The sequence below is a fragment of the Cottoperca gobio genome, chromosome 18 (genome assembly GCF_900634415.1).
Source record: "Cottoperca gobio chromosome 18, fCotGob3.1, whole genome shotgun sequence".
In the NCBI taxonomy this organism is placed as follows: domain Eukaryota; kingdom Metazoa; phylum Chordata; class Actinopteri; order Perciformes; family Bovichtidae; genus Cottoperca; species Cottoperca gobio.
Genome location: NC_041372.1, coordinates 10,059,941 through 10,132,029, shown reverse-complemented (window position 1 = coordinate 10,132,029; position 72,089 = coordinate 10,059,941). Strand labels below are relative to the sequence as shown.

Sequence of the window (72,089 nt, the reverse complement as noted above, 5' to 3'; positions counted from 1 at the left end):
TAATGACCGGGTGTATGGATATTTATTGCTCCCAATGAGGTATTTTAAGACTGTATTAGCACAAAGTATCATTACATTCAGTCTCCTCACTCAGTCTGGAGTGTTCAAACAAATCCAATACACTTCTGCAAAGACTGAGAATTATGAATGCAAACACCACAGCTAGCAATAAATAACCTATGCTGATTTGTTCGCTCCTAGATGCCTACTGAGTGTTTTATGCCATTTGCAAACAATGCAAGACTCCATGCTGGTATACACAAACGAACCCACATGCACACAGACACACAGACACAGACACAGACACACACGCATAAATCTCCATGGTGAGACAGAATTGGCTGCACTGAATCCCCAGGCTGCGTCACCGAAATGCAACCAGACAAAAGTCCTCGCCTCACGAACACACGACTCGTACAGTACACACACATCTGCACGCACAAAGAGAGGGATTCCCCAGACACACATCAACAGACTTTTACACACGCATTACACACAAGGCACACAAAAAGTTGCATGCTTACCCACACACACGCACACAACTGACCGCAGCATGCAAGCATCTGAGGAGATTTATTAACAGAAGTGGACAGGAGGGAAAAAATCTGCCTTGCTAAAGGGCCTAATGACCTCATCTGTGGCCAGCAGCCGACATGACTGATAACATCCAAGAACACGCGCACACACACGGCCACACACAGACACACACAGATACACGACCACACACAGCCGGAGGCTCGTCCTTTCCTGCCCTCTCCAACACTGTTCTCACTGTTGTAAGGGTTTAATTTTACACCATGCTACATTGCACTCTGATTAGCAGTGAGCTCTACCTTCCTCAGATTTAAAAAAATAAAGATGTGAGAAGTATGTACCCTGTCTTCACGTTTTCTTCAAATAAGCTATTGGAACATCACACAAATAGCCTAAACTACAGTGCAGCATCTCACACATAAACAACACTGCACAGAAACACCTGAACAAGACACACAAGACAAGAGAAGGATGGGGATGTAGGAAACGGATCAAAAGATGGATTGAGATTTCCAGAGAGAGAGAGAGATGAAAAACAGATTACCTCTCCTCGACTGACATTTCATTTTTTACCTGTTCTCTCTTATGGTTTCTGGGTTTTCTCTCTCTATTTTCCTTTCTGCAGACTGGCCTGTGTGTTGTGATACGAGGGGTGTGTTAGCAAGCATTTGTTTGCGTGAAATAAAACCTGTGTGAAATATCTGAGCATAGCAAACTGATGACGATGACAGCCGCAGCCGCACACACACACCACGTCACAGCCGGCTGTCTCCCCCTCATTTGCTAATTTCCTCACATTTCTTCACTCTTGAAGTCCAGTAATTATTCTATTCTAGATACAGTAGACAAGTATTGTGTGTTTGTCGCGTTTTTTCCTCCTTCTGCACCATTAAATAGGCCAGATATGCGTTCTGTCCACCTGCCTCCAAGGGGGTTTCTGTGTGTGCATGAATGTGTTTCTACAGCATGACACCTCTTAAAGAGGATTTTCGACTAATACCCTTCAACTTACTTCTCCCCACCCTCTGGCTATTATATTGTCTCTCCAATTTCCAGTGCTGCGTTGTACCAGCACGTTGTCAGACCCCATGCTGTTTCCTGGATACTTCTCCATGTTTGTTTGTTTGTTTTTCTCCTCATTTTTCGTGTCCCTGATCCATTAGTAGCCCTATAGCGTAAAGCCCCACCAGCTCAGCTCTCCAGGATTGGCTGGAAGAGATATCCATTTCTAGATGTAAATAAATCTGTTACTTCCCTGACAGCACAATTCATTAGCTCTCAAAGCAATCTGCCTGTTCACGCAGAGTGCTTTGACGCAGCGGCAAGTGTGTGTGCAGCACAAGACAGAGAGGTGGGGAGTGTTGGGAAAATGTGTCAGCTTGCTCTTTGGAGGTTTGGGTGTGATTACAGTAGGGAAATGCTTTCAGAGGACAAAGCAGCATGTGTATGGGGGTGAACAGTGAGAAATTGCAGTATTGCCCATTCTGTTACCTCATACAAAGGTAATTAATTTGATCAAATGATTGTATTCCCTCTCAATCTGGTTTGAGGTGTTGCTTTCTGGAGAGATTATGTAAAAACTCAGTTTGAAACGTACATGTGTTAGTTGCATTGTGTTACTAAAGCTAAATTCACGATTAATACAACAATGTGATGATTATTTGTGCTATTGCATGTAGGCTATTCCCCACAACCCATTTTTACATGTTATAACATTTAACAACTGGAAAATGGCAAAATACAAAGTCTTTGTTATATATATTGTTCTTAAAGCAACTACTCGCAGAGCTTGTAGTTAGTGAGCTAACTGCTAACATGTTAGCCAGCTAACTGATAACATGCTAGCCATCTAACTGCCAACATGCTAGCCAGCTAACTGCTAACATGCTAGCCAGCCAGGAACTACTATCTATGTAGCCTACTGGTTGCTTACTCCCCCTGTTATTTTTTTCACAGGGTTGTTCCTCTTTCAAAAGCTCTCAAGCTAACAAGCTAAGGGCTTGCTATCTGACTGTTAGCCGTTAGGAGCAGTTAAGAGTTAGCCGTTACAAACTTGCTAACTGCTTGTTGGCTCGTTCACTAACACGAGTTACCATAGTTTATTAAATCCGTAATTGTACTACGGTCTTCTGTCTCGTGACTGTCTGCAAACCATACTTTTTTTGGCTAGCAGTTTATACTCAGACAGAGGAGGTTAAATAAAAGAGCACAACAAAAGAGCATTTTGTACTCTCTCCGGCTCTCCGTTCCATCAAAGGTCAATAGGCCTATTTGTTGAATGGCACAATTTCTCCGGTCAAATGTCATTTAGGTTTAACTTGATGCAAAACATTATGTTTTAAATGATGGTGTGACCACGCTGACGCCTTTATACTACACAGACACAACAAAGTCCATGCTCTTTTGAATTTCTGTCACCTGCACACATTTGTAATTTAACTTTTATTTACAATATAACCAAGGGGACATTTTATTTATGTTTTGCAAAATGCATGCATGTCAGCAGTTATTTCAAGAGTTATTTAAATATTTTCATTCTGTGAGCAAGAGCCGTGTGTAACAGTTTTGAACTGTAAGTACATTATAACCTCGTAATGATCTTACAGGCATTATTCTGATATTGATCCAAAACACTGCATTTGCATTTTAATGGGCTCGACCAAGTGTAATAGATACTGAATCTACTTTAACAAGGCTGTTAGAATATTGTTTAGTTGCTGTTTTTGTTTTTGTTATATACTCATGTATATTATTTTTTGCATGATATGTTGTTTTGATGTAATATCCAGTAGTTACTTGTGTTTTTGAGTGTTGCTCATGCTTTTTTATCTTCGCTTTCCCTCTCATGATCAGATCAGCTGCAGTGATCGGTGAGTTAAAGCCGCACATTGAAAACAACAACACTTCAACACTGATAAAATCCACTTTGTCACGGTTTCCCTTAGAGGATCTAAGCACCTTATCAATGCCAACACTTTGCCACAGAGCTACTTGATGTTTTACATCAAAGCCCAAAAAAATAGACCACATGTTGAGTCAGCAGGATACAGAACATCTGTGTTGAGTTGTTGTTAGATATGATGTAGTGAGTAGAATAGGTGATGTTATTGATGTCATTATCTATTTCATTTAGGTGAGCAGCTCCCTACACCTGACGCTACAAAAGGAAATTCTTAGCTTGATATGAGATCCATTAAATGTTAAAGTTGTCTTGACATATGAATATTAGTCAGTGAATATTACGTTTTAAAAGGATTAAACATGTTGGGAATTTCCTTGCCGAGAATTATTGAGGAAATGGATACACTCTGTCCATTGATAAGAACTGTTTAGCTTAGCATAAGACTGAAACAGCTAACAGGACTTTGTTTGGGGTCGGACTAAACATAGCATCTTATTTAGGGATTTTTTTTTACCTTCAGACAGTGTTAATTTGTCAGCTTTTTTATTTTTATTTAGTCTTGGTATAAATTCTGTGTCAAAAAAATTTTTTTAGTTTTTAGATTATAGAACATTTCAGTCAATCTAGTCCAGCCAAAACCAATAAGTGTAATTTTAGTCAAATTTATTTCCCAACAAGATTTGATCTCTATATGATAAAACAAAAACAAAGGTTGGATGATTAATCAGCCACCAGAAGCCCACCTGCAAACTGCAAACTTTATTCATTATAGGAGCACAATTGTCGGACTGAGGATTGAGACAAGGACTGAGCTAACCATCTCCAGGCTGACAGCTTCATATTTAATGGACAGAATGGTTCCAATCTTCTCATCTAGCTCTTGGCAAGAGAGCAAATATGCCTGTCAACACTCATTCACTTTTCAGAGTACAACCTGAGCTGCTCGCTGATTCCTTTTGGTCATTGCAGTCCAGCAAAATGGCAAACCTCATTCATAAATCTGTAACAGATGCCATCCATTTATTAACACTTCTGAAGTGTTCAACAGTTACAGTAGCCAATAGCATCTCTGCTAACAAGGTTTGCACAAGTGAGAGCCAAATCAAACTCTCAAAAGTGAAGCTGAAGCTGTCACTATGAGCTGTTCATGTTCATGTTGTTTCATCTTTTTGCTGACAGTGCTGCTAACAACTAAAAGCTTGCAAAGCTGTCCTGCTCAATTTGCTTTAAATTAAACTAAACTAGCTACTCTAATGTATTGACAGTGCAACAGAACACAGACGGTACCTGAAACCTTCATGCATCTAATTGGTTTTGTTAGGGTGTTGGGGTTAAAGAAATAAAACGAGGTAGAGAGAATAAATAAATAAATAAACGATATGGGTCGACTGGGGATCGATAGTGATTGCAGATGGGAAAATGTCATGATGAGGATCCCAGGGATGGGGGCAACGTCTCGATCGTCCCCCATGTGGTTCTTGTAATGAGAAGGAAGGAAGCGAGAAAGCAGAAGAAACAGCTTTGGTGGCATGGGGGTTGAGGGTGTTGAGGGTGGGGGCGGGGGGGAAGGTAATTAGAAGAGAATGAGATGTGGTGTTTGTCCCTAAATTATAAAAAGTTTTGCCAGATGCAACAATCAGCTATTGAAGCAAATGAAGCTCTGATAAACTCATGGTTAGCTACTACTACTATATATTGTTTTATTAATCAATTTAGATAATTATCCAGATGACTTCCATCGGCCGAGCCGGCTAACCAAGAATTATTAAATTGTGCGACTTTTCTAGACTTTCTAAATGTTATTGGACAGACTTGATAAAATTGTGATAGTGAAACAAATACTTTTGCGAGGTTTATGATGCTCAAAGCTATTTATCCACCGTTGCAACAGTAGCAACAGAAGAGTATAGGCTACGGCGGAACCTAAGACATTGGCAGTTTGTCTAGTGTGTTTTTGTAGGTAGAGAAAAACAGATTTAAAAATAACTATCAAAATTAAATCTCATTAATTTATAATCGTTAATATGGAAAGATGTATCATGAATATTTTTGGAGACCATCAGCCCTAATTACCATGCAACTCAACCACAATTTGGGTCACCAAATAGGAACCAATAGCAGCTTCACACTGGCTTTAGCTTTAACTCCCCCTCTAACAAGTACTGTGCCCTGTCATATGCTATCTCGTTGTGTCATTCTGCTGTGCTAGCCTCTGCCCTCGCTGCTGCTTTCATTTGCTACTTAGGCAAATACAGAAAGAGACATTGCCTGTGTGACTTGCAAAGCCACACACAGAAAACCCCTGAGAAGGTACGTCCGTACTTTCCACACATCGTTACATAATAGATTGGCTTTGGCAAAGGCAGCACAAAAGAAAGACGTAGACTATTGTGTCGTGTGTGTGTGTGTGTGTTGGGATGGAGGGAGGAACAGAGAGAAAAACTAATTAGCACAGCACTTTAAGCATCACGAGCCACAGACTGCTGCGAATGGGGACTGCCACAGACAATCCCAGTCAATTTTCCCACTCAGCGGAGAGAGCTGAGGCATGCTCTGACATTGTGTTTTATCTCAGCGGGCCTCTTCACTCATGTCAAGAGATGGAGAGAAAGGAAGAAAGAGGGAGAGAGAGTGTGAGAGTGAGAGACATAGGCAATGTCGTTGGTCAGAGAGCAAAAAAGATGGTGAATTAAGAAGAGAAAGAGCAGTTAGAGTAAGAGCGCAAGAGGGAGACGGCTTAGAAGTAAAAATCCAGAAAGACAAAGACACAAGCAGAGAAAGAGAGATAAAGACAAAGAGAGCAGAGGAGCTGCAGCACTTTGGCAGCAATGTTTTTAAAGTCGCCTTTATTAAAGATTTTTCTTAGCCTTCAAGATATAAATGACTGTTTCATAAATATCGATGGTACACCAACGATACATCACCACATCCAATCAGTGACATTTGCAGAAATGTCAATGGATTGCAGCTTATCCATAGAAGACACAAGATGTGCATCCTGGAAGCAATTGTTGTGGACAATCCAGAGAATTAAAAAAATATTGACTGCCCTTTGTGAGGCAATGCAGCAATGCACAGATGGACTTAAAACAGGGCTCCTGTGTGCATTTGATGAAAACTGTCCCGAGGCTCCTGCACGCTGTCTAAGTGAAACTAATAAGTACAGTATACTTCAAGGCTCTGTAGAGGCAGCATACAAAGAGACTAGTCGCATGTCATCTCTGTCCTGCATGCGCCCACATGGCCCCTGTGTATGTACTCGTAACTAATCTGAATAAATCATAGTATGAGACAGCCTTTGCACTTTAACAGCTCTATTTTTACGGTCTCCCTACCATTAGCATAGACACACAATACCCATCTACCCCCTCACACGCTGCAATATGCATCAGCCCAAACTGTTTGTGCACTGGAAAGTATAATGAATATCTGAGGTGGAACGTCACTATATTGGTGACTTGTGTTCAAAAACATTCAGCAGAGGATATCAGGGTGTAAGAAGATTAAAAGCTGGGCTTTCATTAGCGCTAAATGCACCAACTATTCGGTAGATATTTTAAGCTGTAAAACTGATGACAGTCCCTTGAGCCTTAGTTGTTTGGTGCTAATTGGCAAATGTTAGCATGCTAAAACGCTTCACTAAAATGGTGATCATGGTACAGATTATATAGCGTAGCATCAGCCTGTTAGCATGGTCATTGTGAGCATGCTAGCATCATAGATGTAGTTAGCTTGCTGAAATTAGCATTTAGGGTTAGGGTACAAAGCCGCTAACATGGCTGTAGAATCTTGTTCTTTTAAACATTTCCTTATTTTAATAGTCCGTATAGCTTCATAAAAAGGAAATTATAATAGTATTATGATACTATAATATTACTTCATTAAAGTATAATGTAATTTGAAATATATAATATATAATAATTTTGCTAATATTTTATACCATGAGTATTAATTCAGGAGTAGTACTCTTGTTTCACTTCAAGTGAATGTTCATTGAGATGTTATGGATGCTGTCAAACATCAAATATTGAACAAGTTCTTCAAAGAGTAGCAACCCAAATAAAATTCATTCATTGTTTAATGATCTCTATTTCATGGACTATATCTCCCTACGTGCTCCTTGTTAATTTTCTTATTTCCAGACACTGATCGGCTCACATAGTCCGTGCAATGATTGCACATTCATTTCCTGCTATTCTCTTTGTTGGGGTGAGCACAATAAATGAAAATCAAGAAGGAGTCTTAAGCAAAAACAAGAAAACAAGAGTGCTTTCTCCATTTCTATTACCCCACTCTGTCAGTCACACACACACACACACACACACACACATACACACACACACACACACACACACAGAATCTGTGGGAATTCATTAGGCGTCCGCTGATTTATGGAACACTGTTGTCAGCGCATAATTAGCAGTTGAGGATTGTTTATGATGGCTTTGCAAGTGGAGCGGAAAGTGTGTGTGTGGTGAGGATTGTGTTCCAAGGTCAAGACAGCCCAAAGGAAGGGGAGAAAGGAAGGAAGGAAGACGAAGAGTAACCAGACCAGATACATTTAGCAAATAGTGAAGTCAACATAATTAGCTGATAAAACTGTGCGTTTAGATCCTGGAAGAGAACCTACAAGTATGAGGAGGGAAGTTGTCTTGAAATTCAGTTCAGGTCACAATGTCAAAACAATAAATTACAGAATAAATATTTTGAAAATGTTTGGTAAATATATATTTTCTTGTGGTCACAGAAATTTTGCTGTGTGAAAGATTGTTATGTTGAGATCAAGAGATAATTATGTTGTGCTCGCTAGGCAACAAAACAATTAATAATTATTCCCACCGGTCTGCATAAGATCCTGTTTTGTGTACTGGGTTGCATAATTACAGCCCAAACCCAGCTATGGGTGGATAGATGGGTCTGCTGTTTGCAACAGTAAATGCTGGTTTCTTTGAACTTTGTCCACAATATTTCCCAATAACCAAGTAATCTTTGTGCATAAACATGACCCCACTGTGACATATCAAAATGTAAACACTAAAATATTGAATCATTTTGCTTTGACTTAAAATAGTACTGGAAAATATTACATTGCAAGAGGTAATGTTGATTTACATTTGTGATGAACAATTTTCATTCAACGTAGGCAGTAAGCAGTACATACTGATTGAGTATGCAGTACGTTAAAATGTAGTACGTTAGCATGTCGCACGTTATAATGCAGTACGTTAGTATGAAGCACGTTAGAATGCAGTACGTTAGAATGTAGTACGTTAGCATGTAGCACGTTGTAATGCAGTACGTTAGTATGTAGCACGTTAGAATGCAGTACGTTCAAATGTAGTACGTTAGTATGTAGCACGTTAGAATGCAGTACGTTAGTATGCAGTATGTTCAAATTTAGTACATTAGTATGTAGCACGTTAGAATGTAGTACGTTAGAATGCAGTACGTTAGAATGTAGTACGTTAGTACGTAGCATGTTAGTATGTAGTACGTTAGCATATAGCACATTAGAATGCAGTATGTTAATATGTAGCACGTTAGAATGTAGTGCGTTAGAATGCAGTATGTTCGAATTTAGTACATTAGTATGTAGTACGTTAGAATGTAGTACGTTAGAATACAGCACGTTAGAATGTAGTACGTTAGTACGTAGCATGTTAGTATGTAGTACGTTAGAATGTAGTACGTTAGTATGTAGCATGTTAGTATGTAGCACGTTAGAATGTAGTACGTTAGTATTTAGCATGTTAGAATGTAGTACGTTAGTATGTAGCATGTTAGTATGTAGTACGTTAGAATGCAGTACGTTAGAATGTAGTACGTTAGTATGAAGCATGTTAGTATGTAGCACGTTAGAATGTAGTACGTTAGTATTTAGCATGTTAGAATGTAGTACGTTAGTATGTAGCATGTTAGAATGTAGTACGTTAGTATGTAGCATGTTAGAATGCAGTACGTTAGTATGTAGCATGTTAGAATGTAGTACGTTAGTATGTAGTACGTTAGTATGTACTATGTTAGAATGCAGTACGTTGGTATGTAGCATGTTAGAATGTTAGAATGTAGTACGTTAGAATGCAGTTCGTTAGTATGTAGTACCTTAGTATGAAGCATGTTAGTATGTAGCATGTTAGAATGCAGTACGTTAGTATGTAGCATGTTAGAATGTAGTACGTTTGTATGTAGCATGTTAGAATGTAGTACGTTAGTATGTAGCATGTTAGAATGCAGTACGTTTGTATGTAGCATGTTAGAATGTAGTACGTTAGTATGTAGCATGTTAGAATGCAGTACGTTTGTATGTAGCATGTTAGAATGTAGTACGTTAGTATGTAGCATGTTAGAATGCAGTACGTTTGTATGTAGCATGTTAGAATGTAGTACGTTAGTATGTAGCATGTTAGAATGCAGTACGTTAGTATGTAGCATGTTAGAATGTAGTACGTTAGTATGTAGCATGTTAGAATGCAGTACGTTGTATGTAGCATGTTAGAATGTAGTACGTTAGTATGTAGCATGTTAGAATGCAGTACGTTAGTATGTAGCATGTTAGAATGTAGTACGTTAGTATGTAGCATGTTAGAATGCAGTATGTTAAAATGTAGTATGTTACTATGCAATTTCGAACACAACCCTAGTGTGGTTTTCAGCCGCGGCAGGCAGCTGTTTTCCTGAAAAAGCCCCAAGCTGCAAACGATTAGTGACATAGTCAGCGACTACATGTCATTTAGTTTGAAGGACATGTTGGATTCTTTGGTTTCTAATTAGTTTGTATTTGAAAATGCCTTGAGATAAATGATGTCCCTCTTGTGCATTTGCAAAATAATTACTAAATGTCACTTTGTATGGACAAATTGTTATTACGTTTTTTCCTCTCTTTCTCAAATACCTCTAATTGACTTTATTATTATACATCAGATTGGGGCAGTTTATCGATCATGTAGTTAGTAGCCCAATTGGCTAGTGGTCTGTCCAATATTGCTGAAGGCTACCACTTTTGAAGCAGAAAGGTCAGTGAATTGATATTTTGTCGACGCTGTGTATTCCGTTTGTATGTGAGCACACACCTTCACATACACACTTTTGGGACGCAGAGCCAACAGCCATCATTATCCCTCTCTGTCCCTGTAACACACATTAGAGTAGACACACACCTCCACACACACAGTGCAGAAAATCAAAGGCAGTGTTCATCTCAGAAGGAGGCTGAATCAGTGTCTGATCTGTTCTCAGGTCAGCCAACCTCCCTGCAGAAAAGCATGGCTCACAGTGTGTGCGTTTCAAGTGTGTGTGTGTGTGTGTGTGTGTGTGTGTGTGTGTGTCAGATCAATACCCAGTTAGAGACAGCTCAGCCCCACCCTGCTTCAAGGTCTGGGCTCCAGGGAACATACACACACCTACAGACATACAGAGTCTGGACGTTTAACCACCACACATGGGTCTGTCTCAGCTTCTGGTGTGAATAGGGAAATCAAACGATGAAAGCAAGGATAGGGAAAAGTGCGAGAGATTAGAAATGACAGATAAAGAATCAGAGCGACAATGACAAAGAGACGAAAAAAAAATGTGCGGAGTACAGAAAAAATAAAGACCCAGTGAAAACATTTGAATTGATGGCCTTTGATTTATTTATTTTTGCTGTCCTTTTTCCTGCCTTAGCATAAATGACGATGTGCCATTCAAGCCCAGCTGTGATTTGTCAAATCCCCCTTCACGTTGTGACAGCGCTTAGAAGTGAGGCTCTTAATACCGTCAGAGTTCCCTCTTCCATCCGTTTGTGCTTCTTACGAGGCTCTAGGTACGAGATCAAGAGATAGAAAGGGAGTGTGGGGGAAGAGAATGAGAGAGGGAGATTCCTTCAGGCGTCCGCTCTGCTACACACGTCTTGGTAAAGGTGTTAATTGAAATGAAAATTTTTCTTTGCATGTCAATATTTCACATCTTCAACCTTGCCTCTCTCACAGCCTTAGTTTTTCCACAGAGAGCTTTGGGGGGGGAGCAGAGCCTGGTATTTCTTTGTTAAAGCTTTTTTCATCTAAAAGCGTTATTTCAATTACTGAGAATTAGAAGAGAAGACTTAAAACTCATGTCTGTACAGTAAATAAGAAAACACAGACAGTAGCTGGTTAGCTTAATCAGCTGGTTCTTTCCAAAGGTAAAATAAATCTGCCTTCCAGCACCTCTTAAGCTCACTAATTAACATGGAAAATCTTGTTTGTTTAATTTGTAAGCAAACAGAGTCAGGCTAGCCTTTTCTTGTTTTTCCTGGCTAAGCTAACAGTCTCCCGGCTGTAGCTTCATATTGCTAGCTTGTGTACTTTTTCTGTACTATAGGAAGACAATCAGTTTGTAAAACGTAATAAAGCTTATTTATCAACCTGCCACATTTCTTTATCCTTTCACCATTCTGTTCAGACAAATTGTGATATGAACAATGCAACAATTACAACAATTTCAAATATAAATAAACGATGATTATGGGAGACAAACTTAAAACTACAACCCGCCCTCCAAATCATATTCCGAAACCCACATTTAAGGATCCATTCAAGACAAATGACCTTCAAGTTTCTGTATTGCAATTCTATTATCACAAAATTTGCTTTTTTTTAACGTGTGGATCTGACATTGGAGCTCATAAAACTTCATTGTCAAATTCAAAGACTGTGGTCTGCAATAAGTAAACATGTGAGCAGATTAGGTCGCCACCAGCAGTCTTAGCATGGGTTCTGCCCCCGTCACAATGTACCAAAACTAAATACAGGTCAGCTAGCTAGCTGTTTCCAGTCTTTATCCTAAGCTGCTGGGATGTAGCTTAACATTTTAACGGACAAATACATGGGATCCATTTTCTATTCGCAAAGAAAGCGAATAGGTGTATTTCCTGAAATGTTTAACTGTTTAAGCTTTATTTAGGCTAACATCTAAACAAGCATACATGGTGCACTCATGATGCCTTAACAATCTTTCTGTTCAGGTTCTATTCATTTGGGAGGAAAAACAATGGGATCTTAAATGGTTATTGATCGGATTCCCCTTTATCTTGCCTGTCTGGAATATTCTCAGGCCAAAAAGCCATCTCAGAAATCTCATCCATCAACAAATACCTTTGATTCCACCCATACACGGCACAGACATGCCCGATCAAAACACAAACCACAGACGGATGAAAATAAATGGTTTAAAAAGTCAGTTTCTTCGAACACTCCGCTCAGATTTTATTGATTGCCTTCCCTGTCTCCCCCTCTTTCTTCCCTTCTCCCCTCCACTGAATTTTGTGAAACCGCTGTAATCACCGGCAATTTGCAGGACACCCCGCAGCTGGACTCTGCTGCCGGAGTGCGAGTATGTGAAGATGTGTGAGGGAGTATAGATGGGGGGGGCATTTGTGAGTGTTTTTTATGCATCTGTGTGTGTGTGCGTGTGTGTGTGCGTGTGTGTGAAAAGTTCCATTTTGGAAAAAACAGGGACCATCTCTGTATTGGATTTGGTGTATAGGGGGGCACAGAGAGAGAGATGTTCATAGATTTTTGATTACCTGGGGAGGTCCCTCAACTTAAATTGAGTCGTGGGCCACACACACACACACACACACACACACACACACAAACATTTTGAGCACATACACTTTCAGTCCTGCTGTGGCTGTGAGTCTCATCCCATGCAGTTTACGGTTTGAATGTATCAAGAATCTTGTGTAATGGTGAAAGTCATAACTTTTTTTTAAACTAACTTATACCATTCTCCCATATTGTAGCTGCACCATTATGAATATTTGCATATGTTTTAGATTATTAATCATCCATGTCATTTATTCAGGAGTGAAAGAGAAGATGCATGTAATGTACAAACAATGTACATACGTTTTTAACTAACTTGAGACATTACTTTAGACCTATCAGAAATAACACATATACTAAAAGGAAAAACAGTGTCCACCGTTGACTGTGGGTGCTTCTTGGTTGATATCCCTTGCAAGACCACAGCTGTCAGCGTCAAGGCTTTCACAAAAGACTCCGTCCAACAGCAGCTGGGAAATCCGCTGACAATACACGTGAGAGCAAAAGTCCTAACGCAGCTCTGCTTCAATTTTATATGAGACTGAGAATATCACTAGCATATGTGAAAAGTGCGTCCCGTCTCTTGCAATTTCCTGCTTTGCCGTTTTCCATTTGGCTGGACAAATTAAGAATGAAATCGACAAGAAAATCCATATCGTAGCATGTAATATCGTGTAATTATGCAGTGATCATTGAGAAGCCGTGGATTATTAGGCTTTTTATTGTCACGGATGTTGTTAGGCTCATTGCCAAACATGATTGCCTGCCATTAATTTTCAGCTTGGTTTGTATCATGTAATAGCCATTAAGTGAAGAGGTTTGTTTCCCTTTGAGCAATGCTGTTCTTCTATTACAATTTTTATTATACATTTAGGAACTGTGTAAATTCATATTAATGTCAGTCAGTTGATGCTTTATTGAGCGTCTAATGTTAATTATAACATAAGGAGTCGTTTGACAGAGGAAATGCTTCTAATGTAGGAATTCAATCATTCACACACACTTTGTTCACAATACACACGGATACAACTGCACTCTGTGTAGCTTTAACCTGGCTGCAGAATAAGTCACCATGACAGCACGCCGAACTCTCCGTAAGCAAAGAATGCAGTGACAATAAACGTCTACACATGATAAGAAAAGAAGACACCTACACACCACCTAATCTCTTTCCAACACACACACACACACACACACACACACACACACACACACACACACACACACACACACACACACACACACACACACAATGGATGGGTGCAACCCATTCCACAGAAACATCAATAGCTCCATCAGCTGATAGGTGTGATAATAATATCAGGGCAGCTTGGTGCTATTTGCAATACACTAAGCTATCATTAGGACACTAGGAGTTGTGGCACAATAGGGTAGGAGTGCACAATCCCCTGACAGACTAACAGTGGGGAAGGAAATATGTCTTTAATAACCCGCAAAGGTCAATAAGAAAGCGGTTTTCTTATGATACCTAATTTATCTGGATATGAGGTACAATGGGTAATACATTCCTGTTCATTTTTCATGCTTTCACTGCAGGTTAGTCACCACCTAAGCCTGCTTCCCAAGTGGAACAGAGGTATTATAGGAATGAATGGGTATAAACATAGCAGCTGTTAGAAAGACCATGCCTAATCTTCAACGATAGCAAAGCAACACATAGATCCTGTACAAGTGGACGTAGTTACTGTGACTTCACCCATTGGTGCATAGACTACAGTTTTAAAGCCTCGAGTTTGGCATTTTGGCCTTTGCCATTTTGGTGACCCAAGAGGGTGGAGCTAAGTACAACCAAATGCTGAAAAATACCTTTTTTTAGGCGACCAAAATACTACAATCTTCATGAACTGATAACACACTCTGTAAAAGGGTTGTAAGGGTTGTAAGACGAAAACATGGACAACACCGTGGTAGCGACTTCTCAATCACAAGGTAGCCATGCCTGAAAGCATGCTTTATCATCTATTGTACTCTAAATGGGACCATAATTTACTAAACGAATAGAACGCTGTATTGAAGAAGACTTGAAACTAGCGATTGAGATAATAATCTCATGAGGAAAGTGTTTACTGAGGGAATTAATCAAGCGAGAAATAGGGTTATTTCTTTCATAAACTTCTATAGAATTGGACTTCTTTCAACCAGTTGAGGCGCAACCCTGCTGGCCATTTAAAACAATGCAGGTTTACAGCACTTCCACATTGGCTTTAGGGAGGTTGGCGCTTGCTACAAACACTTGGACCCTTTTATCATCTTTCTCACACATTCCTACAATCACGGTCACCCTGAAGTCGCCATTTTCACACCCTCAGATGGTTATTCCCCAGAGATGACAAGGGCATACTGTGTGGGAACGCCTCTCCAAAAAGGCGATGGAGGAAACATTATAATTGCCTGGTCATTTAGACAAACACCTCTGGGAAGAGGAGGACACTCTCCATCAAATGTGATCAAAGTGACATAAAGAAATCATATGTGTGTGCACGCAAAATATGTTATCACTGATTATCCATAAAACCTGGAGCCTATAAGTCTGCACACAAAGCACTCTACTTGGTCCCAGTAGGCCTTGGATGCTTTTTGGACAGATGATTGTAACTTTGCCCAATTTTCTAGAATTTCTCTTAGTTTAAACTGAAACAGCTTTTTACACCATTCTGCTATTTGATTATCATTGAACTGAATGGGAGTTGACTTTGGTCTTGGTTTAAGCGATGCAAAAGAAGGACACGTTACATTGTAACGGTTTAAAGCAGCTGATCGCTTCTGTTGCCATATCATCTTGTGTTTTGATGGATTTATTTGTTTTCTTAATTAGAGATTAGCTATAGGTCTCCAGGGAGTGCCATAGTAAAGTTTAAAAAATTTGGAAGGTGGTAATTGCAACCATTGCTAAATTCCTGTTTTGAGAGGAATGTGCGTGTTGTTACATCTGCATCATGGTGTGATGTGTATCATGTAGGGATGGCAATGACCACTTTAAATGACTTTGGTCCAGACTTAAATATTTCAACAACTTTCGGGTGGATTGACATGAAATTGTGTACAGACGTTCATGGTCCCCAGAGGAAATGGCCTACTGACTTTGGCGATCCCTAAACTTTTTTCTCTAGCACCACCATGTGGTTGACATTTTTAGTTTCAAGGCAAATGTTTTGACAATTATTAGACGGATTGTCATGAAATAAGACAGTTGTGGTGCCCAGAGGATGTAAAATGACCTATGACTTTTAATTTAGCTCAAGCATCTGGTCAAATTTTCAGTTTACCGAATTCTTTGGTTTATGAAGAAACTTCTTCAAAACTAACGACATTCCCATCAGCCCTCAGCCGTACTTTGTGTTTCGTGTCAATTGGCAAGTATTAGCATGCTAGCAAGCTAAACTAAGACGGTGAACACAGGTAAATACTACACCTGCTAAACCAGAATCTTAGCATTGCATTGCCATTGAGAATGTTGGCATGCTGACGTTAGCATTTAGCTCAAAATACGGATGTGCCTATAGCCTCAAGGAAACACTAGATCCAGAATATTTGAAAAGATTAATGCGTCAAGAAGGTTTGTTCATTTGGACTGTGTTGTCCAATTCCTCAGTGACTGGTTGTGTAATAATGACTAAAATGTCAACCAATACCTTTTAATTGTGCAATAACTACATTTTAACACAATGCTACATTCATAATCATTTGCTCACTCCGCACATCTACTTCCCAGGTCTTAAGCTTTGGAAAATGGCTTTTATCATCAGATACCGGAAGCCTCACTGCACACACACACTTACACACACATATACTACACTCTTCTGATATATCACAAAGCTATTTTTAGATGCCCACAGATCTTCATTTAGTATCAGCCGTTAGTCTCAAGGAGGAGCCACTTTTACAGAGTTGATTTCCAGACCCACATAAATAATCACGATGCATCAGTCTGGTAACATGGGAAGGATCCGTTTCTAATTTCAGCTAATTTACTATGTAGTGTTTATGGTACGTGCGTAAATGCATCTTTAAATAGAATTCTTGTGGGGCTCAGTTTGAAAATAGATATTATTATTGCTCATACATCATGATGCTAACAGCACATGCTGCCACATTCTGTAACCAGCATTGTTTTCCGATAGTCCCATCAATCAGAACAGATTGTTCTTAGCTGAGGCTGTACTTTCACACAACTGTGTGCGTGTGGTGTGTGTGTGTGTGTGTGTGTGTGTGTGTCTAAGAGTGACAGGGTTCTCAACACAAGGCAGCGCTCGTGACAGGTTGTAGTGGTCATGGTTTATTTGACAGGCGCTCTCCTCACAATCCCGTCAAATGACTAGGTGTTTGGAATGATGGCTGACATCACTAGTGGCAGCGACGCCACCCCCTGCCATTTCAGATGATTTCAACAGCAGCAGGGTCAATTGAGCCAGTGATTGGAGGGTTACAAGTTGCAAAAAAGTATGAATCCTACTCCTATTTGTGCAGAAAATGATATTCACGTACAGGATGCTTCTCTCCCCATAGCAGGTGGAAATGTGTCACATGAGGCACGGTGAAAAACAACACTTTGCTGAGAAGCGACTGAAAAAAATATCAAATAGTTCCAGATATAGTATTGTTTGATGCGTACGGTAAGAAAACATGCAGGGGATTTGATGGTGAGGCTTTACAGATGTCAGAACATGCTGTTGAGCCTTTTGGAGGCTTAACAAGCTTAAAAGGTACCCATGGGAACGGTTATTATACCATTCAGAGCATTATTATATATATATGCATATACCCAACCAATTGTATGTATCCTCAAGGGCTTTCCATTATGTTGAAAGCATTTGCTTCCTCATAAAACACCTGTGAAGTCCATTTTTTATATTTAGAAAACAACATTATTTTTCCTTTTTTGCATCTTTTTGTCGATCGTTGACAAAAATGCGTCGCCTCACACAAATTCTGGTACGTGCATGTGCGTCGTCACACGTGTGCCTGTCAAGGAGAAGACACAACAAAAATAGGAGCTCATGTGGTGCTCTCCCAAAATACCACAAGGGATGTTTAAATGTGTATGTTCTAAGAACGAACAAGGCAGAGCGGGAAAAAAAAACTTTAAAATCGATCAACACTATGCATGACTGAATTTTGCCATCATGTAGAGTTCTCCTGTAAACTGATGGCGTCGGTTATTGTTCCGTAGAAAAGGTTATTAGTTATGAGAGTGAGTTTTTCCAAGCAGCTGTTTATGCATATGAAAATATGTTTCACTGATTCAAAGTATGAATAAGTAATGACTAAATGAGCATGTAAAAACACAACCATCATGCACACAGTTTCACATTTTCATTTTTAGCATATGTCATTCTTAATTGTGTTATATTAGATCTCAGTGCTTGAATATTGAATTAAGTTATGCATGGCTTGTTGGCGTTGTGACATTGAATATGTATTTAGCAGCCTAATAAGTATCTTGCTTGAATCAAAAGTTAAAGCTAAATCTGCCATTAAAAATAATAATTCAAAAACACTATAGTAAAGAAATCGACTTTAACAGATGCGTGGACATCGTTAAAATGCTTTCAGGAAAAACGGCAAATATAATGAGGCAAAACGGACTACATTAATCGGTATATACTGCACTGCACAAGACGATGTCATGACCTACAGCAGTGTGTGTACAGTGTGCACCATATAGCTCAGGGAAATAAGGCTCAGTTGGTTGTCCATATACAAAAGTATTTGCTCATTAGACGATTTTAGACAAATGCCGGCATATTTCTTTGTACAATTAATCCTTTGGCTAAAACCTCCTACACTAAAATGCATTCTGAAATGTAAAGTGGGACGTGGCAGCCTGTGTGTTCCAGTGCTTCCAGCCCGGAGGAGAGAGGCCAGCTGATAATGTGTTAAGCAACTTGCCATTGAATTTGAATATCTTACCAGCTTCCATTAAAAACACTGATTAATATGAGGGCACTCCAGAAGTTGCCAGAGCATGACCGAGAGAATGATGAGGGAAGGAGCGAGTGTGTGTTGGGCGACTGTGTGCTCATGTGTTGGTGAAAGTATTTAAAACACGTAGACAGAAACAATCATGAATTATAACAAATCTGGAATAATTTGGCCTAATTTGACCCTTTAAGGATTGAGGTAGAGAGGGGGGCTGAATCTTTGAATTCAACCTCACATATATGATTAGCAGTGTGTTAAACGAATGGGGCTATTAGTAAATTTGACAACTTTTAGGACCCAATGATTTAAATAAGCTATTTAAGTGTTCGTAGTGGGAAATTGATTTACCTCAAACTAAAATGATCCGTCTCTTTCCTGAGGAAGAAAGTTCGTAAAGTTATAAGTTACGAACCCGGGAGTTGTAGTTCCACCATTCGGCCACTACGAAAATGTACCTCAAACCCCCGGCACTGTTCCCTGGTGGCTTTAACATGTGGCAGAAAAAAGCTTGACAGGCCTAAGCCTAGTTACGAGTTGCTAAACTATGATGGAATAATCTCTGCTTGGTCACATGGTCATGTCATCTAATATCATCTGAGGGGAGGGGTTAAAGGTAAAAGACCCCTCACGGAAGCCGTCTTTAAAAGCCTGCAAACCCAGAAGAAAAGCTCGATTGTGGGATAACTGTGACTTTAATGTTGCTCAGGGTTCCTTTTGTGTTGTCAGACAGAAGCAAACACATCTATACATGCACATCTAGTGTGACCTTTCAAAATGAAAAATGCTTTTTTGCTAGCCATGTATCTCCAAGGTTAGGCTGAATAGAGCTCATCTGGCAATGTCCATACAGTTACCAACACTCTCCACTCATAAGCAGCCTATGGCTCCAATGTAAACGCAGCTGCCTTTGCATTGCTCAAGGGCACATCGAGGATATGTTGACTATTCACTCCCACGCAGGTTTCATACAACATTCTAGTCACAAGCTTCCCTGACCTTTAAGCTTCTACTGCAGCCATTTAAAAGCAAAGGGAGCTTTGAAATGCAAGCCGTGACCTCCCCACACGCCGCCTGCCAATCACACGGCGCATTACAACAGACAGATGTTCATTCAGCCAATCGGATGGCTAGTGGCATGTACAGATGTTATCTATGCCCAGGAGATACTTTGAGTGGCAGGTCCAGATGTTGGAAAACATTTTAGAAGCTAATCAGTTGAAGATGCACACACGCTGTTGCATAATTGTTGCAAATGCACACATGGCGCTGGGGAGTTATATTAATCACATGTGATGGAAGTGACATCACTGATGAGAGCTTTAAAGTGTAATTAATGAAACTAAAAATACAAATAAATTAAAAGTAACAAAGCCAAACGCACAGCACGCACACCATAATGGTTTCCTGATATCTGAGGAGCCATGCCTTTCTTCACAGAAGACACGTTGTCACGGCAACGGGCTGAAGCGGCTGCTAATGGCCTTCTTATCAATTTCATCCAAACGAGTCTCAAAAGGCAAAATAATGGTTGAATCTCTTTGACTTTTCATACCACACATGCAGAGGCAAATGTGTCTCGATCGCCCACCTTAAACCTTGATATTCACACAAATGTGGTCAACACACACACACACACACACACACACACACACACACACACACACACACAAACGAATGAATGTTGAAAATCCACAATTTCACTTCAAGATACGGCAAACTTGGTCAGATATATGCCTTGTGTGTTTATAAGCACATACAAACACACTCCATCATGTTGACAGGTTCATAAGGAGATTTCACTTTACTGGACACACACAAACAGAGAGAGCCATGTCCCAGTGGAATCCATCTTCATTTGCTGTGTTTGATTCTACTCCGTTGTCATCCTTAACTCCTCCTTATGTCTCCAGATGCTCCTCGCTAGTCCTCTCTGCTGAACAGAGCAGTTACATTTCCCACAACTGGCGAGCACACCATGTTCATTCTCAAACATTTCTAAGATCTAAGATACAGGGCAACACATACTGTAGCTACTGTAGTTGATGGGTAAGTTACTACAAAAGCTCATTTTCTTCACCCCAAACAGCCATTATATTAACTGTACAACGTTAGCTCTGCTAGCTAGCCATACCTGTCAACCCTCCCGTTTTTCCCGGGATTATCCCGTATTTTTAACCTTTCAAAAATAAAAATAGGCCTAATTTAAAAATAAGTGTACAGTGGTAAAGTGGCCTCCGGTAAAGCAGGTGGCAGTATTATGTTTAACTTTAGTTGAAAAACGTTATACACAGTAAACACACAGAAGAAGAAAACAGGAACAATAACACAGACAAAGAAGAAAGCACATGGATGAGAGTCACAGTGAACGGGAGATAGATGGAGACGCAGTTGTACCTGCCAAACAAGTTAAAACTTTATGCAAGTAACTAGACAAATGAGAGGAGACCTTCTCTTATTTAATAAAAAGCAGAGTTGGAAATACTCGTGCTTTTTGTAAAGTGTGCCATTCAGATGTTAGCTTTGCACACGACGGAATAAGCGATGTTCGGCAGCATGAAAAATCGTCCAAGCACAAGCACAAGCACGCCCAAGAGGCACAAACATACACTGGCAAGGACTTCATTTGTGACAAGAACTGTTTCAGAGGCAAACCAAGTGACCAAAGCTGAGGGAACAATGTCGATGCTTTGTGCCAAACATAATGTAGCCTTCAGCTAGCCTTGAGGCAGGCAAAGTCTGCAACCTATGTTTACAACAAGTCCCTTGCAGATGCTAGGGACTCCCACACTGAATAAAATATATATATGCAATTCAAATACATACATCTTATAAACATGTCTGTACAAGTAATACATACTTTAAATAAACATGTAATTTCTGAACCCGTCCCTTATGTGTTTACATTTACATGATATGGGTGGGGGCTGGCTGGCTCAGAGCTGTTAAGGTATGGGCGGAGTCCGCCAGAAAATGTCCCTTATTTTGAAATTCCAATGTTGACAGGTATGTAGCTAGCACTAGGTGGGCCTATATATCAACTGTAAAACGTTAGCTCTGCTAGCTAGCACTAGGTGAGCCAATAGGCCTATAGCCTATCAACTGTGCTATGTTAGCTCCAAGCTAGCTAGCACCAATTGTGTGCGTGGAAGCGCATTTGTGTTCTGTTCATCCTCTCACTGAGCTCAGAACTCACCAGAAACTCAGGTTTGTTTTGTTATCTCCATCCAATCTCTTGCCTTTTTTCCTCTCCTCTGTGTACGTTTATGAAGTAGATTCATACAGCCCCAGTAAAAAGCAAGCCTCACCCGGTGTTCACTCAGAACACCGGGTGAGGCTTTGTTGGCACTTGATGGCTCTTTTGCTAACTTTGCCATTTGGTGGTAGTGTACACAGTGGGTTTTTAACGCTTTCCACTTCCAAAAACGACGCTATGAGAGCGTTGAGAGTGATCTAAAACAGTAAAGTTGCGGGCTAAACAATGAGCTGAAACTCGCTATAAAGCTCCGTAAAGCCGAGGGGGAGCTGCAGATTTAGCGACCTCATTGTGTTGGCATGGGAAGCATTGTTTTTCTTTGCGATGTACAGTTTTGCAGGGAGAGGAAAGGAGAAAAATCCTTCTATGTGCAATTTAAATATGAAGGTTATTTTCCATACCATGTCTATTCACAATTTCAACTAAAACTCAATATCATATCTTATCTTTTACCTACAAATGCAAGGCTCTCTGACTAACATCCACCCATCTGGCTGTCACTAGTTTTTGGAATCAAAACAGTTAATTATATAAATAGGTTGTCTTTGTAAAGTACAGCTCAGTGTGTCATATGTTTGACTGTGTTTGCTTGCGTCTGTCTGAGCACACACAGGCAGGTGTGCTGAGTGTGATTAATACTTTGGCAGACAACAGAGCAGAGAAGCAAAATTAGATTAGAAAGATGTGTACCTGTGCTTATTTTCTTCTGCAAATGGCACCCGGGGTAGAAATAAACATGCAATACAAATGCGGTAATATGAGCCCATTATATTTTATACAGTGATGAATGAGGCAGAGAAATTATGCAATATTTAACATTCTGAGCCAATATTAAAAGGGGACGGGAGCAGAGATGTGTTTATATATAATTCAGAAAACTGGGGTGGGCTAACAGTTCTGAAGGCCTATGATGTGCTGGGGGATTTGGCAAACTAAGCTAAGCTAAGGCTAGACTGGACTCCACTAAGCTGGCTGGTAATAAAAAGAGTTGGTCGAGAATAAGAGTCTGTGTGCCAAATTGGTGCTATCCTGCGGGAGCTCATTAGCTTAGCATTCTGCCTCAGTCGTCCTGCCTTGAATGAATGGGAGCACAAAGACAGAAACAAGCACTTGTTGTGCTGCCTGCCACAGTTCAATCTTCTGCCCAATTCCTCGTAGCTCTACCCTTTTTTTTTTTTTTACCTTCCAATCTTACTTTTTCTTTAACGTGGCGCTTCTACTTCCTTTCACTCTCAAACGGTTTCACATCCATCAGATTTTAAAGTCAGCCCACAAGAGGCCATCAATGAGCCAAACAGCCCTTTTTACAAACTCTCAACCTGGCTCTCCACTAAAGAGATCCTCCTCTGACTGAAGCGTCCTCACTCAACTTTAAATGGCAGCTCAAACAGAGGGGGGGAAAAGTTTTCCTAGGCTTAACAGTTTTCTCCTTTTTGTCAAAGCATTAGTGCACCATCTGCTTCTCCCGTACAATTAACCAACTCTGCCTGACAGCAAGCGAGACGTTTACATCTCCATTGTGCAGCAGCAGAGTTACACAGAGCCTCCCCTGCTACAAAAGACAGGTGAGCCAACAGTCGAGGATTCCCCGTTAATAGACGTGTAGAGGTGAAAGGCAGCTTCTCGCTGGAAATGATGCTCTGCCGCGTCTCCGTGGTGCTCTTTGACAGCAATGACTCAGACCTACCTGTGGAGTCTGATATATGGACTTTAATTACAGGCTTTTTAAGTGAGATGTCAACTGTGTGAGGCTGGTTATTAAGACGGGATTGCCTGCACTGCCTTAATGATAAGTAATGAGAATGCAGCCTCTGTGGAAATCAAGCCTCACTCTCGGATCGGGTTTCCTGCAACAGGAAGTGTTCTTTGTGACGTATGGATTGTTTGAAGAGGCCACCAGGCTTCTAAATAATACTTTGTGTTTATGTGCACATGTGTGACCCATCGTTGAGATGATACCATGGGAAAAGACACAAGAGAGACGTGAACATTTTTTAAATAGAAATGGTAATATGGGTTTTATGAGCTCTGTGAATGTACGCCTCCATTATTTAGCGGTTCTTGGAGAGCAGGGTAACCGATCAAAGCCCTCACGCCTCCACCGTTGGAAATGTTCACCGTTCCAGGAAGGAAAGTTGTCACTGCATCCCTTTCGTAAAAATGTATAAATAAATGCTTTTGATCCATTACGATCACAGGGTGGCAATGCATTGCACACACATCTGCACTACAGCAGGCAGCTGGATTATTAATCAAGACATTTTCTATTTGTGAGTCACTTTTACATGCACTGTGGGGAAATGCCTGAGCAATTTGTTCACATGCGGCCAAACACAAATATGCTTTCACGCAAAAATACCGACTCAAATTAAGTTACTTGCAAACTGTACATTACATAACAAGACTGTCGTAACTAAATGTGTAGTTAAATCCCTTCCAGCACTAGGGTTAGGGTTAGATCGTTGTGTGAAATACAGAATAGTACAGAAGCAACTAAATCCGATGAGCAGAACCAGCCGGGATCAGCAGGGGAGGAACCGCGGATCAGAGCCCAATCCTCTCCGACATACTTCACATGAATTTCCTCCATTCTGCTGATGCTGTCAGATGTTGCACACACTGAGAAGAAGGGGAAATTTGTCGATGCTTTGTGGGGGTAAAAAGGCAGGAGCAGAAGAGAGCAGGCAGTTGCGAAAGAGGAAGGGAAAAAAAAAAAAACGGGGGAAGACTTCCTGTCAGTTTTGAGCACGAGCCAAGGTACAGTGAAGGGACACGCACCCTAGAGGTGAGGAAATCTTTGAAGTGCGGCTACATCAAAGCATACGCTCGCTTTCATACTCATTTTTAAATCTCTCTCTATCCCCTCCAGTCACCATTCCTTGTGTTTGCTGCTCCTCCTCAGTAAATGAAGAGAGTGATTGACAAGCTTATATCAGAAAGCTACACACCTGAGCTTGAAGCTTCACACACACACACACACACACACACACACACACACACACACACACACACACACACACACACACACACACACACACACTGCAGCCCAGGGCACTAGATATAGAGCCTGATCAAGCTGGAATAGGGGAAGGGGTACATTTTGTTTGAAATATGCAAACTATTGTGGACCTTGTTGACTCAACCAGACACACTTAACACACCAAATGTAATCTTACTGTAAGGTCGTGGAAAACATTGTTCTTTTGTGGAAAACAAAATGCAGTGTGTCCTGTACAGTGTTGCTAAATCCTTTCAGATGAAAGTAGCTAGCACTAGCGTCCAAAAGTGGCCAGATGATGTCATAATACCACTTGGAAACACTGGGGAGGAAAGGTTGAAAAGTTGTCTTTTGCCATTTTAACTCCATTAAAAAGAATATTTACTTAAAATCTAGCCCTACAAAATAACCCTGCCCAACAGTATGCTGTGCAGTTCCTTACATATCGTTTAATATTAAATATAAAATAGAATAATAATTAAATATATCTTGTTTTAGCTGAAGAGTGCTCCGGGTGTGGTCAGTAGGCAGATTTCTGACCACACCCAGAAGTAAAACACACATGAAGTTCTAACACAAGATGGCAGTGAAACTCTTTGTTTCGGGCTAGTGTTGTGCTAAAAGGGCTAATTTACCTCCTATTTCTGTTTCGAGGACATTCTTACTTTAACTGGAAACATCTTATCAGTTTCAAGCTCGGGCCTGCATGTCAAATTGTGACGTGATTTTAGGAGGAAGGAAACTTTTAGGAACTTTGGTGAGAAAAACTAAATGTAAACAGAACTTTAGCTCTTTTTTTTATATACTACAAAACCCCACTGGGTTTGTGATGTATGAAATGTTTTCAGTTTGTTAGTCTTTGTGGCTACATCGAATGTTAAATTAATTAATTATTCACCTTTAAAAATACTATATGTTATCTGACTGGTATGATACAATATAGCGTATTAGCATTCAGGGTTTGCCACAGCTGGTGGTGATGGGAATTGTTTCCGGTCATAGGCCGAGCTCTAACAGACATCTATCCGAAGATGTAAAAGAATTTCAGATAAGAGCCTTCTCATTCGGGCACAGCCTGAGAATCATACATAATATAAGCTCCGTATTCATAATTTGTACGGAATTATTGTCGAGCCCTTGGCATGTCTGCAGCAGAAAGTGATATACACTGTGATTCTGGTTATTGTGACCTTTGACACTCATTTGCATTCCTGCAGGTCGCGTATAATAATTCAGAAGCTTCATCTGTTCAGGCTCTTCAACCAGCGGATTGTGGAGCAGGGATGTTTACACACGGGGAGAGTGAAATTACGAAGACACACACACACACACATATATAACCATACACATGACCGCATCTATCACCCTCATGTGATTGGCCGTGAGTTGAATTCATATTATCTGGTTGCCTCTTTCAGCAGTCTCATAATAAAACCAAGTTGATCTCTCTCACCGCTATCGCCACATATCTATCCATCTCCCTGGAAAAGTAATAATTACATCTGTGGAGATTAGAATTATGGAGATCTTTTAAATAGCTAAAGATATAAAAACATTAACTCAAAAGCTAGCCTCTATTGTTCCCAACTGTTTTTAGATTTATCTCATGTTTCGACAAAACTGCTACTTAACCTCAAATTCCAAGTGGAGCCTCAGATCCAAAAAAGGGAACATACATTTATTAAATACGACTTTTGGTATTCTCTCTGAATGTTGAAGGCTTCTGTTGCCACATTCATCAGGCTACCGGGACAAACATATGGCGGAAGATGCGAGACCTGTCGCTGCAGAAATACATCCCCTTGATATCTTTGATATGCTGTACATCACACTTTAAAAACACCTTACTGACTTTCATCGACAGTAAAAGCAAAAGGATCCAGTAAATATCGAGTTATTTTGAGCTCCAGCGACTCAACTGTAGATCACATAGCATTGGTTTAATGCCACTATAACATGCTGCATGCATCTAACATGAATCAGCCAGAGGCCTGACACACAGTTAAGCACACACACACACACACGCACAGCGGAGGAAGTGTTCATGAGGTGTGCACATAGTGGAGCATTGATAATGATAATAAATAGGAATTTCCCTTTGAATCAACCATTAAATATGTTTTAATTACATTTCTTTACATTGTGTTTAATACATATTTCATTTTGTACTATGGCCATTGAAGATGATCATTTTTGGATTGGCTGGAAGGTGTGGATTAAAGCTGGGGTTGGCAATATATGTTTGGCATCATAGGGAAAACAAAATCCATAATAACAGCATATTGTAATTCTAGTGTCCTGAGAGTTCTGCCCATCCTATTGGCTCCGATTTCTGGTTAGAAAAAATCTAGCCAATGACACTCGCAGGTCATTTCAGAGAGAGGGCGTTCCTATTGGCTCATCTACAAATACGGACATGCACGCACATCTGTATTTGTAGATAAGCCTGAAACAACGGAGTATCCCGCAGGGAAAAGTTCCAGCGATGGCAACAACTGCAAAGCAACCCCCAAAAAGGAATTTATCAAAGAAAGGGTCCGAGCTAGCTTCACAGCTAAATTAGCTTCGGGGCAAGCATCATTTTCTCCCCCAGCTTGAACTTTTACTACACAGGTGCTTGTTTGCAGTTCTAAATGAATGCGCCAGCAGGCGAAGACCACCAATAGCTACTCATTCCAAGTTTAATTTCTTTCCGTTATCTTTCACTTCAGCTGTTTTGGTGTTATTCTTATGGCTGTAATATAACTCCACAGTCAGCTCCCAATTCATTATCTATGAAGCTATTGTTTTTTGATATTTTATGTCACAGTCAAAAGGTTAAATGGGAGACACAGACGTTTATATCTATAGTTATACTTAGAGCAGCTGACATGACTAATTATCACCAGATGGAGGGTCATATTTCCCGTGCTGACAGCATATTAATCCCACGAGACAAGAGCGGAGAATTAGCTGGCTACCTATCATCCTTAGATTAATGTGACAATAGGTTACTGCCGTGCTGCTATCATAGTTCTGCTCTTTAAGGTCTCCAGTGTGCTGAATTAAGTCTAGCCAAAGAGCTGCGGAGTTAATATTATTCCCATTGGTCCTACTTTTTACTTCCGCCAAACACGTCCTACAAGCTTGTTTTTTGTTTTGTTTCCCCCCCCCCATCAGCAGGATGGCGGGAACATCAGGGGATCTGTTTTCACAAGATGAATTCTTTGAAATCATGGAGGCATGTGACACGATGTGCTCACTGAATCCAACAGACAAGTTGTAAAGATACGGCTCCTTCTATGTTATGGATGATTTGTCTTTCACCGTTTGAATCGTCACTTTCCATCTGTCCCTTTCTCTGTGTGTAATGTAACCCCCCCCGGGAGCTGCTCCGAAGTACTCGTGCTCTTTTGACATCCCTCCACGTGTCTTCGTACTAAGGCCAATTTGCGATACACTGCTATTGCGTGACTGCGAATGCTTTCCTAAAGCAAAATGTATGCAAGTCTGAGCTCTCATTGGATATGACATGTTAAAGCAGCCGTATTTCTGCCGCTATTTAGCACATCAATAATTCAGCATACAACAAAAGCATTTTTGCTCAGCTGTAGCTGAAGAGACGTGTCTACAGGTGGGCTAATAGACAGGACAAACATTTAATATAAAAGATAATATTTTTCTGCTGCTAGCTAGAAGAAAAAAGGTTGATAAAAGGCCGAGCGGAGAGCTTTATTTTTATGCACTAGCAGATACGTGGCCATTACTGCCATCCCTTGGCAGCCTGACAGTTTAAATTGTGGGGAGAGAGAGAAACAGCTACTACATTTTACATTATTCAAGCTACATTTCCTGGTGGTTGACTCACACACTCTCATGTTGTGTTTAAGTCAGTTTGCTACTTCCTCCCTGGTTTTGAACAAGAGCAGACACACCTAAGCTTTTTCAGACTGATCCCGGGGCATACGAAGAAGAGGAAAGATGGCAGCCTGTCCACATTGGATAACATCTTGGTAAAGTTCGATCTAATGAGGAAATAGAGCCGGAGCTCTCTGTCTCAAACACAAAACAGGCTTCAACCAGCTCACTGGCGTATAAACAAGAAGAACTACAGAGAACCAGGCCCAATTAGTACTGTTGTCATGGATCCCATGCAGTTTAAGCCACAGTACTGCAAGCAGGTTGAAATCACATTCACAGTTTTTTCGCTTCACTACAGTATACAAACTCTCAATGCAGAATTATACAGCAGCACAAATACCAAGTTCTTGTTTTGGCATTTCCACAGCAGCGTCAAGTGGAGTTTTCAGCATCGAGGCCATCTCAGCAAGATTTATTCATTTCAGCTTTGTGTGTATCACTGATAACTGACATGTTTATCCTCGGGAATAGCGGTCATATACTTTATTAAAAACTTCCTTGACATGTGAGCGGAGAACTGCAGTGATATTTACGCAGTTTTAAGTGATTAAAAATCATTTTCAATTGGAACTAAAGTGTACTAGTGTAGTGGCCACTCTTGGGAAAGGCTTTAAGAAAAATACAATATATTTTTTTTTATTAAAGTAGGACTAGCTATTTTGAGTATTTGAGAATTTTGCAGTAGGATATGTATCACAAAAAGAAATATCTCCCAATACTCCCGATTGTAATATAAAATCCTCAGGGATCATCCCTCTGGTGAAAGCCATTTCTAAATCACGTGTTTAAATGCAAGAACATGCACATCTGCTATTATGTGTACCAGCTTCACGGGCTTCAAGTTAGCACACTTGAGCAGCAGTCTTATCCTGAACAAGGTGTATAATATTGGTCAGTAGTCATGACTACGACAACATCAGCTGATTGAGGGGAAAGGAACATTTGGCAGGGATTAAATCAGCACATTTACGAGCTGAGCATTAACCGCAGAACATGCTACGCAACTGTATGTTGAACAAATAAGCGTCAACTTAATCTGTACCGATGCTTTCCATTTAAAACAGTCGACAAAAGCTTAACATGTTTGTAGAATCAAAGAATACTTTCTGTGGATGTTCCCGTTTGTCCATGTCTGCACATTTGTGTGTATTGTATGAGTGGATGTGCGGAAATGCGTGTGCACGCTCAGTACACAAAAAAAAAGCACATCCATGTTTGTGTTTCGTGTCTGTGTGTTTAAGTCTGTATCGCAATCATTACATTTTCCATTTCACCCACACATAAACAAAACATAGATTAAATCAATTACACGACGAATGTCACAGTGGCAGCGCAAACAAAAAACCGCTAAATCGGTGATCCATAAATAGTCCTCACCTAGGCTTTGGTTTGGCAAAAGCGGTAATGGACAGATGAGCTGAAATGCATCTCACACTCCCAAGTGACCAAATATAACTACAGTGTCTTGGCTGAGGATTGTTGTGGTGGAAGATTCACACTCGGATGGAAGTTAGCAAGAGGAGTAGGAGGAGATTTGTACATGTTGTCTAAAAATCTGTTTGAATCTGGCTTGAAGGATTGAATATTGCATATTTTGGCCTCAAATCTTTGGCTGATAATCTTGTCACGAGTGACTTCAGATGAGTGAGCAGCTTTGATTTAGTGTCAATAGTACTAAATCAAACTAAATGTGTTGCTGTTGAAAACAATCACAAGTTATGATGGATGTCAAATGTAGTTCAAGCTTTAAACTCATTTCGGACTCATAATGAATTAAACACTTTAGCGGCCACCATTTGGTCACTATTTAAATGTGTGTAATCCCATTCCCATCATCCTCAGCTGTAGTTTGTTAGCATGCTAACACGCTAATCAAGGATGGTGACGATGGCAAATATACCTGCTAGACATCTGAACATTAGCGTAGCATGCTGACGTTAGCATGTAGTGTTTCTGCCGAATCTGTGCCTTTTCCGTCCCTAGGAGATTACATGCATACATATGCATGAAGAGTATCTGTATAATACATAATGTTATCAAGCAAATTGTCCTACTTGCAATTTGAAGATACATCATGTAAAGACTTAATAAAAACTACCTAGAACAGTGAAGGAATAGGACTTTAGCCCGTCCTCACTCTTTTACACTACCCTGTAATATGATTAGAAACCACTTGAATGTGCTAAGTGTTCTCATGCTATTAGCACTGATACCATTACATGTATTTGCTAGTGCTATGCTAAAAACTCCTGTTACGCATATGCAACCATCTTCCATTTAGAAACAAAAAAATTAATAGCCTAGGGTTGATCATTATACATTTTCAATGGTTAAAACCAGTGTGTTTTTAGACACAGTGTTGACAATATAATAATATATATATATGTATATAACCAGGTTTGTGTTTGCACTGATCCCATATGGAGGGTAGGTTGCCGGTCACATCTTAACCCCGTGTTTTGCTGGTGAAGGAGTGAAAGAGTGAGGGGAAGTTGTTGTTGTAGAGCTCTGATTGGAATCCTGTCTTGGCTAATAGCAGGATTATGTCTGAGTCCTCCTAAACCTGCGCTGCCAGGTTTTATTCAGTTATAGCCGGGGTATCTGCTGGGTTTTGTCATGAAAGTAGACTTATCTGATGTGTGAACGTAAACATTGTCTGGAGGAATTGTGGAGGAGGACAGATGCGTTCATAGAAAACCACTCAAAAGTGGCCGAATCATTTTTACACATCACGAGCAGTAAGAACTATTCTCATTAATCGATTGTGTAGACTTTTCACACATGAATAAACCCGGTGATTTGCAAGGTGCCAAAGTTAATCTACTTTGCATAAATAAATTGGTAAGCATCTGTTCCGTCTCTAAGTTTAAAATGGAAATCAGAAAAGTATCTAATTATTCATACACTACTGATAAACCTGAACATGTAAATTAAATTATTTTTAATAAAGGGCTCTTTTCCTTTGAGGGGTCTGTGGTTGCACAGGGAATCAGTGATGTTATAGCCAGTGCTAATTCATTCAATGCTCTATGGAAATGAACACGAGAGGAAAGAAATGAAGTGGGGTCAGAGTGCATGGCCACACCAGAGTGATGTCCCAGAAGCAGGTTGGGATTCAAGGACGTGCCGAAGGAAGATCAAAAGGATCACAGTAATATCTATAATATAAGATTTTCTATTACCGAATGACATTCAAACGGTCCGCAGTCTCCAGTACATTTGAAAGCACGAATGAACATCTCTTGATATTCCACATTTACTTTACTCTCCCTTATTCTTCAATATGTAATGGAACTTTGTGGCTATATGAAAATATACGCATGCAATAATAAGCATATTGGAAATTAACTGCATACTGCATCCGACCCAATTGCAGGAAGTGAAACAAAACGCAGGGATTACGGGCTGCCTGCACGAGCATTTGTTGAGATGGACATGTAGGTAAACGACAGGTTGACATTTGTGGGAGAGGACTGACTTGGACTTCTGCAAAGGTCCGATGTGTGCTTGACACCTGGGCCAAAGAGAACATACAGAACGAGAAAAATCCAGTTCAAAGTGGGCATTCCAATTTAGGATTTAATGTAGTGCTACCAATAGGTAGCGCACAGAAATAGACATTTCCAATGGTCTCCCCTGACTCCCAGTCCCTCTATTCCTTTCTACAACCATCCATCACCGCCCATTTGTAAAGTCGATGCGTTTGTGTGCATAAAAAGGTCTGCATGAAGACGTTTGACCAAGTGAACAGCTAGTTTCAGTCCTTTGTGTCTCCCAGGTGTCACATGGCATCTTGTCATCGCGGTGTCTCACATTTGTTTCGAGTGGTCCGAGAGTATAGGGGACAAGGAACATGAGCGCATATTCCTACCGTCCAATAAACCCAACAACTTGCAATTACTGTAAAGCATGCTTGAATGCACACACACATGCTCAAACACTCTCCCAAAGAGGTTTACTCATACTCACTCATGTTTACCCACAGAGGGCACCAATGGGGAAAAGATGCTGTACATGGACGCCAGAGAGTATACATTTTTTTACTGTTTTAAGGCCCCCGGAGCCGTTTTCACAGGGGCAGGACATTCTAGCAGCAGCCCTGCTCACACACACATTTATGCACATCCAAAAACGAATTTTTCGCCTGCCACATCACACCATGCCAACAAGCTGTGTAAAGTGCATCCTTTCAAATAAAAACTATGGTGCATTAATCCAGTGCAGGTGCACTCATGATTAACTGACTGGGGATTATGAGAAGGAGCGGAACAATCAGGTAAAGAAAGGTCACAACACTGCTGGCAACCAGGCTCCGGCCCCCGGTGCTCCACTTGAGCTTTTCTGGAGTCTTGAGTTTTGTTCTGGTGTGAGCCGGTGGCCCTGCAGGCTGCTTTAAATGGGTCGGCATAAGCCTGCACAGCCCTAGAATCATCCTCGAGACCTGCAACAGAACAGTCATCTAGCACCTCATTATTTTTGTTATAAATGTAAATAATTTGATACATTTTGACATTTGTAGTCATGGTAATGTGTCCTTTAGAATTTAAAATATGCCAGAAATCATTTAGATAAGTTATATTTAAATGTCATTGGGTGCAGTAGCTGCCTAATTGTGTTGAATAAAATGTGAAATAGCAGCAAGGTGTGTTGCTTCTTGCACTGGTAATTTATGGGGTTTATTGATTTGGAACTGTGAGATAAATTGTCGCTTACTACTTGTAAACAAGGACAATGTCTCCACTGTTTTTTTTCTTCATATTATATTACATCACTGTTTGAATTATAAAATATAAAATAGAAGTCTTTCCCTTCAAGATATGCCAGATGTGGGCGTAAGCATCTGAGTGATGTTAAAAGCTTATTTTCATCAGTACAATGGTAATGATCTTATATGAAATTTTAGTCAACGACATTATGCATCTATAGGCTTGATTCTTTTTTATACCATCAAAACTTAAAAGCATTAGTGCAGAGGCTGAAGTTAAGCTTTTAGCAACAGACTCACTCTTCATCAGATTCAGAGAAATGCTTGCTGCTGCCCTAAACACTGAGACTGGGAATATATGGTTCAGCGTTTTCCCCTCTCAAGAACAGCACAGTAATCAATTCCGTTTAGTACAAATCCAATGCACTTAAACTTCCAGCGCGAATAACCAGAGGCTGCAGAGCAGAGGTACATTTATCGATAAAGCAATTCATTCAAACTCCTCCCTCCACCTCCTGGCTGCTGCTGCTTCCCTCTCTATTCGCGGCAAAGGGCACTTAAGTAACCTATTCAAAAAATTAACGCATTACACGTCACTTATATTAAAGTTTTCTTCTCAGAAACTCTTATGGGGCAGTGGGTTGTTAAAACACCTCAGAAATTAGCTGCTTTTCAAATGAAAAATGACACAAGCTAACATTTATGCTATTTGTCATTTTAGCTAGCTCGACACGACGGTGAGCCTAACATTAATTTCTGTCATAATAATCATATGAAAGCGAAAAAAGTCGAATAATTTCTACTTTATGTTGATAAACAAACTTTATTTTGCTGGCTGAAACGTAAACATTACGTAAATGACGTTGTTGTAACGGTAACGTATGTGGATAAACAAACTTTATTTGATGTTTAACTGCTGGCTGAAACGTAAACATTACGTAAATGACGTTGTTGTAACGGTAACGATGCCGACGTTACGTTACTTTGTTCGGGACTAGTAACAGTTAACTGTGGCAACGTCATTTACGACACCACCCTGCTGACTCCGAGGTCCAGTCCAATTTTATTGAGAACTGGGAGCACAAGTCTGTCCACAGGAGAGGAGAGACACAGAGAGGACGACATGAAGAGCATCCAGAGCTCCTCTCTCACCTCTGTCAAGTCAAACTGGAAAAGCTAGAGAACATCCGGAATTACATATTTAGCCTTCAACGTAAAAGGGCAATTTCCCGGGACACGCTAGGTGAGTATACAGAAGCTATAAAAACACACTCTAAATGAAAATGTTGTCGTTGTTTATGCTCAAAATAAGGATTTGTGTGGAAAAACATCCGTCGTTTTCACTTTAAAAGCTCGTGTAGCCTTTAGGGTGAGGTTGTAAATCCGTATGCTGGAGCTACTATTTTATTTTGAAAAATACCATCCGGTAGTCGCGTTTTTATTTTACAAGGCTTCACACACTCTCCATCCCTCAGAGCTCGGTCGGCTCGTAGAGACAGCAGGATGCCAATGGGAGCACTCCGACAGACGGCGTCCGTTTTAACGACTCCCGGCGTCGTCTCTCGACCACAGAAACTCTGATGGGCGTTTTTATCTTCCTTTTACCGTCCTCGACGCTTGGATATTTTCGGAAGCCACGAAATGAAGCGAATGAATGTGAGCAACAAGAAGTGTCCTGTTGTTGCGCCCGTCTCCAGTCCAGCATCACTAGTAGTCAAGTCCTCTCCGTGGATGTGGTGGCTCTGTGATTTTTAGTTGTCTGTTTTCAGAGGATTCCATGTAGTGTTCTGTAGTGGACTACCCAACTTTCCCCCCGCTTTTTGTTGTCTTGTTCGAGGTTTTCCGTCTTTGAAACAAAGATTTCAGGATAGACCAACTCCGGGAAAACCAGCGACTTGACATCTGATCCTGGCGGAATAACCATTCTTAGCGGTTATTCGCCTTTACAAGCATCTTCTCTGGGGTGGGAATACGACTGATGCTTGCCATTCTCGTCTGTTCGAGTTGTATATCGTCTCGTTCTGTTTGTCTGTTTGTCCCACCGTGGCATGAAAATTCATGAATGCGTCCAAGGACATGTATACAAATTACGCATGCACCATGGCGGTAGTAGGCTGTGCGTAATATGCTATTATTATTATTATATCCCTACCACATGAATGCAACAACAAACAATCTCATTCCTGTGTTTGGAGAATATTTGACAGATCCATCCCAACTTGTGTGTGTGTGTGTGTGTGTGTGTGTGTGTGTGTGTGTGTGTGTGTGTGTGTAACGGGCGTTATGAGTATGGCAAGGTATTTTCACGCCTGGGGTAAAATGTCCCAAACACTCTAGTACATTTTATGTGAGAAAAGATCAAACTGATACTTATTTCAAAGTCATATGAAACCAAATATTGAATTATGTTTTTGAGAGTCCTGGGCATCATTGTGTCCCCAGGAATTAAGTCAGTGTCTTAAACGTGTTCAAAGTTGGCAGCAAATTAAAAAGCTATTACATGCAGCCCCATGCCTGTGCCATGATTAACGCCCCATGTGTGTGGATGGATCATGGGAATCTGCGCGCAAGCATGCAAGTCTGTCCATGTGCCTGCGTGTGCGCCCGTGGCCGCGCTAACATGCCCCTTATGTGCGTGTGTATGTTTGTGCGTGTGTGCAGCCACGCTGGAAGTCGCCCCCCATGTGGCCGTCGGGAGTGGGGAGCAGGCAGCCCTGCCCGCGGGAGTCGGCGCTGCGCAAGGCGGCCATCAGCGGCAACATCAACGCCCTGCCGCAACACGTCCCCACCGGCCGCAGCGTCCGGGTCTTCATCTGTGCCAACCCCGACGGTAAGAGTCAGTGTGACCCATCTCCCCCATCCTGCACACACTCTTCAAACCTGCACACCTTCTAATTACACAAGACTTATTTTAAAATGTAGGGAAATAGGTTACCCATATTTAGCATTCAGACATCTTGGGCTTTTTAGGATGTTTTAGTATAATTGTCTGCAGTGGGAATTAACATGGCTAAGTAGCGGTTTAGTAGCAGGATCATAAAATGTTACTTGTGCCGACAGTTCTTATAATAATTCTAAAACAAAAAATAGCACCCATCACCTATTTGAGCTTTTACAAAATGTAACTCAAGCACAGCAAAAGTAGAAGATTTATGCATCAGGATATGAAATATAACCACTTTCGAGGCCTGTGATCTTGTGATCCAGTATTGATTTAGGGCCTCTTTGGAAGGAAAAGCCAGGGGGCTCAGCTGCGATATGTAAAAAAAAAAAAAAAAAGAATAGATATACTGTATAATATCTTAAATGAGCCATATCACAACTTGACAAAAAAACTAAATTGGCACGCAATATATTCCAATAACACATTGAAACAACAGATTGCTCTCGACATAGTGTGCATGGTGCGAGCAGAGTGCAAGACAGTCAGGTCGTGAGGGAGACACCCAGTTGCAGCTCTGTATTTGAATATGCCCTCTGGGCAAGAGGGTAAAAATAGGCTCAGTAAAAACTGGAGTAAACAAGGCAAGGGAAGTAGAGTAGGCTATGAGACAGAGAGGAGGGGAGCGGAGGAGAGCGTGCCGGATTTACAAAAGGGAGGCTGCTTTCGTCGATGCATCACTGTCATTTGCTTGCCCTCACTGAGCAAATTGCTGGACTCCAAAAGAAAAAGGATGAATTGACCTCAGATTATTGCACTGTTATTGTTATGACAGTAGACTGTGAAAAGTCTGGCACTGTTTAGCCACCTGTAGCTGACTCAGTCATTCAGACCATCCCGACGCAGCACGGATTTAACGCTCCGACCTACACGTGGACGGAAAAAAGCGACGAGGGGGCTATTCCAAGCGGTTCTTTTCACACCGTCGGCACAAATGGAAAGACACACACACGCATCTCAGCCCGAGCTGTGAAAAGAGCTAATTTTGAGCTGCTGTTTTCCAGTGCCACAGCCCGGTAACGAAGCCACGGAGGCACACGCACTCTGTCTGACTTCAAAACGTGTCGCAGTAACACTGCCGAGCCCCCTGGCCTTGGGTTAAATCACTTTTGCAATAAAAAGTATTCTGTGCAATTGTTTTTGATCTTCTTTTTTTTTTTTTGTTGGACCATCAGATGAGTTCACTCCATTACAGTGCTGCAGCTGCACAGTTTGAAAACTGTTTGCAGACACTTTGCTACGCCGGTACTCATAACTGTGACCCAGGTCTGCCCTCAGTCCTGCTGCAGAACCTGTTCCTCCATGTTCACTAGAGGGGGCTGTCCCTGCACGTGTCTGTTCACCTTTACTGTACGTGTCTAATGTGCTCAAATCAGACAAGGAAACAACAACATGAGCCCCTCTCTGCTTCAGCATCACCCTTTTGACATTTCCCTCCAACATTTTTGTTTTAAATCTCTCCATTAGTAGCTTAGTAACTGAATTAGTCACTCTAACCCTTGTCGAGGAGGAAGAGAAGAGACAGTGCATGTGTCCTCGCATTTCTACCCAAACTAGATGTATAAGCAATAATCACTGAAGTGGTATGAGTGTGAAGGAGTTGCTGAAAGCTGGGCAGGATCCCCCGTTGCTTTGACAAACGGTTCAAATATACGTCACAGTGTATTTTCACTATTTCTAATAGCAGACGCTACAACAAAGGTGATCAATGCTCTCCGCAGTGATCATCTCACCATCATAACCGTATAGCTGCACTTTAAAAAATGTTTTTCTATTGTGTCTGTGACTGGGGGGGCCGCTCTGCTTTGATCTACAGTGCCAAGAGTTTTATGTGATCTCTGGTTATAGTGTTGGCTCTGCTGAATAAACTGAACCTAATGCCCTTAATCAAAAGCCAGGGACAAACTGCAGTGCACTCCCACTGCTGTATGCACCCTCAGGGACCTCTCTTGTGTTCCTTTGCGCCGTCTGTACACTCAATTTGAACAATCATTTAGAAAAGGTACATTGTTTTCCTCAGAAGAAGTTGATAAAAAAAAAAAAGTCTCAAATATAAGTAGTAAAGGGTTAAAGTAATGAAGGCGGGACTTAGGTGAAATGGCAGTCTTTGATTGGCTGTTTACAAACATGAGAAATCCTTGGTTCCATAGCGTCGGTCTGAAGCGGCGGCAGTTACTGCGCGTCGTTTTATACGTCACGCCACTTGATAAAAAGACTTCCCCGTAGGATTCTCCTTTCCTCGCTCTAAGCTCCTCCAGAAGCCTCCTTTCAGGAAGGACGCGAGGAAGAATACGTTAGCATGATGAAAAGCAACAACGTGGCTACTTTCTCGCGGGAGTCTTACTTTAAACTTAGTGTATTTAACATGACGTAACGTAGAACGCTGTTGTTCAAAGTATGTTCAGCAACAACCAACGCATGTTTGCTCTTTTAGTCGCCTGTTCTGTGAAACCCTTACAAGGCAGTGAGTATGGAGTATAGAAATATTACAAAGTGTTTGCCACAATGTAAGCCAAACAACTCATTTGAGTGGATTTACATCCTCCTTCCATGATGTTAATGAATCACTCAAGTTCTTGGCTCAGGTGGATGAATCTGTGTGTGTGTGTGTGTTGCGTGTGGCCAAAGTCAATCAATTAAAACCCCCGCTATCTGTTCTTGCCAGTAGCCAGACGGCAGCAACAAACCAGAGAAAAAGCCTAACATGATTTATTTTGGTGTTTGTGTGTACCGCTCAGTGCATTACGCAGCCTGTCTCTTCTGTCAAAATATGTGTGTGTGTGTGTGTGTGTTTATGGAGATCCATATAAGCATATCAAGACAACTCCATTACCTTAGCTGTAGTCACCTCGGGGGGCCTCTGGCATCGGTTGAGTGCAACATGCAGCTATCACTTAAGCTGTTTAAAGTTGATAAAAGCACGAGGCCTTAGGGACGCCATGCGTAGAAATCATCTACCCCCTCCAACGCACCATCATCAAGGCTATGGTATGCCACCACGGAGACCACTAATTACTTTACATATTACGCCACAATCTTTCTCCAATGTACTCTCTTTCAGCTTGTTTTGGAGGCTTTAGCTCAACGTTCTCTTTTGCTTTAAGAATACGTCCCTCTCCCAAATCATCCACTTTTTATTTGTATTTTTTTTTATTGAGTCTGGTGACAGAGAACAAAGGAGAGAGAGTGGGAGGGATGGCAAGGAGGACAGAGGGAGACATGACAGGTGGAAACACCGTGTCAGTGGTGGCTTTTTGTTTAATAAATTGCTTTTCAGGGGGCCAGGTGTGAGTGCCAGTTTTTTCGGCTGAGCTCGCCCCCCCTACCCCCCGTTCTGCAGCATGCAAAGTTTATGACGCGTGCCAAGCGAGCTTATTTCTCCCCCCTTTGCGTCGTCCTCGGTCTCGTTGCCTCCGCTCTCCTCCTGCGGGGCGAGAGAGAGAGAGAGAGAGCTCACTCGGACAGCTTTTTCTTTTTTTTTGGTGACCTCTCTGTGAGTTTCCCATAGTGCTGTGGAGCATTTCTGTACCCCTGGGCAATCGTTCTGACAAATTCAGCATTTGCCCTCACACACTCGTCTAACTCCCTGGGTGTTTGAGCCATTTCATGGAACACACTTTAAAAATATCTCATCAGAGAGCGATGGCGATGATAGCAGCCCCGCTGGATACACCTGACTAAAATCACATAGTGATTATCCACTTATAACCAGCGTGTTTAACCTCAGGTTAGTAATGCCGTCTCCAAGTGGTTTAGAACTAATGGGGATTTGATTTTATGAGTTTGGAGGCTTAATGCTGATAATTGAGATTGAAAATGGGCAAAATCTTTCAATGAATGTTTCATTCAAAGTCTTTCTGGAAGACATTCATGTGTTGGAACCTCTCACCATTTGTGGCTACTTTAAAAGCCACGATTATATCACTCGGTTAGGGCTTCAAGCCTCGACAAACACCGTCTCTTCTTTGTCGTCTTTAGTTGTGCGCTTCAAAACGTCACTACATCAAAAAGGTGTTATCCGTAGATCTTCTTTTTGCTTCCGGTTATCAATGTTTATTCATGAACTTCCCAAAGTCTCATTTCCAGAATCCATTCCAGTAGCAATAACATGAATATTTAAAAACACATCTCCCACACTTGAATTCTTGGTATAGTACTAATTCTAGATCCCACCACATCAAGGACAATGACAGGAATCAAAAGTGTTGCATGCAAAGATTTATCATCCTTAAAAATGACAGTTTCCATGATGACAAAGTAATACAGAGGATTATAAAATGAAATAGTGAGGATGTGGCTCAGGATAACATAGATGTGATGAACAGTGTATAGACCAAATCTCTGCAAAACGATTTATTTATGCAGTGTTTTTCGCTTATATTACTCAAAACAGGGCCTTTTTACGTTACTTAACATGTTATTACTCTAAATTTGAGTTTTAAATTAGTGTTTCACTTTACTTTATGTAAATCATCTTATAAAAGATATCAGCAAACCTGATCCTCTCACTCTTTCATTGTCCATTACAGTAAAACAAACACCTGGTAGCTATGCATTGACCTCGCCGGTTGGCGGTTACCGATTTGTTTGAGATCGTTGAAAAATATCAGCGGAGGACAATAGCGCGGCACCGTCATCATTATCCAGCTCAAACCACAGGAAAAGATTTGACCTAACTATCTCACGTTTGATATATTCATGGCTGGTTGGGATCATCTGACGAGCCCGACGTTCTTGTCAAGGAGGCAAGAATCACCCATCATGGCTCACTGTGATCGGGCTGTAAGATGTGCAGTGTGTTCCCGGCATAAATTTGATGACGCAACACAAAAGCCCCACCGGTGTGTTGAAGGCTGCTAGCACAGATGTTGCCCAATGAACTTTAAGTACATTGTTATGTTGGGTGGACTCACACCGGTTCTTTATGCCACTACTTTTATGGTTATTTAACCGTAAACAATTGAGGTTACTGGAAGAGAAACGGTCCCATATAGTTTTTTTTACTGTAAATCGTTCCCCTTGTTTTCCCTCTATGCTTAACATCAAGTGTGGATGGTGGCACGATAAGCTCCAGTGGATTTCCTTCGTCCTGACTCGGTGGTATTCAGATAACCTGTAGGCTCTCCCCTGGTGCTCAGGGAATGCAGGAACATCTGGCCTTTACGGATGACTGAATTACACCGACACAATTTGCCTTTAGCGTCTTCCAGGTCATTCCGTATCGATTTGCTCGCCGTCTGTGCGACCGCATCGTCGCGGTTCAGCTTCAGATCTGCACATTAGAGAGCCGGATGTGGTACACTGAACGACGTGAACTTGAAAGTGTTTAAGCTTCAGCCCTGTGTACGCCGAGGAGGAAATGCCAACTTTAAAACTTCACGAACCAACCCTTTAAGCATGACACACACACACAAACACACACTGTAGCGTCCGTGTCAATGTGGATGGCTGCCGTGTCACAGCTTTGTTCTATTTGCTGAGACCCTTGTCTTGTGGACTTCTCCCTCTCTTTTAATCAGAGACCTCTTAGCCGCGGTGCATACCAAGTGCTTCTGGAGAGTCAGTGTGTGGAGCTTGACGAGAGCAGAGTGATTGCTCCGTCAGAGAATTGTTGGTGCAACTTGGAGAGGGCAGCTGTAGAGTGTCCTCTGTCTAGAGCAATGTAGGACCAGCCGAAGCAATGTCAGTACAACTAACTTAACAGTGTTGTAAGGATTGTGGTTTTGGCTCGTTAGAGTACCCCAGTGAGGATTCATGTCACTGTAAATTTGGACCGTTGGTCGGACAGAACAAGCAGAATGAAGATGTCATCTTGAACACATTTTGGGACATTCTAAATGTGCATTTCTCTCTATGTTCACCTATTAAAGAATCTTAAGAACTGAAAAGAATCAATGAAAAAGAATTGTTAGCAGCAGCCTTTGCATCGAATATAAAAGAAAGAGGGAGAGAAAGAACCATTTGACTGTATTTCCATGTTCAATTGAGCACCATGAGGGAGCAAGAGAAGGGAAAAAGAGAGCTGACAGGACATATCTGAAAGAAAAGATAGATTGGTCGACACTATTGTAATAGAAAGATTGGAAAATTGGAGGGAGGGACACACACACTGTGGGAAAGAGGGGAATGTAACATCCAGTCTTTGTTCCTTTGCATGTGGGTGTGTACACAACCGACACACACACACACACACACACACAGACGTCAGGCTGCCATAACTCATCATCATCCCACTAAAATAAAGAGAGAGAGGCGTCTTGCCGTTATCAGCACAATACAAACAACAACACAGTTGATTCTGTCAGGTCACATCGAGACGCAGCGCGCCAACATGCAGATTTGCACTACCTTTCAACACTTCCCAAACGGGTTCAATCTAAATCCCACAAACACTGCCTTTTACGTCACTGTAAGATATTGTGCATATACTGTAATGTGGCTCTGATGGAATCAGATGAGAGCTCCACTGATGCAGCCACTGCCATTTATTTCATTTGCATACTGTTACCGTTCAGTTCTGATTTGACATTTTGCTCGGGTAGCCGCGGGCGGATATGTGTACGGTCGCGGCCCGAAGCCTTGCTAAAAATAGATGAGAGCAAGATTCGTTAGACTAAATGTGTGGGCTCTCCTGCTCACGCTGCGTATGACACGGTTAGCGGCTGAGGGGATGTTTTGGGCGCCGTCCGCCATGTGTGTGCGCTCCGTGCGCGCATGCAAGTCGGCTTCTTGGTCACACTGGGGCCTCTCTGTCGGGCATGTTCTGTTTTTAAACCATCCATCCACACCCTTCAGAAAAAAAGAGAGGGAGAAAGAGACTGGGCCTGTCCAAAGACATTACAGTAACCATTTGGAAGACAGTGAAAAAGAGAGGACAGGAGGAAGGAAAGTGGGACACAACAACGAGCCGTGGGCACTCACTCAGACTGTCCAATATGATCACTGCCTGTGTGAATTCTGCATAATCCCACATTCTTCAACAGTGTGTGTCAGCGCTTGCTCTACTAGGTAATCACATTTCTTTTATGGGTGTTTTCATGAATTGTATTAGGTGTTAGTTGATTAATCCATTAAGTTGAACTGAGAGATTTCTTTCTGCTTTCAACCCTGACGAAGAAAAAAGGTCAAATGTGGTGTTCTCTTTAAAGGAATAGTTCAACATTTTTAGTAGTAGTAGTAGTAGTAGTAGTAGTAGCAGTAGCAGTAGTAGTAGTAGTAGTAGCAGTAGTAGCAGTAGTAGTAGTAGTAGTAGCAGTAGTAGTAGTAGTAGTAGTAGTAGTAGCAGTAGTAGCAGTAGTAGTAGTAGTAGTAGCAGTAGTAGTAGTAGTAGTAGTAGCAGTAGCAGTAGTAGTAGTAGTAGTAGCAGTAGCAGTAGAAGTAGTAGTAGTAGCAGTAGTAGTAGCAGTAGTAGTAGTAGTAGTAGTAGTAGCAGTAGTAGCAGTAGTAGTAGTAGTAGTAGCAGTAGTAGCAGTAGCAGTAGTAGTAGTAGTAGTAGCAGTAGTAGTAGTAGTAGTAGCAGTAGCAGTAGCAGTAGTAGCAGTAGCAGTAGCAGTAGCAGTAGTAGTAGCAGTAGCAGTAGTAGCAGCAGTAGTAGCAGTAGCAGTAGTAGTAGTAGTAGTAGTAGTAGTAGCAGTAGCAGTAGTAGTAGTAGTAGCAGTAGTAGTAGTAGTAGTAGCAGTAGTAGCAGTAGTAGTAGCAGTAGTAGTAGCAGTAGTAGTAGTAGTAGTAGTAGTAGTAGTAGTAGTAGCAGTAGTAGTAGCAGTAGTAGTAGTAGTAGTAGTAGTAGTGCTAAGCTAATTGTCCCCTGACTCTAGTTCTGTACTCGGATACATTAGAGTGGTGTTGGTCTCCCTTCATGCTCCACTATTTCTTCAATATCCATGTAAATAAGGCTTTTACTAGAATTCATACATCCCTTCTGCTCCTATCAATGACTTTGCTTTTTGCTACGCGTTAGTTCAACACTTCAGCAATGCCCTCTTTCTTTTGTCTGCAGACACAGAGGCGGAGAGGAACGCACTGAAAGAGCACGTCTACCCCAAACTACGAGACTTCTGCAGGGAGAACTATGGGATTGAATTCCAGGTAATTGGCTGCATTCCCCCCCTCTTTTTTTTCAAGCCTGATTTCCCTTTGATTTACTTCCTTTCTGTCTGTCTTACCTCCCTCCGGCTCAAGGGATCTGTAACTGTTGTTTGCCAGTACCGACTGTTAAGTGCCTCCAAAAATCTACACCGTGGCTTTAAAACCAGTGCCTGGAGGGGCCCCAGAGAAGCATGCAGAGGCACCTGTACCTTTAAGAGGACAGAAGGCCAGCCGAGATAAGGCTTCCATCAGTGAAGGCAAATCTAGCTGTGGATAAGGCAGCATGATGCAAGGGCCTTCCCTTTGCTGTCGTCGGAGAATTGCAGCAGTCTCCCCCTTGGTGTCCACTGATCGGGATCATTTGCATTGCAAATCAGCATCGGTGTACACGGAAAGATCACTATCAGAGGTTTGTTTGTTTGTTCAACAAAGCAAGAAGAGCCCTCGAGTCACTGGGAGATTTCCGGCATACGGCAGACTGTTCCTAGAAGGATTTGAGGAGATTTGTTCGCGACGAGACCCCCAAATTGTTTGGTAAAGCTGTAGTCACTGGGGTGTCTGCAGCCAATTCTCATTCTCCAAGCACACGCCACCTAAAAAGGGCGTTTTAACAAGACTCCCATGTATGCACAGGGCTTGGTGCAGCTTTTTAAATGAGTGATTCTGATCATAGACTCTCGTACAGAATCCTGTTTTTAAATTATTGCCAGATAATCAATGATCTTTTAAAAATGCTGCCGTCCATCACAAAGCAAAATGTCTTTGAAACACACTTAAGAGTGCAGGAAATGGCATTGTGCAAATATGTACATGCGTTTGAGTGGCATGTCTGAATTTCAGTGGGTTTAAATGGGTTTTTGAATACATTTGTGTGCAGGCGGAGGGTTCTTATAATGGCGGCCTGATTGGAGGACTTGGGAGTGAGATGTGGAGGGTTCTGCGTGATGAGGGTTGCTTTGTGTCTGAAGGTTAATGAGGAAAAACCATAAATATTCTCTTCCTCGCACATGTTGAAGGTTTTTGTTCACTACGGTTTTGCTTGAGTTGGATGCACTTACTATGGGAGTAATGCGACGAAAGGAATTGCTTTGTCACGATAGACATTCAAATATTGTTGTAATCACGACTGTTGTGAAGCTCAGACCATCAGACTGCATTACGAACCCCTTGGTTGTTAGAAATTTGGTTGGTTTAAATTCAAAAGCGATACCAAATCTTGGTTTTGTGAGGAGACAAAGCTCCATAAACAGATTCTCCACAGACTTGATGCCCCACAGTGTTTAATCACATATACAGTATGTCTGGCACGTCCAGCCAAGTTGCATGAGCTAACATAGATGTCTATCATTACAAGCGTCCAATATATAAAGTCAAAGACGCGGTCACAAGACAGAAAGAGCGAGCAAACGTCGGTGACGCTCTCAAATGTCTTTGTGTGAAAGAGAAGTGCAAGATAGTGCAAAGAGAGCCAGGCAGAGACGTTTTGGCTCCGGTATCCGTGGCCACGTGTCCGTCTGGTGATTCAGCTCGCTGTGACGAAGCGTGAGCTGAAATGATTATGCAGAAGGCCTGGGAGTTTATACTATGACTCACTTACTCTACCTCCTCCTCTATCCTCTATCCCCCCCCCCCCCCCCCAACCCAACCCACTCTTCATCCCCTCCCACACAATGTGAGAGTTGGCACCTTGGCTAAAACCACAGTTTACTGGAGCTTGACATTGATTTTTGCTACTAAATGCTAACGTGTTGGTTACAAAAAATGTTTCTGCTTTGGCTTTGTCATGTCCCGCCTCTCCGTTCACACGCGCGCTCAAGTCTCTCACACACATTCGCTGGCACACACACCTGACACACATACGCCAAGCCCACGAAACCCAATTCTTCCCGGTCCTTCATCACTTGCCTCAGATTCCATCCAGAACATTCCCCGAAGAGAACACAGAGGGGGATCGCAGAAGCTGGAGAGAGGGATAGAGGGAGGAAGAGGGCGCAGAAATCCAGCCCAGGGGGCCGAGTGCTGCGTCCTCATTCAGTCACAGACAGCAGCGGCTGGGGGGGGGGGGCTTTTTACCATTTCTATCCATGTGTTTCCTGCTCACTTTTTTGTAAATGACACAAAACAGACATAAAGATACACGGAGGATCAGGGCTTCAGTCGGTGGAAACTAAGCGTCCAGTCGTCGACGGTGCGGTGTTACTCGTAACACATCGATCAGTGGATTTCACCCCGAGCTCAGTTGGTCACCACCCCCTTTATTTAGTCTCAGAGCACTACTCTGAAAATGGAGCCAGCCAAAGGGGTCCAAATGATGTTTAATTGAATCAGGTCGGGTTCCTGTCGTATTGACACTTATCTTGGGTCTAACACCTGACAGGAGAGAAGAGCGAGACGCGTGCTGCATTTTAATCATCTCAAGAGAAAAGTGTGATTTTTGTCGCGAGGCACAGAGTGTGAACTGAGCATCGTGGTGTAAAATGACACGAATTACTGCTCTTTTCAGCCATGGCTGCTTGTTAATTGGTGGCGCATCGAGCTGCTGCCAGTGTGAGTGCTCTCTCTCTCTTCATATTTTGCATTGGGTCTAATTATCTTTGCTCGAGCCTCTTTGAATATTATTTATTTCTCATCAGGTTTGGCATTTCCCATTTTATTTGTGGATCAGTTGTATTAAACACATAGTTTATTTTGTATTTAGTGGCTTGTCAAGGTCCTGAACATCATGGAATATGTGTTTGTCTTTCAAATGTGGTCTGCTGTGACCCGTGTCTCTTGTGTTATGCGTCACTGTGCATTGGCAGCCAAGACACATAACTATGACGAGAGTTTGGTTCTAGATGGAGCTTGTCTGGTCTTGGTGCTGTGCAGCTGAAAAAACACATGTTAGCATCTCTTTAAACTAGGCTGTTCAACAACTGGCTTCGACATATTTCAAAGCATTACACAAATTAAATTAAAGTTAAATTAGTAAATGGCGATTTAAATTGATTAACATCCCTAAAGGCGTGCACTTTTAAAGAATACGTCTGTCAATTTGGCTTTGTCAAAGAAACGCAGAGAGCTCTGAGAGGATGCTTCTCGTAAGCGTAGGTGAAAATGTGAGTACGGTTTATTTTCCTTCTGATCTTAATAGCTTTTTTTAATGAATCAAACTTACTTTTTACTTAAAGCACAACTTAAATCATCCCCAAGTGTAACCATACGTCTTTGCTCTGTCTTCAGAAGGGGAAACCGCTCAAAGCGCGACTCGTCACTCTTCCATCTGTTTACCTGGCCGTTTTGTGTCTTTCGTTCTTCCCTCAGTCTGTTTCTCTCCCTCCTTGGCAGTCGGCCATCATCTCCATTCACTCTCCTGCGCCGAGACTGTTGTTTTGTTTCCTATTCGGTCTCGACAAACACATCAACGTGCCAACTGCCTCCTCGGGAGTGATGCTGACAATCAGCGAAGATGATCAAAAAATCAAATATGAAATGCCTCCAAGGGGTTTCGGTTACACTGTATTTGTAAAAACCCATGGGAGAACCATTCATTCTCATTACTGTCACCGTGATGATTGTATTTTCACCCCTGTCAGTTTATCTGTTGTCAGCAGTTACATTTGATGGATAGATATGCATGGGGGGAAAAAACCCTGAAATAGAGATTACAATAGATGTGCATTTGATGACTATAAAAACAGAACTTAATGACGCTCTTTTACCCGGTGGCCAGACTGACTAAGAGACTAATTGTTGCACTGTGTTCTGAAGTTAACTCATTGGCTGAATAAGAGTGATGTTATCCACATGATACACTGCAGGCAATGAGTGGCAACTGGTCCTTTGTGTGCTGGCAGTGAGTTGACACCATCACAGTATACACTGTCAGGTTTGTGCCTGTATGCCTCAGGATACTCAGTTTCTTCATGGATTTGAAAATGCACTTTTTGTGACTGCGGAAATCTTTCTTTAAGCTACGGTATGGGGCAGCCGAGAGATCAGGGTATGCAGAAGAAGCTGTGTTGACATACAATATCAGCTGTCCTAGGGATGTCAATGGCTACCACCGAGAAGAAATGTGTGTGTGCTGTGTTTATCTCAGATTCTGCTCTGTATTTTGCTCTATGCCTCCTCTGATTGGCCTTTATAGAGACCACTAGAGGTAAGGTTTCTGGTGTACCAGCTTAAACCGGTTTGATGTTATGTGACCCGGCATTTGTCATTATCAGACGTTCTAGACTACAACAGCAGTCTGTGCCAACAGCGCCACAATGCCGTATCCAACTTATACTATTGCATTAGTAATAAGCAATATGACAATGTGATTCAAATAATATTTTGTTTGTTTATAAACGAATCAATGGAGCCGCTCCTCGAGGAAAACTAAAGCGGCAAGCCACTGCGTCCTCCGTGTGCATCAGCAGTTTTACAAAACAAAAGGCCTGCTCTCTCTATTATAGCCTCATTATAGCCACCACCGCAAGTCACGTGATCTCATTACCGCACGTCTTTAACCAGCTCTTAACCTTAACGTGCCACGGTTGAGCTGCAACGTCTGAAACGCCGCGCCGTAATGGATTACCCCGGTGATTCAGAGCTTGACAGATTCCTCTGGAAGGCATGCAAGTGAAATTTCCTCTCGTCATCGACAACCTGAATCAACTCTTATTAGATTCATGACGTGAAATTTGACCTCTTATCAAAAGCAGGAAGACTATTGCAATAAGTCAAAGTAAAACATAGTATTAAACCGATCTGACATTTGATTCTAGATCCCTGCTTAACCTCCCTTCCTGTGATGTGGGGGGGGGGGTTTTCAAACTCAGTTTTGAATATGTATTTGATGTCACTGCAGAAATATATTTGGCCGTGGATTTGCAGCTAAAACCTGCTCTTTCCTCGAGCACTAAGAAAGCTGTATTCATCAAACATTCGTAGAGATTTACCACATGTTTCTTGATAAAAATGCCCGCAGCAGAGAGCTTAAGATATATTTATGTTGGCACTGGATGTATTTTTACTGTTGTTCTTTTTCGCCTGACTCTTTCTGTTGGTGGGGTTTTTCCGCATTTTTTCCCGCCTGATTTCATGCCCTTTCTTCCTGGGCATTTTGGGCATAATCCCAAAGTCTAATAGTCTAACATTCAATACATAAAAAAAAAAAGTCTTCTCCTGCACTTGACCCGCCATGAGCAAATGCATTCCAAGGGCATAAGAAAGCTGCTTAGCAGAAGCTGCTCCCACTACCATAGTTTAGTGGAAGAGAGAGGGGGGGGGGGGGAAGTAATCAAAAAGAGGAGCAGCAAAGACGAAGGAGAAGTTGGCATGAAAGAAGAAAAAAAAGAGATGAAGAGGAGGGTGAAAAGACACGAGGAAACCGTTCCATCCAAAGCCACAGGAGTCCTCGTCTAATTGTGCATCCTTCCTTAAAAAAAAGAGGAAGAAGTTCTCCTATTAATCCCCCGTCAAAATACTCTCCATCTTAACTTAATTCAACGTGTCCTCGCTGACTGTTTCTCCCCTTTTCACCATCCATCCCTTCATACTCCAGTGAAGCGCAATGGGTGATGGGGGGCAAATGTAATCAGTGCGTTCTCCCCACACACACATGCACGCAGTGAGTAGATATGACTAATGTATTCATTTAGCTTTTAATTACCACGCATCCTCCCAATCACCTGCTGAAACCCAGTAGAAACCCGTTGTAATCGTGGGGCGCTCATCTCACCTCCCCCCCCCATCTCACCCCCTCCCTCCCTCCCTCCGCTCCTTGTCAACACAGGGCCGATTGCAGTCTCCCACACATGTGCGTTGGAAGTAGATTAGTGACACTGATACACAGTGACTGATGTGCTCAGCAATGAGTTTTCCAAGTGAGGGACGCTTATCGTGTGTGTGTGTGTGTGTGTGTGTGTGTGTGTGTGTGTATGTGTGTGTGTGTGTATGTGTGTGTGTGCGTGGGAGAGATCTTTTCCAAAGTAAAAGCCTTTGGTGATTCAGAATAATGGAAAGAGGCTTATAAACTGTACCTAATCAGCCAAGTTGCCATTTATCTCTCCGTTTGTAGCATTGCCAAAACAATTATAATGTATCTCCGACCCATATTGGTAATCAATCATTTTAGTCATTTATTAATGAATGATTTCTGCGTCTCTTTGTCTTAAGTGATAGAAAACTGAATATCTTTTGGTTTTGGACAAAACATGCAGTTTTTGACTAATTGATCGTTAAAAAATATAATGTCATGTATGTGTCAGTAGCCCTGCTAGCTTGTAATTTGAATATGCTTGGGCTTTTGTTTTAGCCAAAAAATACATTTGGAGATGTCTCTTTAGGCTCTTGGAACTTTCTTTTTCAGTACATTTGATATACTTAACGTTTAACCGTAGGCAAGATTTAAGAATAGAGAGAAATCCAGTGGTCCCAACATGGCGCCTGATACCCCCTGAATGGGGGTATCAGGCGCACACGTAGAGTATGCAACCTGTGAAATCCTGTGTTCGAACACAGCTTTGTTTTAAAGGTGTTACAAGGCGATAATTGATAATGAGGATATGTTTTTAGTTGCAGCGTGAAGCTGTGGAAGATAAATGCAGCTTGTTGAAAACCGTCTCCTTCCAACAGTAACACAGCTGCTCTCAGGTTCACAACAACAATCAAGCAGATGAGCTCAAGTGTAGATTCAGCCCTCCTGTTGCTCCCTCTAATAACGGGAGAGGCCAATATCTACCCAGTCTGTCAAAGTCCCACACTCTCAATTACAGTGCCATCCGGTTATATAGGGCTGCCAGTCACCGCTGTTCTGTGCCACGCTGCGGATGTGTCACTCACTGTGCCAGGCTGAACTAATTTGAGCTCGCTAGTCTGGTGAGCTGAGCAGCAGAGTGTGAAGGAAGAGGGCTGGCTGAATCACTTCGTCTTCCCCTCATCCCTCTGCTATACCTTCTACTTCTCAAACGCTGCCACCAGGGAGACAGACGAGCAGAATCAATAGTTACTAGAAGAAGAAATTGCGAGATCATTTATTCTGGGGACTGAAAGCTGAGAGAATCAGGAAGCTGCCTGTCGGAGGGCTTTCGCCGTCCTCTTTGTCGAGCCTAACGCAAGCGCAGCGTTTGCACCTTCCTCTGCGTTGCCTTTACAAACCTTGTGATGAAGTGTGTTCATCACCCCACTCCCCTCTCTGTGGCATGTGTGTGCACGTGTGTTAATCCTCCTTGCTGGCCTCTAATGCTCACAGTGGTGCAGTGGTTTTCAGTGACACTGTGTGTGAGTGTGAGTGTGAGTGTGAATGTGAGTGTGTGTGTGTGTGTGTGTGTGTGTGTGTGTGTGTGTGTGTGTATGGAATCTGACCACTCTGTATTTGGTTGTAATCAAACAACAACAACACGTTTGCAAGTTTAGCCATTTTTGTACAAACAGGCCGTTTTGCAGGAGCTGAAAAAGGATCTGAAATGCTCTCCTGCAACAGCAAAGTCTCTCTGTAACACAAGTGTATAATCTTGTTTTCTAAAAGGAAATATCTTTCATTTACTTTCTCTTTGGGGAGTTGTGGAAGGTGGTTGTGCTATTTATTCTTGCCTATAGTGGAAATAATTCACAAAGGACAGGAAAGCCTTTACTATTTAGAGGTGGAGGAGATGGATTGCACAGAAAATGAGCCACGCTGGATACATTTAAATGTGTTTTGTTGCGCTTATTCGAACCCAGTGACATAACTCTTTTTCCTATGTGTGTGTGTGTGTGTGTGTGTGTGTGTGTGTGTGTGTGTGTGTGTGTGTGTGTGTGTGTGTGTGTGTGTGTGTTTTACAGGTGGTGGACCTGTACTGGGGCGCGGACCCAGAGGAGTGGGACAGTCCGGAGCTGCAGCGACTCAGGATGAAGCTCCTGGAGGAATGTCTAAAGACGTCAGCGGGACCATGTTTTGTTGTAAGTGTTACACGTCACACAGGTTGCCTTTTTATGAATGGTTGAAGAAGAAAAAAATAATGACACTGAAACGACAGCAGCTTTAGAAATCCTTTCTTCTGTGTCCATTTTTAATCTTTTCTTTCACATGAGAGAGAGAGAGAGAGAGAGAGAGAGAGAGAGAGAGAGAGAGAGAGAATGGCGGAGAGAGAGAGAGAGAGAGAGAGAGAGAGAGAGAGAGACTCCAAGACAAAGTCCCTGTCAGGAGTGAAGATGGCGGGAAGAGAAATTGATGGTGAATTATTCAAAATGGCACGGATCCATTTCTAGAGGTTGAAATTGAGGTGAGAGATCACAGGGGGACGTAATGCATTATGGGTAGAACAGAAGCCCTGGTCTCAAGGGAACATAATCTCCTTCCCCAGGCTGCTTCTCTCTCTCTCTCACAAGCACAAAAACACACTTTTCACTGCAAAACATGTGCAGTTTAATGATTCATTCTGGCTTATTTCCAGTGGAGTGGTGCGATTTATATATCAGACAAGTATCACTTTCTTCAGGAGCATTCTTTCAACAGTAAAGAAACATAACAACCAACTACTGATGTCACACAGAACACACACCTGAACACACACCTGAACAAGCCAAAACGTAGGAAATGTAGGAACTTACCTCGGTGAAGTAAGGAAATGAGTTGTGGTCCCAAGCTAGGGGAAACCTCACATGGAAGTCATATCCAACAGTGTCAGGGAACAGCTGTAGCAGCATGGGTAGTGTGGCACACACACACACACACACACAAACACAGATATCTTTCTTTGAATCTGCCTTTAAGCCACATAATCTAAGTGTCAGCAGGTAAGCGTCTTTATGAAATGCTATATTAGCAGCAGCAGGTGATCAGTGTTGCAGGCAGGCCACTGACAGCTTGAATAGACCGCCTTCTACCAAAGGGTGTGTTGGATATGTAGCATGTAGTCATGTGAGTTTAGCAGAAAACAGGATTTGTTTACCTGAACTACAACAGTTTGCAGGCCATATATATATATATATATATATATATATCCAGACTTTATTTTCCACAGTCTCTATCTTACAAGTATTGAGTACTTTAGCATTGACCCCTGCACTTAAAAAACAAGTTTCTGATCATGTTGAGAGAAGACTTATTATTTTTTTGTCCTTGTGTGCTGAAGCTAAATGTGCTGCCGTTGGCCTCTGAAGCCCATTGAGACAGTGCGGTGGATATTGTGCTGTTCAATGTTAAGGTAAATGAGACAAGAGGACTAAATGGACTGATCAGTTTATCTGATTTGAAAAGAAGTGACGCACGCTCCTCTTTTGTGCTGCCGGCTTGACGTTTACACGTCGCACTGATTCCATTCATTCCCATCAGCCTCGCCGCCCTCTGTCCCTGCTGCAATTTTCACCATCTTAACCCCGGCTGACCCCGAGCGATACCACACAACACACTGAGAGAAAGTAAGCGCACATGAACTCAGGTAGCCCTTTGTTCTTTCTCTCCCCCCCCCCCCCCCCCCCCCCCCCCGATCCCTATTTCTTCCTCTCTCCTGCCTCCCGCCCACACAGGCGCGTACAAACAGAGCATCTTGACCCTAAGAATGTTTTTTCTGTCACGAGATTGGGAATCAATCGGGGTGTACTCTGAGTCTGGGTGACTCTTTACAACCCCACACACACACACACACACACACACACACACACACACACACACTCACTCCCCATCTGGCTGGTTAAATCTTTAATGGCATATTCTACTCGTCCGTCTCGGTGGTGAATGAAGGGTTTTATGCAAGGGAGCCCACAATAGCTCCGCAGAATGAAGTCCCACTCAGACTCGTCAGAGCCAGCTGCCGCGGCCCGACTCCCCCCGTCACTGCCCCCGTTTCCGGGGGAGCTCCGAGCGGCAGCGACGGCTTCTTTGATCAGGGACTTGGATCCCCGTTGATGACAGTTCTGGGTCGTCTGGGCCATCTCCGGAGTACCGTTGTTCGTTTGCACAGGGTGGTACACCAGAGGGATATATGGGAGGACAGGGGAAGCGTCAGCAGGATTTAGGGTCTTGTTATTCCAGCGATAACGTACAGTAGGTTTGTGTGGATGTCCCGGTCTCTTCTGCGCTTTCTCATTTTCACTTTCTCCCATTTTCTTTCTTGTTTCCCCGACGCACCCACCCATTAATATCACCTTCACACACTAAGGTGCCCACCTCAGGTGCTGCTGCCAAAGTGCCAAACACACAGCCACATGGCGGTAAGAGGAGACTTCAAACTGATCTGCAGCCCACAACAACTGTCACAGAGTCCAGTACGCGGATCAGAGTAGGAAAAGATGGATGAAGATGGAGGGAAAACTAATTGATTATTGACGTAAAAGAAAAAGAGACGGATAAAGAGAGGAGGATGGGAGCCGACAGGTTACCTGGAAACACTGCACAGGAAACAGAGAACAGGATTGACGTGCGTGGTGTAGGTGTGTTTCTCACTGCCACAGAGGATCTGTGCAACAACTAGAAACCTCGTGATACTCCGTTTGACACCCACATCTCTCCTCGTTCACCTCTACGAATCATTCAGCGCTCTGCTGTACTCCAGACTCCAAATAATAGCATTTGTGTCTAGTCTCACCTCCATATCTCCTCTTTACATTCCTCTGGAAACACAGACGTCAATTAGGGATTTAAATCTCACTACTTCAGATCCTTTTTCTTTTGACACAGGAAAATGCCCTTGAGTTAAATTACAACTATAAATGTATTTCATTTAGTGTGACCATCAAGATTTAGAGTCGTCTTAGTTCACAAGACAGAGTCAGCTGTTGTGTAAGCAGAGTTTTATTGGACATGTCAGTCTTTCTTTATGAGTAGGAATCAATCGCAGCAAGTGTTTTTCAAAGGGCACGGCTGAACACAAGACAGGTGGCAGTGCAGGGCTGTTACACACACGCGCAGAAATACACACACAAAACACCTGGTGGGGGGGGGGGGGGGCTTTTCTCTAACCTGTCGATGCAATAAAGCCGGTTTCCATGGCGATAGCAGGGGTTGGCATGGTGATGGTGTCATTGACCCGGAGATTAAGCATGACAATGAGCCATGACTGTTTTTTTTTCTTTCTTCTTCTTCTTCTTCTTCTTCTTCTTTCCTTTCCGCTCTTCTGCTCTCCAAACAGTATCAAATCCCCCTCGTGTAAAAAAAACAAAACACTGAAACTTGATAAATGCCTCAAGGACGCGTATCGACAAACAGCGTGCAGCCGCTCATCCAGTACTACTGCTTTTTTATTTATTTTTCTACTTGCCTGCATGTAAGAAGATAGTTGAGGACGCCGTAGCTCTTATTTTCTCATTCAGTGCATGATGTAACTGCTATCGTGATAGCCTCCGACCGGCATCTTCGGTGCGAGCGTGCTGTAACACCCAAACCAGCATCGTGTTCAGCCCCATCTCTTAATACTGTCTCTGACTTCCCCTTTCAGCCCCAATCCCATTTGTTGCTACTGAAGATGTAAATCTCTACGAGCGTGGACTTTCATTTATATAAAAGGTCCATCAATTTACTAAAAAAAAACAGCCAGGCACTTTGAGAACACATTACTCAAAATGGGGAGTAAAGAGGAACTAGTTCCAGCAGTGGATTAATACACATTTTGCTGATCTTGGGGAATATTTACAGCAACAAGATGATGTATGTGTGACTCAAAACAAACTACGGTGCCCGTGTTGATGGTCACCCAGTGCGAAGGTGTGGCATATTGATGCGTTTCCAATAGTTTGGACATCATGTCGTATGGAATGAGCTCACTGCTCCTGTGTCACTGAAAAGTAAATATTTATTTGATCATCTGTTCTCTTTTTTAGAGACGTTCCTCCCTCTGCAGTGCCAAAGCTTACGCCGCAAATATCAGAACAGTTGACTGTTAGTTTCATCGATTGATTGACCGCGTGAGTGATTGATTTGTTGATTCATACTGTAGCTGTGTACAATGTCTTAGTCACCTCTCCTAACGGGCTCATCAGATAAAGTGCACTTAGCCGGAGTATAAAACCCCTTCCAAGGATGAAAAAACAAACGAGGGAGGGAGGCAGAGGAGTGCAGCTACAACTGGAATTGCAGTTTCTTGCACCTACGGCTGCTAAAGTGTAATTAGACCCACTGCAACCCCTTGGTACCCTCTCAAAAGAGACATGGACACACACACACACACACACACACACACACACAGAGAAGAGTGACATTTTAGCTTGTCAGCTGCCATGCTGTAATCCACTTTAGATAGCCTCATACCAGGCTTGCTGTGTGGCTACAACTGTGCTGTTCAAACCAACCGGCAAATATTTGGACTTTTACATCTTTGACAGTTTAGCTTTCGGTAAATTGGCAGAAGAGACAGTAGATTACACGGCAGGGCGGAGTGCTGTGAATGTGTTTGTTAGCTTTTCAACACCTTATTTTGTCATTTTGAAACACCAGTTTGTTTTATCCTAATCTCTATCGCCACACACACTTCATCCTGCGACATCACCGCGAGTCAACCTGACAGGGGGGTCTCTCTCTCTCTCTCTCTCTCTCTCTCTCTCTCTCTCCCCCCCAATACGAATACATTACTGCAGGACCGTGAGTCATAGAAGGCCATCCAAAGACGGTGGATGAGATGACCTGAGGGGCATCTGTACAGTCACAGGTTGTTCATACTCGTGCGGGGCACAGATGGTGCGCGACCTACGTGGGGGTTAATGCTCACAAGTAGTTCATTGCAGTATTCTACAATCCTTACAAACATAACGTTAGTTAACTGTAAACTCATAGCTCATATTTTATCGCCTTCAGTCCTGTCTCAAAAGAAGTCAAGTATTAAATGTGTTATGAAACTAAACACTAAACAACACACATTGTAATTAGCAGTTAGCTTAACCGCTCCCTGAAACAGCAAACGGAAGTAGGCACGTTAGCATGTGCGGCTAACTAGCTTACGACCAAAAGATAGTAGCTAGCTTAACATTAGCATTCACATTTCTGGGGAAAATAGCCATACTGAGAGTTAGCCTTCAGCATTTCGGAGATCAAATGTATGCAGCTAATTATGTCTATGTTTCCAGAGGTCAAACATGCACCTGTCACTTTTTGGGCTTGTCTGTAGCTCTTAACCTTTACTGTCAATCACAACGGAATAGTGAGCAGCCTGCCCTAGTTATCTATTCACAGAGCACAGAGAGTTACACACACGAGGGGACCCCCTTTCCTTTCTTCCTCCTAAATACTTGTGTATTTTCCGTCTTACAGACACGCTTGGCTCATGTTCTATACCTATATACCTATATATTAGCATATAGCATCATTTTCTGTTCAACCCTCTCATTATGTTGCAAATACTTTCATATTCAGGCGATTATTTATCTTTACTACTATAGTTTTTCGCCTTTTTGGTGCAGGATACATATATTTAATGTATCATTTCACTAACAAGTAGGTCAGCTAAATGTTCTTTATAATGTATGTAATGCGAATGATGGGTTTGCGTCCAAAAGCAGTACCCAACCTTTGAAAAATGACACATCCTCCTCCAAACCAACTGATAACTGTACATGTAAACTATCTTCCATATCCAAAAAATTAACCTTTGGTATCAAATTTGTGCCACAAAAAGGTACAAATGTAAATTAATCCACCACAGGGGTCTGTGGGTACTGAGAGTAGGCCGTCCTACAGACCATGCCACATGCCATCATCTGATTCTGCTTGTTCTCTGCATCTGTTCCCACTGCGAATGCCAAGGGAACGAGGAGTCCAACATGGAATGGCTTTGAAGCGTCATTGCCGTGAGCGTACCAACGTAGTTTTCCTGCTCATCGGAGCTCACAGTTATTTGGCTTGTCCCTCCCTCGCTCTGCGTCTTCACCCCAAGGCTTCAGCTGCATGTGAATTACGACACATGGAGTAAAGATCAGCTGGTCATGGAGCGTAGGGTTTCCACTGATTCTTTTTTTTCTTCTTCTTCTTCTTCTTCTTTTTTTTTGCTCTCTTTGTCCTCGAATGTGACTGATAGAGCACGTCACGGAATGGAGTCGGAAAATGGCCCAGATCATTTCCGATGGTATTGAATCGGCTGTCACTCAAAAGCCTGTGCGTAGATGCCGAGGGGGAAGAGTGGAGACTCATTGGAGCTTACAGTAGATATGCCATGTGGAGTGGGAGATAATAGTGGGATGAAAAGGCCACGATTTAATTTGATGATGCCTAATTATGCAGCTACTGTGTTGAGTGTTCTAGTTTCTGACTAAAAAGATTGTGGACAGCGATTGTCGGTATTGGCTTTTGTGCATAAAACTGATGATGATGATGATGATGGTGAAGTCAATGGTCGTGACGATTACCTTACAGCACAGAAGCACATTTAAATCTAATTTCCCAGTCTTGGATCCTAACACATTTACATTCCTCCCTTTTAATTGATGCATTCATTTGCTTTAATTTAAAACAGTCCCATCTGTTCTATATATAAAGCAAATCTGCTCATTGCCTTAATACTACTGTGAATGAGCGTAAGGAAATTTGGCCACGGCTGTGTATTTTACATAACAGTGTGTCATTAAAACATTGGCTGTGCAACAGCAGAACAAATCAGCTTCTTATTACTGAAAACAATTAATTACGAGCACGGATTAGCATTGAACCTCAGTGCTCTTTATTTATTCTTTCTAAAATGTGCCCATAGCACCAGATCTGAGCTGAAAGCTAGCATCTTGTAGCATGTTTGATGGCCCCTTACTCATCTTTAGCTTTAATGCTAGTTTCTCTCGTTGACATATCTTTACGTTGCGATATCTACGTGTGTGACTAATGGCGGGCAGATGGCATTTTCATGGAACAACCACAGTCTCTTTCTCTTTCATTACGCTTACCGTGAATGTTTCTACGTGGGTAGATGGGTGCGACATTGCCATATGTGTATCACAACTTTCCATCCAAAGGTAGAGCTCGTCGGTATGTACCGCAGTGCACACAGAGTGGGGATCGTGGTGGCAGCTGCATCCCTGATGGCTGGTGGATGTCCCAACTGCACCACAGTTGCGCCCCGTGGCTCTAAAATTCTAAATCGCACCGTGCGCATCATCAACTCTAGTATTCACCCTGCGCCAGTGATCCAAAAAATAGAGCCCTAAAACAGTTTGAAGGATCGTAATTATACACATTTCCTGTCTCTCTCTCTCTCTCTCTCTTTATCACCTTCCCTGCCCTCTATCTTTCCTTCCTTCCTTCCCCCCCTTCAGGGTCTTGTGGGAGAGAAGTACGGCAGCATTCGAGTGCCGGGGGAGGTGGAGTCAGCGGAGTTCGAGATGATCTTGGATGCAGCTGTGGAGGCGGGGCTAGACACACACATCTTGGAAGAGTGGTACTGCAGGGATGAAAACTCTGTGCCACCCGCATACTACCTCAAACCCAAAGCCCAGATGCTTAAGAACTACCAGAACTCTGTGAGTTGCTTGTCTTCCTGATGTGTTTTACCCACTTGCACGGTACTAAATAGAGGTTTTAACAGTGCTGATAATGGATCAGTGGGTAATGAATAAAGTCGTCCTTGAGGAACGCACATACAGAAAAGAAAAGCAGCTTTGTTTTGAGCTTGTGGGGAAAGTAGTTTAGTTTCAGGCAGCCCTTTAGCCCTTTTGAAGTGCGTTAAAATGTTTTATTACATGTACAAATGACCCCATAAAAGTGATTTAGTTAACGTTATCCACTGTTATACAAAGTTTCTCAGTTCCACCTTGTTATCTTTATAGAGGTAATGAAATACGTGGTTGTTGTAAGTTGTGTTAACTGCATGATAACATTGAGTTTCACTTAAGTTATAAAAGTGTACGTTGTAGGCCAGTGTAGCACTTCTAGATCATCATCATACCAGTAAAGACATTTCTACACAAAGCATGTTTCTACCATGAAGCACAGAACAGTATGTTTTAAACACATGTGTTTATATACCCTCACTACATGATGAGAGTCCTCAGTCTAAGCTGTCCTCTCCCTGCCCCCCCTTGTCCTGCCTAGATGGAGTCGAGCAGCGCAGCAAAGACCAAGAATGACAAGGCCTGGAGGAATGTGTCGGAGGAGATCAAGAGGATCTTCCGAACAGCGGTGCTGCAGCTCCAGGAGAAGGGGACCATGAAGAGCGCTCAGGCCAAGAAATTCCTTTGCTCTGGTTCGTTTCACGTCGACTTTTTCATCTTTCAAGTTGAAACAAGCCTTACTGTCTCACATCTTTCTATTACATTGACCTTTTGGAAGAAAATTCAAATAAAATTCATAATCTTTACACTTTCCTGACCAAAATAAAACTTAGTTGCTACAGTAGATAATGGTGATATACAGTCATTTTATTTCTCCTAGAAACTCTAAAAATAACCCTACTTTTTACATATATATACATAATAGAACCATCTAACCTGAAATAAAGAAAGTCTCTGCTTTCATAATGTATGAAAAAAGTAATGATTTTTAAAATGCTGTTGTGCGGGACGTCATCTTGTCACTAAATTGGTAACAAGAGATGAGATGCAATCAGGATCTGTCAGGCTCGAGCTCAGCAGATGACAGAGATTGATCGATCACATTGCAGGGTCACCTCTCAGCAATTAATATAAATAGTGTTGTGCAATGACAGGTAAAAACGGAACTTTTCAACACCACTTTATTCCTGTCTTTTAAGGTTATAATGTAATATTTGCTGCGACTAGCCAAAAAAAAAAACACAATTTGTCGTTCATCGTGATTCTTGAAAATACTCATTATTTTCCACCAAAGGGGCCAATCAATCAATCAATCAATCAATCAATCAATCAATCAAAAAACTTTGTCATTTCGAGATTATACAATGTACAATTAAAATTCCTTTTAAGATCAAACATAAAAACAGTTAGTCAGATTTCCATACCTTTGCTGGTGTAAAACGTTGAAGCTAAACTGACAGTTAAACAATTCCTTCCACAGTTTATTTTTCACCATGTGAGGTTCTAACATGCTCCGAATCGGCGCCCGTCTGTAAAAGACTCCATTTGGAAAATCAACCAGTTATTACCGAATTGTTTGGACAGCACTGAATTTAATCTTTCAAGACATTCTCTTGTTCTTTTTCTCCGGCTGTCATTGCGGGAGATGATCTAAGCGATATGCTATCAGGATCCGATGACAAGCCCTTGTTTTAATGGCCCTGTTCTTATAGAGCTGGCACAGCATGGGGCCTTTTTCATGAAGAATAACACAAAGCAATTGCGAGTTTTATAATTCCCCGTGAAAAGGAAGCGCCTTTTTTGTGTCAGGAAACGGCCGCTTTTATGCACTTTAATTGAGCGCACTGGGCTTGATTGTAGCCTGTAGAGGAAAAATTGTCTCCTTGAACTTTCCTTTCACACTTTCCTCTCTCCAACCTAATTAGTCGGCGACCATGTGAGCTAAATTACACAAGAGATGCTGGCAGAATTTCAGTCAGCCGGCTCTTTGTTGGTGAGCCTGTGACACAGTTCAGTAGTCGTAGCTTATATGATTTTATCAACTTTATTTCTTCTTTTTCTAAAAGGCTCAAGAGTCTAATCGGAGGCTAAAGGCGTCTTATCTGTTCAGCTTTGCTCTGCATCTGTTAGACATTTAGCTTTGAAAGTTGTACTTTATAATCCAGAGGGGGGTCCTTATCACCATGAGGCAATTTTTAGAATTGAAAGACAATGCTGTGATCTGAGTTTCCAAAAGTTCTTCTAAGACTTCCAAGTTGTGTTTTTCTCTTATTTCAGCCTTGGAGGATGAATTAGACTTTGCTCTTGGGAAACAAACTCCTGCCTTTCTCAAGAAGTGCGTCTGCTACATTCGCAAGATCGCCAACTTCGACCGCTTCGCCAAAATCCCCGACATGACCCGATACATGGACATCGTGGTGGACGCCGATCGCATCATGCGCAACCAGGAAGCCTACGAACGCCTTCTGAAGGTGCGCGACGAGTTCATCCCCACGGTCGTCGCCGCCTCCAACCTCCGTGTCTACTCTTCCGTCACTCACTGCGACATGAAGTTAGGCTACTCCCAAGAAGTGGAGAGCCACTATGTAGAAGGCCTGTGTAAACAGTTCTACGAGGACATGGTGGATATCATTCAAGCCACGGTCCAGCAGAACTTCGGCACGGAGGCGGACCCGCTGTACGACGAGATCCTGCAGCACCTGTCCCTCTGTAAAAGCTACGCAGAGCTCTACGAGTTCAAGACCGAGTCGTTGGATTTCGTGCAAGAGTATATTCTGCCGTCCAAGGGGAGCAGAATGAGCCCTCTGGTGGTGTACGGGGGACCCTGCACGGGGAAGACGCTGCTGCTGTCTGAGGTGGCCAAACAGGTGAGACATAATAGAGAGAATATAAAAAAAAGATGGTGTTGTATTGCTCCTTTTTGTGCGGCCCTCTTTCTCTGTGTGTTCACGCTTGTGTGCTCGTCTGTCCGTCTGATCTGAGCATGTGTCCATCTTTGTACCGCGGAGTATGAGGGGGCGTGCAACTGTTCATCTCTTCTCATCAAACACTCGCTTGACCATCTGTGTGTCTGCCAAAAAGACAGTCCAATGCCAAGCACGTGTCTTTAATTTTCCTGCGAAAGGTGCGCACTGTACACATCTGTGCACGGGTTAACTTGTTCAGCCGTGAACATCTGCACAGATTTCTGCAAAGGTCCGCGCACAATTTGGCTCTCTAAAGCGAACGTGCGCGTTGCTCCGTGTCTGTGCACATGCACCGTATCCTCTTGTTCACTCTCTCTGGCTTTGTGTGTACCATCTGGCTGCCCGACTACATTAGGATCACACCATAGCCAAGATCACACAGCACACACCCACAGATCTACCCCTCCTGTCCAACCTTTCTAATAAACGCCGCGTTCACACACTCATTTATTGGAAGTGCCATTCATATCATCCAAGCTCATATTGCGGCTGTACAGCAATAAAACAAGGATCAAAGAATAAACGTTGGCGTTAAAGATTACCAGGGAACGTAAGACTGAAAGTAAAAGCGACACTAAATGTCCGCTCTCGTAGATCAAAGCTTAGAGATACAGGTGACGAGTGAGAGAGGAGGAGGTGTGTTAGAGGACCTGGAACAGGATTAAGTAGGAAAGCAACCAACTATTTCTACAGTAATTCCAGGTCATTCCGCTGCAGATGAGTCCCGTCGCTTCAGTGCAACAGGACCGTGTATCTAGTTTCCATCGGGGGAGCTTACCTGTTTTCTTACAGCCTGTCCTGACTTTCGTGCCAGAAACATCTTCGTTCTTTCATGTTGTCAAACCCAGGTGGATCCGTCAAAATCATCATCCGAAACTTTTTTTTTTTTTAAATATATAACAGATATAAAAAAAGAATTTATTCAAATGATTGTATGACTTAAATATTAAACATTATTTTTTTTTACTAATACTGCCCACACAGATTAGCCTACTGATTTATCACACTTCCGTATTGCACTAATACACATACAGCATGTGAGTGGGCTGTTCAGTTCACATTTAGTCCCCTTTTACCTGTCAAACTTTAGTTAAAGGCTGAAAAAAGGACTAGATTATAAAATACTTGCTTCCAGAAACAGGGGATAAAGTTGAACCCAGATGTTGATCACAGCTTCAGCATGACAAATGTAGTTGTTTTGCACCTCACCAACATATTGTTCTGTGTGTTGATCTCCATTTTGGTAGTTTAGTTTGAAATCCATGTTGTTTGAAGGAGAGAGGGATGTTATTAGGTTTAAGGAAGACTAAAAGAGGTGGCTGTGCTGTCCAAAAGATTCAAAGGGTGAAGTGGTCTGGGGCCACTGTGCCATAACTCTCCACAGGATGTTGCCATCTGAACCCTGAAGCATTAATATCTTTACTCTTGAGTTCATACGACACCAGATCTTCAAAGAAAACAGAGGTCCTGTTCCTGGTGGTGTGTTTGTCATGTAACACAAATACAGTCTTAGATATGTGCAGATTCCAAAGCTAAAATGGACAAAGGCGTCATTTGTTCTTCCGTGTTTCTATCAGAAAAAAGGGTGCAAATCTAGATTAATATAATCTGTGTCACTACAATCTATTTTACTAACCACAAACAAGGAACCTAAGTGCGGTTTGATAAAAGAACATGAGAACATGGTTGAAAAACACACGGAAGTCTTGTGTTTGATATATAATTCAGAGCAGTCCACCGAGACGAGAGGAATTCAGGTCAAAATGTCATCAAACATTTGTGGGACTCAGGGAAGAGCCTCGTGTTGCACGCGGATCTGTCCGTCAGCCGCAGTGAGCTCAAAAACTCTGATTCAAATTCATAAACAATACACGCAACTGCAAGTAGGCGTTCACAACTTTCTTACAGAATTGGATTACCAAAATGATATATTGTTTTGTGCGTACACACACTTTAATGAGCTAGCTGATTGTAAGGAAGTGACAAAGAGAAGGATAATGTCAAAGGGAATTATGAGATATTTAGTTTGGAGTTTTAATCTTCTCCGCATTAACTCGTAGCCTTAGGCCTCAGTAGAGTTATGTGATGATAACCACGTGTGTGAGGTTGCAAAACAGGTTTTCATATCATCAGACGAATCGTACATAGTTGCAGAATAAGAATAATTCACATCAGATGATAAATTACACTTGTTAAATACACTATTATAGCATAATATGCGGCAGATTGTAGGGAAATTGGTTCCTAAAAGTGCAATGGCTGCTTTGGCACGGTTAGAGAATATTGCCAATGCAGAATGAGTCTTCAGAGACTGCTGAATTTCAGGCCCATGATAATGGCTGGCTTTTACTGCACATAACTTCAGGTTAATTAAAGTTTTGTAGACTTTCATTTATGTGTGATTGTAAGAGTGGGTGTTAGGCTCGTGCATAGGCATACAGATTCGCAAAAGCTATTTTGAGAGAAAATACAACCTGTTCATGTTTGACTTTGCAATTTTATAGCTCTATGTTCTTAACTTCCTGTTCTGAGGATACAGCGTAGCTGTATATAATGTAACATATGTAACATGTGACATATTATAGTTACATTTTAGTTGTAGATCATTTAACATTTTAAATAGGTCTGTCTAACCCTAACCCTCTCTTACTGTCCCCATCTCTCACACATGCACACAGCTAAATGTGGAGTAGTCGTCATTACTATTGCCCTAAATGTGTCAGATGACATCTAAATGTCCCCCGAAATCTCAGCTGGGCCATTTAATGAATTCATGAATGGAATTATAATACCAATGAAGCCTCAAAAAATTAGAGTAGAGCTCTTTCATAGAATGGTTCTCATGATGAAAAAAATTATTAATTTATGAATTAGAGCTATGTACTATGTATTAATTACTTTGAGAATGTTTGAGGACATTAAAAATTAACGTTAGTTTTATAAATGTTTCGATGCCTAATTACGTTTCGCTCGTGTTGTGTTCAAGGACCCTGACCTTGGCCAGGAAAAATAGTCAGTCGCCCGTTTAAAATATTGCTGTCTAGTTTTCTTTTGCTAGTGGATTTTTTTTGCTTGCGTTTTACGAATTACCTCGAGGGCTGGATCAAATGGTCTCGCCCGGAGACCGGAGGTTCCCCACCCCTGGTCTTAAGATTTGGTTTTTATAGATTTGGTTTTTGCTTATGCCTATGTTTTAGCCTATGTACCTATCACATGTGCTGTTCAAATATGGAAAATTAAAAACTTATATTAAAAAAGAAATGCTATATTTATTCTAACAATCATCTCTCAATGCTGTTTTTCAGGCCTACACATGGCTGCAGAAAGAGATGGGCCCTGAAACCGACCCAGTGGTTATTGTCCGTTTTATTGGCTCCAGCCAGCCCTCCACAGACCTACGCACCCTTCTCCAGAGCATTTGTGAACAGATCGCAATAAACTACCGCTGCCTGATTCACTTTTTGCCTAACAAGATCCAGGAGATGAGGGAGCTCCTGATCAACCTTCTAGGGGAATCTACATTCAACAGACCCTTGGTCATTGTCCTGGATGCCCTGGAGCAGCTCTCAGATGGCGATGAAGTTCGCAAGCTGTGGTGGCTCCCCATACATCTGCCTCGGACAGTCCGCATTGTAGTCTCAACGTTGCCCAATAAACATGGTATCCTGCAGAAGCTTCGACAGCTCATCCATGATGAGGGGTATTATGTGGAATTAATTCAGAGGGACCGCAAGGTCTGTAGTCAAACATTAAAACAGCAGTTGCTGGGGGTGAAAAGAAAGGTCACCTCAGGCCAACAGATCTATGTCAATGAGGCACTTGCCAAGTGTACATTGCCAATGTTTGTCAACCTCATCTACAGAGAAGTAGTTCATTGGAGGTCTCACAAAGATGTGGACGACAGGTCCCTGTGCTCTACAGTGCATGAAAGCATAGAACAGCTCTTCTACTCGGTAGAGAACAAGTTAGGCCAACGTTTTGTCTTCCGGGCATTAGGGTATATCACCATGGCCAAGGCCGGGCTAACTGAGGTCGAGCTGGAAGATATTCTGTCCCTTGATAATATAGTTCTGGGTGATGTGATTGTGGCAACTTACCTCAAAAATCCCTTGAGGATCTCTTATGATTTGGTTGCAAGGCTTAAAGAGGAGCTGGGTGGTTATCTTGTGGAACGTCAGGTGCGTAACGTCACCTTGATGGTATGGGCCAACAGACACCTGCATCTCATTGCCCAGAAGCTGTATCTTAGCAATGAGGAGGATGTCCATCAAATGCACAGCCTCCTAGCTGAGTACTTCCTGGGGGCATGGTCAGGAGGCAGGAAGAAGATCTTCACTTACGATAACAACCATTTCACTTCCCTGAATATATCTCATCACAAAAACCCCCACAATCAGCAGTCACATGAAAAAACCTCCTCTGACAAGTACTCGTATGACAGACAGACTCCAGAGCAGCCTTGGGTGTTCCAGTGCAATCTTTTAGAGCCTGACATTTTCTTTGTCAACCATAGGAAGATGACAGAGCTGGTGTACCACCTTACCAGGAGTGGGCGCACTGATGACCTCATGTTTGGTGTCATCATGAACTTCAGCTGGCTGTACACAATGATCAAGATTGGCCAATTTGACAAGGCTTTAACAGACATTGACCTAGCTTACAGCTATACCCAAGAAAAAGAACTAAAGTTCCTGGCCACCACTCTCCGTAGTATCAAGGTCAAAGTGCTGAAGAACCCAGCATCGCTGTCCGCAGAACTGCAGCAAAGGCTTCTGCCAGTTGTCACCTCCCTCCCCAAGCTCAGACACCTCCTTCTGGAGTGTGACAAAGATGGCCCCAAGTACTGCTCCATCGTGCCTCTCCACTCCTCTATGGACGTCACCTACAGTCCAGAGAGGCTTCCTCTGTGCTCTAGCTACATGCAGATTGTGGAGATCTTGCCAACTCTAGCCCCAAACATAGTCCTTGTAGCCCTCGAAGATGGGTCTGTCAGCACCTGGGATGTAGAGAGCAGACAACTTCAAAGACAGATCGACACAGCCAAATCCGTTGTGCTTGGAATCAGGCTAACCACTGACGAAAAGTATCTGGTCGTGGCCACAACCAAAAACACGCTGCTCATCTATGATAATCACAAGTCCTGCCTTTTATCTGAGGTTGAAATAAAGGGGTCCAAGCATAGTGGTGTCGCTGGCGGGGTGGCCTTCATCAATGGGTTTACTTTATCCACTCATCATGCTTTGGCTTGGCTTGAGGCTAGTAAAGACGTCAATGTTATTGACCTGCTCTACGGTTGGCCTCTCTACCAGTTTCATTGCTGGTATGAGGTGACTTGTGTCCAGTGCTCTCCAGATGGAATGTATGCCTTCTGTGGCCAGTACCTCAACACTGCATCCATCTTTCATCTTGGAAATGGGGACAAGTTGGCCACTGTGACTTCTGAGTTTTCTGGAGGATTCGTAAAGTCCATTCTAGTTCTGGACACCCTTAACCAAATGGTGATGGTTGACAATGAGGGCAGTTTGTCAGTATGGAACACCAAAGATATCACCAACACACGTCTGATGGAGGATTACGATTGTAGAGGGGATGACAGTGAAGTGGTGGGCATTGAGTTATCTGAAGACCAGCGCTCCATTCTCATTTGCAAGGCCAGAAGTATTGAGGTTCTGGACACAAAAGTTTGGAAAATGGTAGAGAAGTTCAAAGCCAAACGCACTGAACGCTTTGTCGCTGCTGTTCTCTCCAAAAATGGACAAAGCATTGTGGCCTCCATGGAGAACACCTCCTCCATCTTTGTCTGGAGAAGGGATAGTGGACAGTGCATGGCGAGCCTGATTGAGGTCTCAGGGGCTATCGTCAAACTAATTAAATCAGCCCACCACAACCTGCTCCTTTCTGTTGCCAGCAGTGGAGTGCTGTCTGTTTGGGACATTGATATCATCACAGCCATGTCCAATATCGACAAAACAGGCAAGAAGATCCAGACCTTGCTGCTGTCTGGCAGAGAGGATTATGTGTTTACCATGGACGGTTCTGAAACTGTCCACAAGTGGAACTTCAGCACTGGCTTTATTGAGACAGTCTTTAAGCACGAGGGCATAGTGGAGAACTGTGTCCTAACCTCCTCTGGGGATCTCATGGTGACTTCAGATGACAAGTCCAGTCAGTACATCTGGCAAACCACCACTGGAGAAAACATGTTCCGCATCAATGGACAAAGAATATCACAGCTGCTAATCACCCACAACGACCAGTTTGTTGTGTCCCTCTGCGAGCAGAACGCCTCCAGAGTCTGGAGGCTCGGGACTGGGCACAAAGTGTGCAACATTTTAGTCACCCTCCAGAGTGCAATGGTCACCACAGCTAACACTTTCCTTGTGGGAACCTCCAAAAACAAGCTCCTCGCTGTCAGCCTGTGGTCGGGCAGTGTATCCAAGAAGTTTGTTTGTGATGATGGCATTAGCATAGTCAACTTCAAGCTCATTCCTGACTGCCCTGACTGTGTGGTATTCATCACATCCACAGAGACTGTCATCATCTGGAGTGTGGCAGATGAGTCCGTTTGCAGGCGAGTCCAGCTGCCAAGCAATTTCCTTAAAAATCTAGAGGACTTCCAGATCTCGCCCAATGGGAAACTAGGAATTGTTTCCAAAGGTGATGAGAATATTAATGTCCTTGATCTTCACAGTGGGAAGCTGAGGCTTGTCCATGCTGCTGGTATAATTTGGCGTCAGAAATTATCGAGGGATGGACGTTATCTGGTGTATATCTGTTTCCGGAACTGTGATGAAGACGATGATGCTGGTGTTGTGTCTAATTTGATCGTGATGCGCCTCGCTGACGGTAAGAGCATCGGCACATGCTCCCTATACAAGACACCCACCTTCTTGTCTCTCTCCCAGCGAGCACTAAACATCATAATCGGCTTCGAGGACGGCAGCATCGGCACATACACAGTAGTGGATCGTGTTGATGCTGCCCTCAAGATAAAGATAGCCACCTCCAACAGCCGACAGATTGTCAACAATGCCTCGCAGAAGGTGCGGCCTAAATGTGGCAACCATACTTTTAAGACCGTCGCCGACTGCATTTGGAGGGAGTCAACCGAGGTCTTCTCCAGGGACAGCCCTATCAACGTGTCCGACTCTGGTGAGGGTGAGTCGACCACGCCTACAAAAAAGACTGAACTGCTGCAGTGATAGATGGATATCAGAGAGGCAGGTGGAGTTAGGACAGGCAGGTGGAGATAGGTGACAAAGTTTAGAATCTCTGGGGTTGCAGTTGATTCTTGTTTACAGCCACGTGATTCAGCTGCAGATGTCAGCCCTCTGGGTAGTTAATGGGCCGACCGTTTTAACGCTGCACTCAAATTATGTATTACTTACTTCCAACTTATAATACAGTTCCTATTTGTTTTACACACAAAGACTGTTAGAAAAATATTATGTTTTCGAAAAGAAGAAAAATGTTAATTCTGTGAGGTATTAGTTTGCCATTATGTGTCCTTTTGCATTTGAAGAACAAAGTTATTATTCAAATGTCTTGGTCAAACATTTTCAAAGCCATTCCAGTGATCTTAGCCACTTTCATTGTACACTATCTTTATTTACATTGTGCACATTAAGCCATAATGTTTAAGAGTTTTTATGTTTGTATCAACATCAGTCGGTACTGTACAAAAAAAAAGGAAGATTTATGAACATATGTACATATCCCTTTTTGGCTGCTGCAATTTGTGCAACTCCTTAAAAATGTTACGTTGTGCTTAATGCAATCAAAGTGAGTGCCTGGAATTTAAAATGTTCTTTATGTGCAGATTACAAGATTTATGAAAATGCAGGGAATTTGTAAACACAGTATACACAGTTACTTAATACTTGCATTGATGTTAAATCTAAATGATCAGTGTATTGAAATCCAGTCAACAACACAAGATATCGATGGCATTGCTCTTTGTAATGATAGCTGTAGAAATGTCTCGGAGCAGTTTACGTAAAGTTGGTGTGAATTTACCTGCAGTTCCATCAGTTTGTGTGCTCTTTGTTTTAAGGGAAACACCACTATTGAGCATAGTGTAGCATAGCACCATACACATTCACGCCTTAACCAGTGTACTTGCTTTAGGTCTAGTGGAGTTTTTTCAAATGGTTGAGTAGAAGGACAGATTAGCCCAATGTTTCACTGAAACAACTTGGCCATGTGAATATATTTACAGGTTTAGACAGTAGGTGGAAGCACTTTATGAGTGGAGAAATTTAGATTTATTCATATGAAACGTATAAAGTGATGTAGGTTTGTCTTAAAATAGGTATTTGATTTGCCTACAAAAATACACAAGGCAATCCAGGTACTTGCTGGCTATAGCTTACTCACTTGACATGCGACAGTCTCTTTATATATTCCTGGTATCAATACAAAATGACCACGTGACAGCAGAGACAGAGAAATTTGGAGATATATGCGATCATGTAAGGGTTAATAACATTTTGAGCTTGTAAAATTTGGGTTTTATGTCAGCTTTTGTAAACCTGTTGGGGAAAAAAACATTGCATGGAGAATTCAAGACTGTGAATGTGTAGGAAAATATGTATTTGCAGAAATAATTCTAAGCAGTCAAGATAAATATTAATAATAATGTCATTTTAAAAGCAAAATAAAATGGTATCAACTGTGAGGTTACACAGAAAGAAGCTGCTTGTGAATATCTGAGTACAGGTTCAAAGCAAAACACTGGTACAGATGAACCAACATTTAAGATACAAGTATGAATCTTTTTATTTTTTTAGCCCAAATCATGACCAAAATGTACACTTTTTTTTTTTTTTTTTTTTTTACATGTACTTGTACTTTCTGCTTTAAATCTATATTTACATCCCATAAAAGCA

At 42.1% G+C, this 72,089-nt stretch overlaps 1 protein-coding gene across 4 annotated transcripts; it reads left to right on the top strand.

The window, feature by feature from the left end:
* The first annotated feature begins 35,317 nt into the window (after positions 1 to 35,317).
* nwd2 (NACHT and WD repeat domain containing 2) lies at positions 35,318 to 71,732 on the top strand. Of its 4 annotated transcripts, none has more exons than XM_029455203.1 (8): positions 35,318 to 35,454; positions 36,460 to 36,628; positions 44,736 to 44,824; positions 52,616 to 52,732; positions 60,002 to 60,205; positions 60,777 to 60,927; positions 62,513 to 63,102; positions 66,507 to 71,732. In XM_029455203.1, exons 1-8 carry the CDS (start codon positions 35,440 to 35,442, stop codon positions 70,401 to 70,403), a joined length of 5,232 nt encoding a protein of 1,743 aa, XP_029311063.1. In that variant the 5' UTR covers positions 35,318 to 35,439; the 3' UTR covers positions 70,404 to 71,732. The 4 variants fall into 4 exon arrangements, with proteins under 4 accessions (XP_029311063.1, XP_029311065.1, XP_029311064.1 ...); XM_029455205.1 differs by having other exon boundaries at positions 35,323 to 35,761; XM_029455204.1 differs by having other exon boundaries at positions 35,323 to 35,791.
* Positions 71,733 to 72,089: the final 357 nt, after the last annotated feature.

Coding starts and splice junctions, on each gene's coding strand:
- nwd2 (XM_029455203.1), top strand. Junction 60,206..60,776: donor TTAAGAACTACCAGAACTCT/GTGAGTTGCTTG, acceptor TGTCCTGCCTAG/ATGGAGTCGAGCAGCGCAGC. Junction 60,928..62,512: donor CAAGAAATTCCTTTGCTCTG/GTTCGTTTCACG, acceptor CTCTTATTTCAG/CCTTGGAGGATGAATTAGAC.